The sequence below is a fragment of the Equus asinus genome, chromosome X (genome assembly GCF_041296235.1).
Source record: "Equus asinus isolate D_3611 breed Donkey chromosome X, EquAss-T2T_v2, whole genome shotgun sequence".
Classification (NCBI taxonomy): Eukaryota; Metazoa; Chordata; class Mammalia; order Perissodactyla; family Equidae; genus Equus; species Equus asinus.
The window spans coordinates 44,317,052-44,389,140 of NC_091820.1; the positions used below are offsets into that span (position 1 = coordinate 44,317,052).

Here is a 72,089-nt window from a genome sequence, read left to right on the forward strand (position 1 = left end):
CACTGGAAGCCAGAGAGTAAGCAGCCCACAGATGTAACCCCTAGAGGTCAGCGTCCCAGGGTACAGAGCAGGGCGGAGAGAGGTGGAGAGTAGATCTGAAAAGCAAATGAAAGCCATCAAGTACTCCGGCCACCCGCTTTCCCTGCTTTGGTCCACACCCCCTACAGTCTATTTTCAACACAGCAGCCAGAAAGATCTTGTTCAAGCTTAAGGCAGGTGACATAATTTCTTTGCTCAAAACGCTCCATAATCAGTCAAAGCTAAAAATCCTTGAAATATCCTACAAGGCCCTACATAATCTTACTACCCATGACCTCTAAGCTCATCTCCAGGGACTTCCACTCTCTGTCTCCTGGCTCCAGCCATGCTGCCCTTCTTGCCTTTCTCCAAACAGGACAGGCACACTTAGCCTCAGGGTATTTGCACAGCTATTCCCTCCATCTAACATGCTCTTCCCCTCATAGTCACATAACTGGGTCCTTTACTTCCATCAGATCTTTTGCAAAAGTCACCTTTTCAGGAGGCCACCCTATCGAAAACATCAACACCACCTCCCACCTGACATGACAGAGCTCCTTTTCCTGTTTTGTTTCTCTTCTTAGCACTTTTCAATATCTAAAATAATACATATTTTACTTATTTAGCCTGTATATTGAATGTCTCCTTCACCATAAAGTAAGTTCCACAAGATTGGGGATTTTTGTCCGTTTTGTTTACTAGAACAGCACTTAGAACAATGTCTGGCACATAATAAGCATTCAATAAATATTTGTTTAATAAATGAATGAAAGGCCACAGGAAATGGCAATGTACAATTTCAATAGATATGTATATGTGTGGATGTGAATGTGTGTGTATACGCAGGAAATTATAATAGGGTGATAAATAAAAATCTTTCAAGCATGAAGTATATTAGGATAATTTCTTAAGGAGAATAGAAAGAAAATTCAAGTTCAAAGAGAAAAAGGAATGATACAAAATTTCTATTTATTAAGGAAGGGCTTGTTCACGTGTTTTTAAACGGACACTAATGGGTAGCAAATGGCTATAGTATTTAGATGCCACATCTAAGTGTGACAAATGAGTGTGTCATTTTAAAATGACAATATTTGCAATATATTGGAAATTAAATCCTTTGCAACTATTTAAGTTTATGATTAAAATTAGTTTAGAAGTTAACTTCAAAATATGTGAAGGAGGCACACAGTTTAACAAAAATAATTTAGGGGATATGCAAATAAGAGTTTGAAGACCACTGCTCTTGTATATATTAAAAGACCTCTGGCCCAGGAACTAGAAAATCTCACTTCTTATCTTGGCTCTGCCACTAACTAGCTGTGTGACTTTAGAGAAGTCGCTTAACTTCTCTGGGCCTCAGTTTTCTCATCTGTGAAATCAAAGAATGAGAGAACATGAAATATAAAATCACTTCTGATTCTAAAATCCTCTGTCTTGTGACCTCTAAAGTTAGTTTTCTGTCTCTTTACAATTTTTATTTCTTCTTGAGAATCTCTTCCTCCCTTCTGCTCCTATGGCCGCATTCCTAACCCCATCATTTGTGGGCTGAGGAATGAATACAAATAACGTCCCCCAGCCTGCACTGCCTGCAGGCCCCCTCTTCTCTTCCCATGAGGAGACTTGCATGCGTGAGCATAGGCAGCTCAACCTGCACATCCAACATCCACTCTCCCTACAGCACCACCCCACCCCTCACCCGCCCGTCTTCCCCTGCAGACCACCACCCCTCAGGCTTGAGGGTATAGCACTGTTGTCTTAGTCCTGGATGGCTATAACAGAATATTAAACACTGAGTGGCTTATGAACACCAGAAATTTATTTCTCATAGTTCTGGAGGCTGGAAGTCCAAGATCAAGGAGCCAGCAGATTTGGTGTCTGGTGACAGCCCACCTCCTGGTTCATAGATGGCCATCTTTTCTCTGTGTCTTCACATGGTGGAAGGAGCAATGGAGCTCTCTGGAGCCTCCTTTATAAGGCACTAACCCTGTTCATCAGCTAATCGCCCTCATGACCTAATCACCTCACAAAGGCCCCACCTCCAAGTACACTGAGGATTAAGTTTTGACATGTGAATTTGGGGAGACAGCTGTCTATAGCAGCTGCCCACCTGCAGGAGGACTGATCCAGTGGAAAGGCAGCAGACTCAGGGCCATCTGGCAGGGGATTGAGTGGTTATAGGTATCCAGGCAAGGGTTCCAGGTGGTCATGTCCCCTTGACCCCACAGCCATTTCACCTCATGGGGAAGGACGTGCCTGGAGGAGGGCCATAGGGAGGTCCTCTAAAGCCCAGGGTCCAGGGAGGGGTCCCAGTTGCTCAGGTCTAAGGTGGTTCTGTCTGGCCCTAACCTTTGCTGAATGATTGCCCATCAGGATGAATGGATAAATACATGCGTGTATCCATATACGGATGTACTACACAGCAAGAAAAAGAGATAAGCTACTGACACACATAACAGCATGGATGACTCTCAGACACTATGCTAAGCAGAAGAAACCAGAAACAAAAGAACACAAACTCTGTGATTTCATTTACATGAAATTCTAGAACAGGTAGATTCTTTAGTGATGGAAAGCAGATCAGTGGTTATCTAACGCTGGGAGTAAGAGAATTGGCTGCAAAGAGGCATGAGAGAACTTTCTGGATGATAAGAATGCTTCACGGCTTGATTATCATAGTGGTTTCACAGATGTACGCATTTGTCAAAACTCATCAAACTTAAAACGGGTGCAGTTTATTGTACGTAAATCATATTTCAACGAAGTTGATTTAGGAAGAAAAACGAGAACAAAGGAATTGCCTAGCAGAACTAACATCTGTAAATAAGTGCACATTCCCCATCATGGTACGATTTCTCTTGCCCTATCCTAATAGAATTCTCCTTAAGTCTATATATACATGTTCTCAAATAAATGTGGATGTGTGGACGTATGGAGGAGAGATAGTGTTACCATGAGTCAAACTTGGGAGCTGACTCTGAACCCTAAACTTTTTCCTTCACTCCAGTCTACCTTCATTTTGGAATCAAAATCTCCCCGCAGCAGGCAGGGTGGAATGTTACAAGCTGTGAACCCAACAGCCCTGGGTTCGAGTCCCAAGCTTGCCATTTGTGAGCTGCATGGCTTTATGGGGTAGACAAAGCAGAAGCCAAACATACAGGATAGTGTTTCATCCTCACCCAAACACTATGAAATAGGTGACTTTGACCAGGACCATTTTTTTTTTTGCACTAATAAAAATTGAATGAGAAATCTGAGGCTAACACCCCACACCTAAGAAGCCATAAGTCAGGATTTGAATTCACACCCATAAGCCCTACACTCTTATGCTTCTCCAAAGCAAGTTACTTAACTTCTGGATCTAGCATTCCCTTCCTTCTAAAGCTGGAATAACACTGCTTACATTTCAGGATCATGGTGAAAACCAAATAAGGTGCCTTGTGTCATCGATGTGGCCAATAAATTTCAGCAATCTATTATTACAGCTACAGAATTTCCAGCCATTTCCAGCTTTTGGGTTAACTACCAAGATTAGTGCTTCCTGCTCACCTTTCTCCTGGCAGGCTCCCCAGTGCAGGAAACTAGGGCTCAACCCCAGAGGGTCCTACAGTGACTAGGAATTCCATTATAGCAACCAAACAATGTTTAGTCAACCTGAGAACGTGCACACTATTAGGCAATTTGCTGTTGGAAGCCAATTTAAGGAATTCTTCCATTCCAAGAGGCAAGATACTAAAACGTCAAAGCTCTTTAGAAGAAAACTTAAGTTCAAACAAAGGAAGTTTAGACCTTCCATTTAAGGTTTCTCTTCTTGTGGTCCCTTATCCTTCAGAAAAGAATACCCGCCCCCCATAGCAAATCCCCTCTATGTGGACACCATCCCTACTTAGAAGTACCAAAAGATTCTAGGGGTGGGTTCTTTTCTAATACAGTTGTGCTGTGTTACTTCAAAAAAAAAGGGATCGAACAGCCCTGTGCCTTCACTTCATGCTCCAAGAAACAAGAACTGTTATGATTCCACGTACAGAAAAAAAAAAGGTACTATCTAAATAAGAAGCTGTGTGGTTATAAACCCATCCACCACAAGGGACTTCTCTCTGCTGGGCATCACGTCGTTGCTATGAGATCAACGGAGGAAGCTGGCGGAAGTGTTCCTGGCACGGTGCCTGGCACACAATAGGAGGCCAGTGCAGGCTATGCCCTGGCCCTCTCTGAGGTTTGGGTGGGCAGGATTTTCTCAGAAGCACCAGACTCTCTCTTTATTGTAGCAACTGAGTCAATAGGAGATGCTTCTACCTTAACTTCTGGGAAAACAAGGCAAGCAAAATTGCAGCGGAGGTGCCACTGTGTCTAGGCCGTCACAGGAAACAAAGCAAAGGAGGGCTTTTCTGGAGGCTAATTAACAGACAACTACAGTCATCTGAGACTTAAAAGAATAAAAACAAACCACCAGCTGTCACTGATCTTTTTCATCTCATTTGGGAACAGTATAGGAAAGAGGAGGACATTCCTAGCAATAGCCGCCAATAGTCTCCAGAATTGTTACTGAGGACAAATTCGGCCTTATGAGTAATCAGGTATCAGATAGAATCTGCATCCTGGGGTGGCCTGTACCCAAAAGCTCACCTCTAGTGCAATGGACATGACCACTGTCTCCTCCCTCTGCAGGGCTCTGCTCAGAGAGGACCGGCCCAGGCAATATTTTCCTAACTGGCCAAGCCTGCCCGAAGCTCAATGTACTAAGGGAGACTCGGATCCCAGCTGGGCTAGGGCCTCTTAACCAAAACTTAAGTGGGACTCAGCTGGTTCAGTCTGATTGATGTGGAAGGTGATACGGATTTAGGGGCCGAGGATACCATTTGGGGCTGCCATGTTTGGCCTATGTGCTCAGAGATGCAGAAAAAGCCACTCAAACTGAAAGAGAGAAGAACACTGCAGAGCCACAGAGAGAAGCAGAGATAAAGAGAGAAACCCAGAGGAGAAAGAGGAAGAGATCTCGGATGGTCCTTCTTGTAGCCCTGCTGCATTCACTCATTTTTGACTCAGGCTGACTTGAGTCATAAACAACCCCCCTTTTGTCAACTCCAGACATTCTGATCCTTAGGGCTTCATTCCTTTAGTTTAAATCTTAGACTACTGATGGCCCACGAAAAGACACCACATTAAATCTTATGATTGCTCACTGGCACTTTCATGTGAATGACTGTCAGAATCTTTCTCAAAGGCAAGTTTTCATAAGGAGGTTAGCAAGGAGAGTCCAAAGACGGCCACTTGGAGAGGTAAAATGCCTTCCAATCAAGAGGGTGGAAGAGCCCAGAAATGATGTGGGCCAGCCAACCTACTCTGCCACTTCAATTGCCAACCCAGTCAGCCACTTCAATTGATTGCCAAACCCAGTCTAGCACCCACTGGCACTTACTCTCCTGTCAGCCTTCCCTCCATTCTCTCTCACTCAGTCCTCTTCCTCTTCCTCTCTCACTTGGACTCTATCTCAGTCTCGTAATTGGCTTCCCACGCTCCAGCCTCACCCACTCCACCCCATCCCTCCCATTGCCAATGTATTCTCTTGGTTACTTGTTTATTCGTTTATTGACTGTCTTATCCATTAGGATGTCCACTCATGAGTTCCAGGACCTTAACTATATTATTTACCAGTCAGATTTAGCCGTTCTTAATGCAGACTTTCCAAGGCTTGCTGCCTATGCCTTCTTCCCACTCTTTTATAGGATATCCTGTAGTTTGAGCTGATTTTACTCAGGATGTTTTCCCCATGCCATAGCCTCTGGTAGCTTTGCAAGGTCATGGACAGTGACTGATTAATCTTTGAGGTCCCAATTCCATGTAGAGTCAGACTTTAAAAAATTCTGGTTAGAGGAGGCTGGCCCCGTGGCCGAGTGGTTAAGTTCGCGCACTCCGCTGCAGGTGGCCCAGTGTTTCGTTGGTTTGAATCCTGGATGCAGACATGGCACTGCTCATCAAACCATGCTGAGGCAGTGTCCCACATGCCACAACTAGAAGGACCCACAACAAAGAATACACAACTATGTACTGGGGGGTGTTGGGGAGAAAAAGGAAAAAAATAAAATCTTTAAAAAAAAAGAATGTTTTTTAAAAAAATAGAAAATAAAAAAAAATAAAATAAAGAATTCTGCCTAGAGCCAGCCCTGATGGCCTAGTGGTTTAAGCTAGGTGCTCACCACTTCAGTGGCCTGAGTTTGTTTCCTGGCTGTGGAACCAGATCACCCATCTGTCAGTTGCCATGCTGTGGCAGTGGCTCATATAGAAGAACTAGAACAACTTACAACTAGGATATACAACCATATTCTGGGGCTTTGGGGAGGAAAAGAAAAGGAAAAAAAGAGGAAGATTGGTAACAGATATTAGCTCAGGGTGAATCTTTCCCTGAAAAAAATGACCATTTCTAAAAAGAAAAAAAAATCCAGCTAGATGGAGGAATTGGGTGGACAGCAGAAGAATGGAGGGTGAGAGTGAAGGAATGTCAAGGCCAGGGGAACAGTTTCCATTACTACAGCTATATAAAAACAACCCCAAAACTTGTTGGCACAAAACAATAATTTTATTAGGCCCACAGGAATCTAGAGGGGGAATTTGGGTCAGGCATTTGGGAAGAGTTTGGCTGGACAGTCCTCATTTGAGGTCTGTCATGTGGTTGCAGGCAGATGTCAGCTGGAGTTGCAGTCATCTGAAGGCTAGACTGGGCTGGACGTCCAAGATGGCCACTCACATGCTTGACAGTTGATACTGGCTATTGGAAAGGAGCTCAGCCGAGGCTCAACAGTAACACTTCCATGTGGCCCCTGGATGTGGCTTGGGCTTCATCAGAGCAGGGCCTCCATAGTGTAGCCAAACTTCCTACATAGTGGCTTAGGGCTCCAGCACAAGTGTCCCAGCAAAAAAGGAGAAGTTCCATTGCCTTTCAGGACTCAGCCTCAGAAGTCACATTGCATCACTCCTGGCAACCTCTGTTGGCTGAAGCAGTCACACGCCCACAAACATTCAGAGGGAAAGGAATAGACCCCACCTCTCAATAAAGGATGTCAGAGAGTTTTGGAGCCACTTATTAAAACTGCCTCAGAACCTTAAGACTCTTCTAGTCCACCCGCTTTGATTACAGTAGAGGAAATCGAAGTTCAAAGAATTTACATGGCTTATTCACAGTCACACCAAATGAGTGCCAGAGCTAAGGCTGGAAACAAAGTCCCTTCATTCAAGCCCGTTCAGCCCTCATCTACTTCATTACTTTGGGGAGGCCTCTATCGGTTAAAGTGTTCTCACTTTTCAGCAACTGAAACCAATTTTGACAAAATTAACAACAACAAAAGGTGGAGTGAAATTTAATAGAAAAATACTTAACCTATCTTATAGAATCAAATGAATTCTTAGCTGACCAGATGAAGCAGGCCTAGGGCAGTTCCAGGGCCCTCAGGAGAAGGCGTTCCCCAAATCTCTCGCTAAAGGACTGTGATCAGCAGGAACTTGGTGCCAACACCTCTCCAGTGCTGTCTCTCTCTGTTCCAAGGTCCAAACTTCCAAGAGAAAGAGACTCACCTACCACAATGGGGTTGGGTCTCTACCTCCCCATCAGCAATGGCTAGGGGAGGAGTTCGCAGAGTACAGACAGGGCTGTGGAAGGCCTCCTCTGAGTTTGAGGACATGTCCAGGAAAAGGGTGTTTGTTCACATGACCCTGAAGCCACTGTGAGCCTGACTGAGCATCAGTTCAGCAGAGGGAAACCACTGAGACACGTGACCCAGAGGGTTTAAAAAAATGCATCTTTGTCCCCATTGGATAGTTGAGACACAGGCTTGACAAACACCATATGAAGAACTAGAAGCTCGTCTCATGTCCCTAGTGACCACAGGGCCATAATTGTTGGGCTATAAATAGTTAAGGATCACTCAATGTGTCTCAAACTTCATATGTTCCACCACTTCTTGTTGTCAGGCCAAGTACATGGAATTTGAAATCCCACAAAACAAAGCAAGGCACGATCCAAAGAAATAAAAACAGATTCAATCAAAGCAGTATGCAATTTTGCAAAACATGTGGGAGCTCTGCTCTCATAAATTAGTGTTTCTCAAGGCCGTGCCATGCCATACTAAAATGTTGAGGCAAGTTTTGATGTGAGCTGTGAGGAAACTTATTTTTAGTAATAATAGTTTAAGTAGCAAAGTTTAGAATAGTTTCTTAAATAAAAAGAGTATCTATGGATATATATATATTCATATCCATATATATATTCATATATATATATCTCCCTCATAATAACATCAGTGTCATACATATACATACACTTTCTCTAGTGAGAGAAAAGGGGCTGGTGTTAGAGCCCCCATATAACCCTGGGAAAACCCAGGAGAGTGTATCACACATGTGGCTGACATCTGATATCATTGTCTTGGTAGAGAAAAACTTAAAAACAGCTGCCAAAAGTGATGTCATTGCTGATCTGCCAAGAACACGGAAGTTTAAAAGTGTCCTGGGATCCTGGTGCTGGTTCAGGTTCTGTCTAGCATTAAGAAAAATTATCCAAAACTGGGAACTAGAGCAGGAGAATGACTGCATATCCTTGCAATGTCATTTTCAAAAGGCTCACACAAGAATTATTTAATTGTATAGGAGAATGTGCTTGTGTTTGGCTTTGCTGTTTCCTATCTGATTGAGGCCCCCAGACTGTGAAGTTAGATGTTAATTTGTATATTTTTGTCCGGTAGAAATGGTGACCCCACAGGTTACAGTTTTACGGTCCCATAAGACATTCACCAGTTTTGTCTCTATTAGCAAATTCATTTCAGCATTCTTTTGACTGACTATATATAAATATCTGTCCTTTGAGCCAGCTTGCTGGTTCCCCCATTAATTAATGAGGTGAATAAAATCTTTGACACATGTTCATTCTATATTTGCAGGAGAGTCATGTTTTTAACATTTTGAAGATTATACTTCATCACTAGGAATGAGTCTGCAGTTTCTCCAGCCTCCTCAAATGCAGGGTAGTGGGTGAACTAGGTTCTAAGATCCCTTCCAGTGCCAATATTGCATGATTTCTTCAATAAAAGTATGGTATAAAATATTCAGTGGGATAGGTTATTTGTTAGAGAGAGAAATTTTCAGAAAAGTTTAGGGATGATTATATAAAAAAAATGAATTCCAGCTAAACAAAGAATCTTGAAATCATCACCATGTAACCTGAGTACCCAGCAATTAGCAGTCAGAGTTTGACAAGAGCATCCTACCTTGTCTGGAGATGGTTGTTAGTCCTCACGGTGCCTGTCTTGTGGAACAGAGTTAGATCATCTGATGAATAGGAGAGGAAGAAAATGATCCTCAACTCCTCTTATTCTGCCAGATGAGAGCCTGCAGCATCCGATGGTAAAGAGCAATGTGACCAGGTCACCTGGCTCCTTGCTACCCAAGGTGTGGTCCAAGGACCAGCAGCAAAGACATTGCCAAGGAGCATATTAGAAGTACAGAATGTCAGGCCCAGCCCAGACCTAGTGAAGCAGAATCCACACTTCAACAAGATCCCTTGGTGATTGATATGCACAGAGAGTTTGAGAAGCACTGATCTGGCTGCAGGCTCCCAAGGTGGTTCTCAACCCTGGCTGCACATTAGAAGTTACAGAGATCGAGTATTATTTGTATCCCTTGTAGCAGGATGGGAAAGAAGGTGACAGATGGAAAACATAAGCCACTTTTCTCAAGTCAGGACTGTGTAAGAAAAAGCCCTGCAAAGGGCTTTTTGCAATACCAGGCTTTTTCAGTTTGGGTTCTAGGAAAGGAGACAGGGAGACGGAAGGCTGAAGGGCTACAGGGAGGAAGTTGAAGAATGACAAAGCTGTGGATTCTTCTCTTGATTATTTCCCCCAGGGATGAAGGAATTTGTGGCTGGCCAGGATGCCTGTCTCCTGTTGAGGCTAATTTTATTCTGTGAGTTTATCCAGAGTTTAAGAGCGATAATCAGGGGCCATAAAACCCCAAAGGTCTCAGAAAGTGCAAGTAAGGGGAAGGACAGGCTGTGCTTTGACCATCCTTAACAATGTCCCTTTCCTCGTTCTGCATCCCAGGCAGGGAACTTTGCTTCATTCAAAATTCTATAGTGAGAACTCCCCGTGCTAATCAACTTAAACTTCTCACTATCACAACCTACAGTTGCCATTTTTAGAAACGCTGTGCTGTGAGCACGAGATGATTAGGTTAAGTACTAGCAGCCTAAAAATGGGGGCCCAAACACTTGTCACGAGCATTCTGACAACTGCATCCAACATCTGTTTAGCAGTTTCTTGTGCTTTGGTTTCTTCAACTACGAAATGCTGCTTGTGGGTCTGGTAGGTTCAGCGTAATCAAAGATAGGCGTCAGGGGCAGTAAAAGGTCTCTATTTGGAAAACTTTAATTTAAAAAGAATGATATACATAGTTGCTAAAAACAGAGTCAACTGATGAGTTTATTGGAGGTATATTAGTTAGGATAATGCTAGCTGCCATGATAAACAAATCCAAAATGTATAGTGGGTCAAAACAATAAAAACTTATTTGTCCCTCACATAAAATTCAAAATATGTGTTCTAATCAGAGACCCAGGGGCTGAGGCTCAGGCTCACTCCATCTTGAGACACTGTCATCTTAAACAAGTGGCTTCCAAGGTTGCCACATTTGTCTGCATCAAGCCAGTGGACTGGGAAAGGCTTGGTGGATCCCGCATGGAAGATTTTCATGGGTCAGACCTCAAAGAGGCACATATCACTCCTGACCACATTTTATTAGCTAGAACTCAGTGCCTTGGCTACATCAAACCACAAGGGAGGCTGGAAAATGTAGACTAGCTGTGTGCCCAGAAGAGGAAATGGGTTTGGTAAACAGTTTTGCCACAGTGCTCAGAGCATCATTTTAAAATGGGATAGAACTGAATAGAACAGGTCAAAATGCATTTGACCTGGCATATAAGAAGGGTTAGTATAGTTTTGGAAAAGCCTTGTATCAGTCACTTATATATCTGTATACATGCATATATGTACTGAATTGAGGTATAAAACGTATTTCTTACACTGGGTCATGGTCAAAAGTTAAAGCCATTCTATCAAATAAAGATCTCTATAGACAATATCAGAAGAGACAACAAAAGGAGAAAATGAGAGCTCAGGCCCTGAAGGGGGTTTTAAAATCATTGAGAAACCGGGCAAGTGTGACTATGCTTAAATATTCATAAGTGACAGCAACATCACAATACCAGTGGCTGCTGAGCGGACTGGGCTGATCCTGAGAAACATTGGCACATGAGTCAGGTTGGACTTAGGTGCCCATTCACCCCCCTGACAGCAGCCCACCCCCGGTCTCCGGGTACCTGACCTGTGCCCATGCATGCCAAGTATGAGGGGATAATTTAGTAGCTCCTAGCAGAACACGCTTGGAAAAACCATCAGAATCAAAAGAAAATGAGACTGTTAAAGTTGGATAAAGGGCTGCTTTCCTCACATTTTAGGGTAAAGACTCTGGTCTCAGGACACTCAAATCATATCACATAAAGAGCCATGCTCTCAATGCTCCACGGTGCTGTGTATGAGTGTGAGTGTGTATATGCGTGTGTGTGTGTACATGGGTCTGCTTGAACACACGTTCATCTGTGTGCTGAGACACAGGAGAGGTAGAATGATAGAAAGATCCAGAAGTACAGAGAATTCTTAGCATGAATGGAGCCAGGTTGATCTATTTCGAAAGGACTTGATATAGGAAACTATTCCAGTGGGCTTTACTAGGGAGAGGCAGGGCAGGGTTCAGACAAATACAGCAGAGATGATGTTTTGAGTGTAGGGATCCTGTGGTGAGCCATAGACCACACTTCAGAGTTGAAGTCACAAGACCTGTATTTGAGTCCCAAAGAGATAGCTTATTCTTCCCATTATATAGATCAGGAAACTGAGAGTCATAGAGGTTACACCCAAGGTCTTTCAGCTCATAGGTGGAACTGGCACCCAAAGAAGTAGGCTCAGTAATGGGAAAGGACAAGAATCTACCAAGCAGGATTGTCTACGGAGGGGCAGAACACGCTGGGATGGCAGGAAATTCAGATGGCGTCTGAGTGCACCCTGAGAGAGAGGGTAACTGGGGCTCTTGAGCATGGGGACAGAGACAGCTATTGTTACTAGAGTGCCCTGGGCCACTGTCTCACCAGAGGAAAAGGATGAGGCAATAGTGAGATGCAAAGGTGGTGGGCATTCTGGGAAATGCCATCAGCTAGATGCGTCCCATCTCTTCCCTGCTGTACTACCCTCCAAATAAAAAAGAAAGAGCTTAATCATCTGCAAAACAGGCACCCGACTCAGTTTTCCCATATCTATGAACCCAGCCCCTCCCTTTCTCATTCCCTCTCCCACGGCCCACCGGAACAGGGCTGGAGACAGTCACTTCTTAGAAACACTAAAAATGTACATTACATCATTCCTCCCCCACAGCCTTCAATCCCCCACAACAAGCCAAGTAATTTGAGCCCCTCTGCAAGGCCTGCCATAGCCTCCCTTTGAGGTCTGTGTTTTCCCTATTTATCGTACCTGGGAGACTGACAGACATATGTTTTATGATACATTATATATTAGGCTTGGCTAGAGGCTCCATTTCCATTAAAGATGACTAAAGCACTAAGTTATAGCTGCCTGGACCTCTCCTCCCATTTGTCCTCTGAAGCTATTCTCTAAGCTGTATTTCTGTCTTTTAGTATGACATTTGCTCACAAAATGGACAGAGCTGGGCCGTTAAAAACTGAAGACTCTGCTTCTACAACACTTTTTAGAACCCAGCGCTGGAGTCCTCTTCTTGAATTCCTCCAGTTCTCAGTTCTGACAATTGCTCGAAATAGACAAAGCTCCCCAAAGCTGCAAAATCACATCTCTCTTTAAAACACCAGTTAAAACTGAGAAAGATAAATAAAAACAGATCTACTTTTTCAAAATGGGGTTATGCGAGTTGCTGCTCCCTTCAGGCATTTGTTCTGTAATCTGCATGCAGTTCCTACAGAGTAATTGGTTAAATGCTCACCCTCATTCATAAGACACACACTTGTGGGAATTACTGCTTTTCAACGTTGTTTTTAAATTTAGAATGATGCCTTTAGACCAATTTAGACACTGTGTTATTGCTCAGGTAATTAATAAAACAAGCAAAAGACAGTGCATAAAAGTAGAAGAAACATCAGGAAAAAAACCAACCTTCATTAGCATCATAACCTATGAATTAAGCCTGGTAAGGGGAAAAAATAACTCCATTTATTCTATGCAAGCGTCATTGATTAATTGAAAATACAGGTCAAAGGTTTTTATTTGCATCCAGCAGCTCTGCTTTTCCAAGAAGCTTTGTGTGGGAAGGAGTTCCCAGTGGCACATACACACGCAGAGAACCCATAACACCACAGGAGCCGTTCTGACTATGAAGGATGTTCAGCTTCATGAGTATATTGACAACCAGGCCAGAGAGACCACTGAGTGAAATCATGGACAAACAGACACAGAATAATTTATAGATGTATAAATATGTAAAGAGGAAGAGAAACATATCCCTTAGTGATTTTTTTAACCTGGAAGTTTCCTCCATAGGTGGTTTTCCACGCTCTCATTTCCCACAATTCACTTCTTATGAAGGAAAACATTCCCCACTCCTTCTTGAGTCTCCATCCTGAAGGCTAATCCTCAAGTGCCTGTGTGGAGACCCCATCTACACCAGCCTTCACATTCATTGCCACCTGGAGTGACAAACTTCTGGGGCATTGACTGATCATCCTCTCTCTGAATACAGGATGCTCACTTCCTTTGTAAGTCTCCCTTTGAAAGTTGATGAGATATTAGGAAGATATATCAATGGAAGTTGCTCCACCCTTGCCCCACCCAACATGTGGGAACACTACTCTGGATATGAATCTGCTATGTTCTGAGAAAACTTCCAATTTGGGTGTTGTCTGTGGCAAACACAACCACAGAAGGCCATTACTGGGGCAGGCTGTCTGGAAGGAACTTGGCAAATCCTCCTCCCAAAAAGTAACAATAAAACTGGACCAAAACTAGTCAAAAACAACCATTTCTGGAATCTGGAAATTGGTCAAAGGCAAAAAACAAACTGATAAGCACTTATTCAAGAAAAACTATTGAATCTCAGTAAGAACAGGGAGAGTTAACTTTGTTTTTGCCTAAGGCTATTCCATGCCCTAGCCCCCAACTCCAAGGCACAGGCCGTGCTACCAGGGCAGGGCAGGCCTGAGCGCCAGTGGCTCCACTGCTAGAGGAGCTCACATGATTTGGAGTGAGTATGGAAAAACCTATGCCCAGGGGCATTTTTGAAAACAATAGCAATCTTGGCAGCACATAATCAGAGAAGACCAAAATTGAAGGTAGTCTGACATACTGGTTGGGCATACCAGCAGAAAGGTGAAAAGTTTATCAGTGAGATCTGGGGGACAAGACAGCCAGTCAGCCTTGGTAAGCTCCCACATATCCCTGGGGCTCTAAAAGGCTATATGTGTGCACAGGGTTGTGCTTACACTCAGAAGAAACTGGAGAGGGCCTTAGTAGACTACCTGCCCCTGGATGAATGTGAAACCTTGTAAGCACAGAAAATAAAAGCTGTGAAGAACTCATAAACTGCATAAACTTTGAATGTTATTTCCCAAACATACAGATCCATTGACAAAGGGTAAAAGCCTTACTGACTCAAGGTGTTTAAACACAACGTCTGACCAATCTTTCACTAACCACTAAGCTATGCTGACCAAGGAGTGACCCCAGAAAGCCAGGCTTAAAAATAAAATCAAGAATTATTTTTTTAATTTTTGGGGTGGTACCTATTCAAAGAAAATGAAAACACTAATTCAAAAAGACATATGCTGGGGGCCAGCCCTGTGGCCGAGTGGTTAAGTTCGCGTGCTCCGCTACAGGCAGCCCAGTGTTTCATCAGTTCGAATCCTGGGCACGGACATGGCACCGCTCATCAAGCCATGCTGAGGTGGTGTCCCACATGCCACAACTAGAAGGACCCACAACTAAGAATATACAACTATGTACCAGGGGGCTTTGGGGAGAAAAAGAAAAAAAAAACCAAAAGACAAAAAACAAAACAAAACAAAAAAAGACATATGCACCCCTATTTTCATTGCAGCATTATTTACAATAGCCAACATATGCAAACAACCTAAGGGTCCATTGATGGATGAATAGATAAAGAAGATGTAGTTTATATATACAATGGAATACCAATCAGCCACAAAAAAGAATGAGATCTTGCCATTTGCAAGAACATGGATAGACCTTGAGGACATTATGTTAAGTGAAATAAGTCAGACAGAGAAAAACAAATACCATATGATCTCACCTATATGTGGAGTCACAAAATAAAACCCCAAGCTCATAGATACAGAGAATGAATTGGTACTTGCCAGAGGCAAGGGGTAGTGGGTGAGTGGAATAGGTGAAAGGGGTCAAAAGGTGCAAACTTCCAGTTATAAAATAAATAAATCATAAAGATATAATACACAGTGTGGTGACTATAGTTAATAATACTGTAGTGCATATTTGAAAGTTGCTAAGAGTAAATGTTAAAAGTCCTCATCACAAAAAAGAAGAAAGTTTTTTGTAGCTATGTAAGGTGACAGATGTTAACTAGACTTATTGTGGTGATTATTTCACAGTATACACAAATATTGAATTATTACATTGTACACCTGAAACTAATATTTTATTTGTTAGATATACATAAATAAACAAAATTAGTTTTTAGAAAACTTGACTAGACACATCAGTAGCTGCACACTACTGGAGAGACAGACACTATATAGTTAGTCCAGGCAAGTCACTAAATAAATAAACAAAAAAATCCCCCAAAATAGCAAAAACAAACCCAGGGGAGAGGGGAATCAGAATCCAGAGTCACTGCAATATATTATCAAAAATGTCTAGTTGTCAGCAAAAATTTATGAGAAATGCAAAAAACAAAAGCAAAAACAGGACAGTGTGACTCATACACAAGAAAAAAGGCAGGCAATAGAAACTGTCTCTGAAAGACCCTAGGTGATGGACTTATCAGACAAAGACTTCAAAGCAGATATTATAAATGTGTTCAAAGAATTAAAGGAAACCATGTTTAAAGAATTAAAAGAAAATATGACAATAATTATTAATCAAATATAGAATATCAATAAAAAATAAAAATTATTTTAAAAGGGCCATTTTGAAATTCTGGAATTAAAAAGTAAAATAACTGAAATGATAAATTCACTAGAGGAGCTCAGCAACAGATTTAAGCTGGCAGAAGAAAGAATCAGCAAATTTGAAGATAAATCAATAGAAATTGTTCAATCCAAAGAAAAGAAAGAAAACATAATGAAGAACTATAAGCAGAGCCTGAAAGATCCATGAGACACCATTAAATGTGCCAACATACGCATACTTGGAGTCTGAGAAGGAGAAAGGAGGGAGAAAAGGGCAGAAAAAAAATTTGAAGACATAATGGCCAAAAACTTTCCAAAATTGATCAAAAATATTAATCTATACATCCAAGAAGCTCAATGAACTCCAAGCAGAAAAAACACAAAGAAATCCACACTGAGATACATCATAGTCAAAGCATTGAAAAGCAAAGAAAAAGAGGAAATCTTGAAAGTAGTAAGAGAAAAACAATTCATCACATACGACAGGGAGGGGCACTCAATAGTTTTAACAGCTGATTTATCATCATAAATGGTGGAGGCCCAGAAAGCAGTGGGATGATATATTCAAAGTACTGACAGAAAAATTACTGTCCACGAACAAGCCCCTGTTCAGCAAAACTATATTTCAAAGACGAAGGCAAAATAAAGACATTCCCAGACAAACATGACCTGCATTACCAAGAATACCAAAGGAAGTTCTTCAGGCTGAAAGGAAATGGCACTAGACAATAATTCAAATCCACACAAAGAAATAAAGAGCATGAGCAAAGGTAATTATATAAATAAAAGAGTTAGGATAAAGACAGTTTTTCTCTTTTTTTCTCTTAACTTATTTAAAAGACAATTGCATAAAAGAATAATTATAAAACTATATTTTTGGTAACATAATATAGAAAGAATTGATATACGACAATAATATCACAAAGGAGGGGGGATGGAATAGAGCTATATTGGAGCAAAGTTTCTACATTTTGCTGGCATTAAGTTAGCATTATCTGAAATATATTGTTTTTAGTTAAGTGCATACTGTAATATCTCCAGATGAACCACTAAGAAAATCATTCCAAAAAATATAATTAAAAACAAAGGAATTAAAACGGTACACCAGAAAAAAATCATTTAACACCAGGAAGGTAGTAAAGGAGGAAAGGAGAAACAAAAAGACATGAGATAGAAAACAAATAAAAATTAGAAAATATAATACAAATACATCGATACCTACATTAAAAAGAAATGATTTTGCATACTTTGGTAGCACATACACAAAAGTGTCAATGAGACAAGATTAGAATGGCCCTTTTGCAAAGATGATATGCAAAATCATGAAATGTTCCATTTTTTTTGAGCAAAAAGAAGCCAATCCCAAAGGGATTGCTTGTGCAATATATAAGCATAGTGCTTGTTTCCATTTATATAACATTTTCGAAATGACAAAGTTTTTGAAATAGAGGTCAGATTAGTGGTTGCCAAGGGTCAGGGAGGGGCGAGGGTGGTGGTGGCGGGGAAGTGGGAGTGGTTATAAAAGGGCAACATGAGGGATCCCTGTGGTGTTGAAGCTGTTCAGCACCCTGACTGTGGTGGTAGATACACTAACATATGCAGGTGATAAAATTGTGTAGGATTTAATAAACTCACTGCCCCAGCCCCGTCCAACACACAAATAAAACTAGAGAAATCTGAATAAGAGCTATGGATCTTATCAATGTCAATATCCAAGTTGTAATATTATACTGTAGTTTTGCAAATGTTACCATTGGAGAAAACTAAGCAAGGTGTACACTTTGTACTATTTCTGTACTATTCTTAGACTTACATGGAAATCTACAATTTGTTCTATTTCTTAGACTTACATGGAAATCTACAATTATCTCAATTAAAATTTCAAATAAAAAAGTAAAAACATTAAACAGTCAAAAAGCAGACATTGTTAGACTGGATATAAAATAAGATCCAACTATATGCTGTATCCAAGAGACACATTTAGATTCAGAGATACAAATAGGTTGAAAGTAAAAGTATGAGAAAATAGACCATGCAAATAGTAACTATAAGAGAGATAAAGTTGCTATACTAGTAACAGACAAAATAGACTTTATGACAAACAATGTTACTACAAAGAAGGACATTTTATAATTATAAAGCATCATTCCAGTTACAAGATAAATAAGTCTTGGAGATATAATGTACAGCATGGTGACTATTAAAAAAACAAATAATTCTTTAAATTTTAATAAATAAATAAAGTATCATTAATCAGGAAGATATAACAATTATATACATGCCTAACAACAGAACTCCAAAATACATGAAGCAGAAACTGACAGAACTGAAGGGAGAAATAAACAATTCAACAACAATAGTTCAAGACTTCTATAGCCCACTCTCAATAATGGACAGAACAAATAGACATAAAATAGCAAAGATATAGAAGAATTGGACAACACTATCAACCAACTCGACCTAACTGACATTAATAGAACACTCCACACAACAACAGCAGAATATATATTCTTTTCAAGTTCACATGGAACATTCTTGAGGATAGACCATATGCTAGGCTATAAAACAAGACTCAATAAATTTAAAAGGATTAAAATCATACAAAGTATGTCTTCCAATTACAATGAAATTAAATTATAGATCAACAAAAGAAAATTTGAGAAATCAATAAATATTTTGAAATTAAATGACACACTTGTAGATAATCAATGTGCCACAGAAGAACTTGCAACAAAATTAAAAAATGTTTTGAACTGAATGAAAATAAAAATAATATATCAAACTTTATGAGATAGATAAAACACTATTTCAGGAGATATTTATAACTTCAAATGTCCATACTTAAAAAAAGAAAGATTTCAAATTAATAACTTAAGCTTCTACCTTAATAAATGAAAAAAAAAAAGAGAAAACCAAACCCAAAGCAAGAGGAAGGAAGAAATAACGAAGATCACAATGGAAATCAATGAAATAGAAAACAGAAAATAGAGAAAATCAATGATACCAAAAATTAGTTCTTTGCAATAATCAACAAAGTTGACAAGAATTTAGCTAGACTGACCAAGAAAAAGAAAGAGAAGACACAAATTACCAAATTCAAAAATGAAGGAGGAGATATCATTATTGGCCTTACAGAAATTTAAAGGATTAAATGGCAATACCATGAACAACTGTATGCCAGCACATCCAACAACTTAGATGAAACGGACAAATTCCTAGAAAGACACAAGTTATCTAAACTGACACAAGAAGAAATAAAAAATACGACCAAAGCTGTAACAAGGAAATTGAATTAGTAATTAAAAATCTTTCCACAAAGAAAAGTCCAGGCCAAGATGGCATCATTGATTAATTCAATCAAATATTTAAGGAAGTTAAACCAATCCTTCACAAATTCTTGAAGTGAATAGAGGAGGAGGAAACAATTCCCGACTCATTTTATGAGGCCAGTATTACTCTGATACCAATACCAGACAAAGACATGACATGAAAAGAAAACTACAGACAAATATCCTTCATGAATATAAATGCAAAAAATCCTTATGCAAAATTTAAGTAAGGTAAATCCAGAAACACGTAAACAAATTACACACCATGTGGGCCGGCCCCACAGCCGAGTGGTTAAAGTTTTGCACTCTGCACTTTGGCGGCCTGGGTTCACAGGTTTGGATCCCAGGCGCAGACCTACTCCACTCATCGGCCATGCTGTGGAGGTATCCCACACACAAAGTAGAGGGAGATTGGCACAGACATTAGCTCAGGGCTAATCTTCCTCAAGCAAAAAAAAAAGAGAAAAATTGGCAATGGATGTTAGCTCAGGGTAAATCTTCCTCACCAAAAAAAAAAAATTACACACCAGAACTAAGTGATTATTTTTATCCCAGTAATGAAAGGGTAGTTTAACATGTGAAAATCAATTAACGTAATATACTATATTAATAGGATTAGGGACAAAAAGTACATCATCATCTCAATAAATTCAGAAAAAGTATTTGACAATATCCAATACTTATTCATTACAAAAACTCTCAATAGAGTAAGAATATCATTTACGAAAAACATACAGATAAAATCATACTTAACGGTGAAATACTGAATGCTTTCTCTCCAGGACAAGGGAATAAGGCAAGGATGTTCACTCGCACCAGTTTTACTCAACATTGTCCTGGAGGTTCTAGCTGGTGCAATCAGGCAAAAAAACCCAAAAAACAAGATGCATCCAGATTTGAAATGAAGAAGCAAAACTATCTCTATTTCCAGTTCTCTTTGAGTTTATCCTACTTGGAATTCTTTAAGTTTCTTGAATGTGTAGATTGATTTTTCTCATTATTCCTTCAAATATTCTTTCTGCCCCTTTCTCTTTCTCCTCTCCTTCTGGGACTCCCATTATGTGTACACAGGTCTCTGAGGCTCTCAAATGTCTTCATTCTTTTATCTTTCTCTTCCTCAGACTGTCTAATTTCAACTGACTGACCTATCTTCAAATTTTCTGACTTTTTCTTCTGTCTGCTTAAACCGGTTGTTGAGTCCCTCTAGTGAATTTTTCATTTCACTTATTGTACTTTTCAACTCCAGAATTTCTATTTGGTTCCTTTTTATAATTTCTCTCTCTTTACTGATATTCTCCATATGGTGAAATACTATTCTCATACTTTCTTTTAGTTCTTTAGACATGGTTTCCTTTAGCTCTTTGAGCATATTTAAAATACCTTTTTTAAAGTTTTTATCCAGAAAGTCCAACATTTAGGATTCTTCAGAGACAGTTTCTATTGATTGTGGGGCTTTTTCCCTTCCATATGGGCCATACTTTGTTGTTTCTTCACATGCCTTATAATTTTTTTGTTGAAATCTGGATGTTTTGAACATTTTAATGTGGCAACTCTGGAAATCAGATTCTTCCTCGTCCCAAGAGTTTGTTGATGTTGCTACTTGTTGTTGTTTGTTCGTTTAACAACTTTTCTGATCTAATTCTGTAAAGTCTCTATTCTTTTTCATGTTTGTCCACTAAGTCTCTATGTTGGTGTGGTGGTCAGTCAATGATTAGACAGAAATTTTCTTAAATTCCTGGAACAAAAAAAATCTCCCAATCTTTGCAGAGAGGCTCTGCAAGCACACCTTCAACGTTCAACCAGGCTATTTACAACTCTGCCTTAGCCTTCACTTCTTGCCTGTACAGAGCTTCAAGGTCAGCCAGAGGTGAGAGCTTAGGGCCTTCTCAGGTCTTTCCTGAGCATGCACACAGACCTAGGCATGCATGAGGCCTTCTAGATTCCCAGGAATATGTCAGAGTTTCTCAAAGCTCTTATTCCCCTACACATCTCAGCCTTTCCTCCCAAACTTTTTGGTTAGTCTATTGTTTGCCCCAATTGTTATCCATTGCCTCAGGCAGCAATGACTAAAGTATTTGCTTGTAAATGTTTCAACAAGTGTCCCCCAGGTAGTGACAATAGGACTGGGTAAGTTTGGAGTTAGGCGAGATAAAGACATGCCTTTTGAACAGATCTTCCAGAAAGCCAGCAGATGGATCAAATAAAGACAACTCTTTGCAAATGAGGTCCTTCCCCTCCCTCCAGTACTGGTACTGGGAATGCAGGCTGTTATTTTCAAGGCTATGACTGAGCTGGGGATTGGTAAATGAAACTAGGGTAAGTTAAAATGCCACAAAACTCTTGGCAATATTCAACCATTTTTCTTGAATAAGCTCTCCCTGGGTTGCTGCAAGCTTTTAGTTAGTTTCCAGAGTTCTGAAAAAGTTGATTCTGACAGTTTTTGCTACATTTTTTAATGCTTTCATGCAGGGGAAAACTTTTGGAATTCCTCACTTCTCCATTTTCACTGATGTCACTGTCTACTCTCATATGACATAATCCAATATATATAAAATACCAAGGAATCCACTAAAAACTCATTAGCACTAATAAATGAGATCAACGAGATTGCATGATACAAGATTAATACACGAAAATCTATTGCATTTCTAGGTACTAATAACAAATCATTGGAAAATGAAATTAAGAAACAATTCCATTCATAATACCATCAAAAAGAATAAAATACTTAGGAATAAATGTAAGAAGAGAAATTTGTGGTTTGTACACTAAAAACTATAAAACATTGTGGCAAAAAATTAAAGAAAATATGAATAGAGAGGCATTCCATGTTCACAGATTGGAAGACTCAATGTCAAAAAGAAAGTAATTCTCCCCGAATTGATCTATAGATTCAGTGCAGTCCCTATCAAAATCTCAGCTGCTTTTTTTGCAGAAATTGAGAGGTTGATCCTAAAATTTATATGAAAATTCAAGGGACCCAGAATAGCCAAAGTAATCTCGAAAAAGAAGAACAAAGTCAGAGGATTTATGCTTCCTGATTTCAAAAATTACCACAAAATTACAGCAATGAAGACAGTATGGTACTGGCATAAAGATAGACATATAGATCAACAAAACAGAATTTACAGTCTAGAAACAAACTCTTACATTTATGGTTAATGGATTTTTTACAAAGGTATCAATGTGATTTGATAGAGAAACAAGAATCTTTTCAACAAATGACACTGGGACAACTGGATATCCACATGAAAAAAGATAAATTTAGATACTTTCTTCACACTACCCACAAAAATTAATTCACAAGTCATCACAGACCTAAACTTAAGAGCTCAAAGTATAAAACTTTCAGAAGAAAATACAGGAAAAAATCTTTATGACTTTGAGACAGGCTCAGAGGTCTTAGATACCACATCAAAAGCCCAATCCATAAAGGAAAAACTTGGTAAATTGCACTTCATTAAAATTAAAAACTTTGCTCCTCAAAAGGCACCTTTAAGAAAATTTAAAGACAAGCCACAGACTGAGAGCAAATATTTCCAAATTGTATATTTGATAAAAGATTTAAATCCAGAATGTATTTTTTAAAAACTCTTACAACACAACAATAAGAAGACAAACAACTCAGTTAAAATTTTGACAAAAGATTTGAATAGACATTTCAGCCAAGAAAATACATAAATGACTCATAAATACAGGTGAAAATGCTCAGCATCATTATTCATCAAAAAGCAGACAGTAATAAGTGTTGACAAGTATGTACAGAAACTGGACCCTCATACTTTGCTGGTGGGGATGTAAAATGGTGCAACTATGATCGTGCATCTCTTAATGACGGGGATATGTTCTGAGAAATGCATCGTTAGGCAATTTCATCACCAGTGAACATCATAGAGTGTACTTACACAAACCTAGATGGTATAGCCTACTACACACCTAGGCTATGTGGTACTAATCTTACGGGACCACCATCATATTTGCAGTCCATCATTGACATCATTATGTGATGCTTGACTGTACTTGGGAAGACAGTTTGGCAATTTCTTTAAAAATTTGAACATAATTTTAGCATATGACCCATCAATTCCACTCCTACTTATGTATCCAAGAGAAATAAAAATATCTGCCCTTAGAAAGAATTGTACATGAATGTTCGTAGCACCATTAGTCATAACAGTCAAAAGGTGGAAACAACCAAATATCCATCAACTGGGAGTGGAGTAATAGATGTATATCCATACAATAGAACTCTATCAGGCAATAAAAAGGAATGAAGTACTTAAACATGCTAAAATGTAGCTGAACTTCAAAAACATTATGCTAAGTGAAAGAAGTCAGACCCAAAAGACCACACACTGTGTGATTTCAGTCTGATGAAATATCCAGAAAAGGTAAATCTATAAAGACAGAAAGTAGATTAATGGTTATATGGGGCTAAGGGTAGAAGAGTAACAAATGGGCATGAGGGATCTTTTGGGGGTGATGGAAATGTTCTAAAACTAGGCTGTGGTGATGGTTAGTCAACTTTTTAACTTCAAGAATCATTGAAATGGTCATGCAAGAATCATTAAATTGTACGCTTAAAATGAGTGAACTTATGGCATGTAAATTATGCCGTAATAAAACACAACCATGAAAATAAATTACTAATAATTGTGTTAAGCACCTCCAGAACAGCTTAGTGTGGATGAGTTTATGAGAAGCATAGCCTAAAGGAAAGAAATTAACTCCTAAAGGCAGAAGGCTGACTTCAACAAATAGAGAGACCCCACAGGGAGCAAGAGGGGCACAGCCCTGTGCTTCCCATACCAGGGGACTTTGGGGAGGGTACAACCCTGTCCAGTCACTGCATCCACTACTCCCAATCTTATACCTTTGGGAAAGGGGAAGAGAGATCAAAGTACAATTTGTGCAATTCTGAAAATCTTAAGAACTGTGTTCCTGCTGAGGGAGTCTTGATTTTCAAACAAGTGCTTCAACATAAGGTATCAGATGTCATTCCAGACAGAAGACCAAAGTGACCATTGGGGCTTAAAGAGGACTCGACAGGACCTTATCCATTTTCTACACTGGAAACAGGCCCATGTGACTCATTTTAATTGCAACTCTCCTGCCGCATACCCCCACAACAAATTAATACCCAATTTTCATAGATAATCAATTGTTGCTTCTTATTGGACACATTGTGTGTCAGGCATTATAGTCAAGGCTTTAATCTTCTGAACAAATATGACCCTTTGAGGCCAGATGTATCTTTATCTTCACTTTACAGATGAGGAATCTGAGGCCCAAAGAGGTTATGAAACTTGCCCACAGTCAGGCAGCTGATAATTATGGCGCTGAGATTCTTCTCTGTGAGCCTTCTAACCGCAGAGGCCACACACTCAGCCCCTACTCTCTAGGGCAGTGTTTCTCAAACTTTCTTTTCAATCACAACCTGGAGTAAAAAATACATTGTACATGGTGACCTAGGACATAAGTATACGTATGAATGACGTTTCATGAAACAATACTTACCCTTACAATGCGCAATGCACACTGACATTTTTATTCTATTTATCTTATTTTACTCTTTAATATCTTGGTCAGTATCAAGAAATCCATTTCATAACATATTAATGGGTCACCGCTCACAATTTTAAAAAGCACAACTACATATAAAACCTGTATATGTCACATTGAAATGAGACTCTCTAGAGAAACTTTCAAGATCTCTGTAGGCCTGCCCATCAAAGTCAAGTGCCTGCCAGTCTAATCATCCACCCACTCTGAAGCCCTTCACCTGCCAGAGGAAGGAGGAAGAGAGAGCTAAGAGGCCGAGTGAGTAACCCAGGGGATAGCCCCTACTCAAAGGTGCATTAAGCCAGAACCTAGCCATAGGCAGGAGGGGAAAAAAGAGAGGCAATCAATTTGCCTGAACGAAGCATGCCATCACAGAATTCTTAGCAACATACCCAGAGACCAAGAGATTCTAAGAAAAACCTCATGTTTTCCTAGGAGTAGAGTATCATGCGCAGACCATATCAAATTCATCTTGCCTTAATATCACCTCAAGACACCTTATAAGGGCCTGTGAGATCTCAAACCTGGCAGATTCTAGCTCTCACGTCTTCTATTCACATCAACAGCATAAAACTTGGATCCCAAATTCAGAGACACTCAAAGTCCTTTCTATTCAATTTATAATTAAAAGTATGTAGATTTTATTTGAACAGCTTCACCAAGTGAAATTTTTAGAAAAATAATTTCCTGCCTACATATTTCCACTTTATTAAAATGAAAACATAACCCCTAGGGTTTTTTTTTTTTTTTGGTTTGTTCTGTGCATCATTCTGGTATTTTATCTTGTGCTTATTTGAGGACAGTTCTTTTCTTTTCCATTAATCTTGCTAATCCTAGCAGACTTCCCCACAATTCATTTCTCTACAAAGTTGCCTCGATTTGCTTAGATGTTCTGCCGATGTGAGCACTTGGACTGATCAACAAGCTGAAGAGGGGATTAGGGATGCCCATACGGAAGGTCTTAAACACCTGTGTTCTCAATTCTTTTCTTGCTCAGGGAGATTATATTGGAAGAGTTATCTCTGTCTACTTAAGAGGAGAGGTTGCAGGAGGCACAGCATTGTGGAGCTTCTGTTACTGAGAGTTTGTAAAGGATTACTCCTTTTTCTTCTGTCTTTAACCATTGCATTCCTAAGAGGACTCCTTTGCAAAGCGCCTGCTTCAAAGTCAACTTCTAAGATGTAGATATCTGCGAGGCAGCTCAGATCTCAATTTTCCAATCAGGACTTCTGACCGCCAGCCACCACCCCCAGCCCAAGTGCTTCTCTCCAGCCTCATCTTCCCATTATCAGAAAAAAGTCACCCCTTCCTCTCAGTCACTTCAGCCTGAAACCTAGAGGCCATCCTTAATTTCTTTCCTTCCATCACCAGCCACCATATACAATCCATTAGCAAGTCCTATCACTGCTTCCAAAATAGATCTCAAATCTATCCACTTTTCCCCATCTCCCTGCCCATAAGGCATTATCTTCTCCCACTGCAATACTGAACTACTGCAATAGCCCTCAAACTGATGCCCTTATTTCCGGTTTCACCCTCTCTGATCCATTCTCCACTCAGCATAGAAGATCTCACAAAAATTTAAAGCAGATCATGTCCTTCCCCTGCTTAAAACCCTAAACAGATTTTCACTGCAATTAGAATAATATCCTTGTTCTACAAGGTTCTATACAAGTTGCCTCTTGGCCACGTCTCCCAACTAATCTCCTCCCACTATCCCCAACTTGTTCGCTACACTTGAGCCACACTGGCTTTCTTACTCATCTTCAAGTGCACCATGCAAATGACCACATAAGAGCATTTGCACTTACTGTTCCCTCTGCCTGGTACACTGTTCCCCCAGATCTTCATATGGCTAGCTCTCTTCTGGTCTCAGCTCAAATGTCAACTTCTCAAAGAAGCCTTCCATGATGGCCCCATCAAACGCTGTTCATCCACCCACTCACTATCACATTAGCCTGTTTCATTTTCTTCGTAGCATTTTCCACTACTTGAAATAGTTTTTGCTTACTTATGTATTGTCTGTTTCCTCCACTGGAATGCAAGCTCCATGGGACCAGGAAGCGTTGTCTCTCTCATTTACTGTTGTATCACACTGCATAGAGGAGTGCTAGGTACCTAGATGATACTCAACTAATAGTCAGTGAATGAATCGGCATGCCGTGCTATTTCTGACTTCCCTTTGTGCATCAACTAATGTACAAATAAAATAAGCTATCAATCAAATGTTTTAAACAAGCTCTTTTCCAATGCCCTCCTTAATAACATCAAGGATATAAAAACTATGAAAATCTAACTCTGAGGAATTAATTCTACCCTAGTCTACTCTGCCTCATTTATGCTTCTTATCATAATTCATTAATTCAAAAAACACTGACTGAATAATTACCAAAAGCCAGATACTGTGCTAACCCTAGGGTTATCACCAATGGGAATCTTCAGTTTTCACTTTTGTTAGCAACTGGTGAAAATTGTATATTCAATACAGCCAAATACTAATTGTGATCATGTATTTAAAAAGACATCTACTTTATTTTAACATTGGACAATCAATCAGAGAGCTGGTAATAATTTCCTGTTACTTAGAAGGAGCTTCATACCAAATAGGAAGGTTGATTTTTTTATTTTTTCTATTAAGAAAAACTAAATAAGAATTACGTGGAAGAAAGCTGTACTCTTCAAATACAGAATTTAACTCTGCGTAGGGCGGTGGGAGTGGAGGGCTGATTTCTCCTCAAAGGCTAAAAAAAAAAAAAGTGGAATTTCTTTGAAATCCACAGCACAAGATTTACTGCATGAAAATACAAGCAGCCAGTTCTTCAAGCCAGAACAGTTCCATTAGGGCATCTGTTTCAATTACAAACCAGTTTTGGGTTGAACGTTCAGGAAGTTATTAAAATTGCACAGAACCATTGGATACAGGAGGGAGAAAGACACTTGGCACTCAAGTTGTCCAATTTATACAGGAGATCACTGCAGCCAGGCCATGTCAAGTGGCTTGTCCAATGTTTTGCAAGTCAAGTAGCCAAGTTAGAACTCACAGTCAGGTTTCCTGGCCCACTGGCTCTGACAGACAGTTTGCTGTTTATCCAGTTGCCCATCCAACTGCCCTTCCCCATTCCCTACCTCCCTGCTAATAAAACCCTGATTTGTTCAAGAAACAGGCAGAGATTCCATGATTTCAGAGAGCAGAGGCCCCTCCCTTAGCCTCAGGAAATAAATCATTATTAGATTAAGTTCTCCTCTCATGCCTTTTGGTCAGTATTGGTCTACAGTGGACCAGTGACCTATTTCTGGCTAATGAGATCTAAAGGACGGTCTTCTGGTAATGTGTCACTTCCCCTCCCTCCCAAAAAATAGAGCCTCAGAAGGCAAAAAGAAAAAATTCCCTTACAACTTCCTTTCTGCCTTGAACTCAGATGTGACACCTAGAGATGCTGCAGTTCTTTTGCAGCCATAAGGCAACAAGTCAATAGAATAAGCATAGCAGAAATAGAGGAAGAGCCAAGGTTACCAAAACAATAGCGTTCACTGGCTTCCAGACTTCTCGATAAGCGAGGAAAAGTAACTCCCTCTTTCTTTAAGCCACCGCTGTCCAACTTCACAATCGTAACTCGTACTACATATCAGAGACTTCCAAACTGTGGTTTTGGGAGCTGTACAAGGCATGTCGCAGTCTCTCAACGGTCAAGAAAAGCGGAGGGATGAAGAGAGACTGAGAAAAGAATCCAAATTACGGGTCCCTATCCCCAGCTTGAAGCAGAGCAGCCCTTTCCCATCTGGGTCACTTATTGAACTTTCACAAAAGCTTTCATTGAAACAAAATATCCACGGTCTAGAATCATTTTGAGAACTGTTACAGCGTGCCATGCAGGCCTATGCTTTCAATAAAACGAAACTACAAATAAAATACCCCAGGGGAGCTCAATAGGCAAATTAGTCCCCTGGTGACTCCTTTTATAAAGAGATGAGCCATCCTCCTTTTATAGAGAAATATGGATTTCACAAGTGGATTCACTTAGAATAGGGTGAACTTATCATCTCCCTCACCAGGGGCCTTGAAATTGGCCTCTGAGGCTACACTAATCTCCCTGCTTTTTCCATTTCCATCCATTGGTTCTTCCTGATACTGTCAAGCGGATACAACGATAAACATCACAAGTCACGATGGATTTCAACTCCCCTCTTGCAACTAGAGAGTGAAGAATGGTTATTAGTCCACCACTGTGGGGAATAGGTTTTCCTGTCCACTGGAGAGCTGAGGGCAGGGACATTATTTGGGGACATCTGGACCAGTCACTGACTCTGTTTCTCTGCTGGGATAAGGATGTGGCCCTTGCTTGGGCTGTTTGTTCATAAACTAGGAAAGTCTGATCTGTGCAAACCTTTTCTTAAACAGAAGTTCACCAATTACTGGTGTAAGCTCTTCCAGAATGGTGACAGGAGCCTTGAGGAGGGTGTCCCTGGCAGCTGCAAGCTCTGTGACAGTCAGGAATCCAGGGGAAGGGAAAAAACTGAAACAAGCTATACTCTATGTGTTTATGCGGTATAGCTCCCGTGCCTTAAAGCCTGTATCCTTGGATTAATTAATTAGGAAGTTCAAGCACATGCATGCATATCAGGTACCTCTTGTGACCATCTCATATCCTCCCAGCCCACTTTTTACCCCATCCGTTGCTATGGCAACCAGCTTCATGCATGTGTAATTTGATAGCACCTCAATTCAGCTCACTGTGTGTCTGGCTGTCTGACCCAGGATCTTTCTGATGCTACAATATGAGCTACCATCAAGACATGCATGGGTAGAGCTGAAAGTAAGAGAAAGCCAACACCCCGTGAGGCAGCCCCTGATCAACGGGAGAGGGGAGTTTGTGAGTTTATCTTCTGTCCTCCAGACAGGCAATTCTGAGGTGCAACTACACAGCTCCTCAGAAGATCACAGCAGGACTGAGCCCCAGAAGCCAACAGCAGTGACCAACTCAACAACACACCCTGGAACTGGCTTTTTCTCCTGCCTGTTTCACTCTTTCCAGTCCTCCACTACAATTTCCTGGATCACGCCCCAAAATAAACTAGCTGCATCTAAGTCCTGGTCTCGAGATCTGCTCTCTGAGTAAGGGAACCCATCCCACCAATATGTAACCCACGTGGAAAGCTGCAATCTCCATCACTCCAAGAAATACTAGGCCTAGGAGGGCAGTGCTCCCTAGCATCCATATCATCTGATCTGTCATCAAGGAGGCACATCCTTCTGCCAGATGGCCTTTATAGCTACAAATTATTTGATGCTCTTCCCATCTACAGGTGGGGTTTACCATCCCTCCCCTTAAATCTGGGAAGATTCAAAGATTCATGACCACTTCAACCAATAGATATGGCAGAAGGAACACAATGTGACTTCAAGGCTGGGTCATGAAAGCCCATGCAGCGTGCCTTGTTTGCCAAATCACTCACTTTTGGACCTTGAGCTGCTATGTAAGAAATCTGACTATCCTGAGGCCACTGTGCTGGAGAGGTCACATGTAGGTGCCTTGTCCCAGCTGAGCCCAGCCTTCCAGGTGCCTGATCAGTGTGCCAGACATGTGAGGTAAGCTGTTTCGGACCTCCCAGACAAGCTTACCCACAAGTTGAATACCAGCAAGTGACCTCCATTGATACTACATGGAACAGAAGAACCACCCAGTCAAATCATATGCAAGTTCCAGACCCACAAAATCATGAACTATAATAACATAGTTGTGTTTGAAGCCACTAAGTTTTGGAACCATTTGTTCAGCAGCAATAGAGAACTGAAATGCTCTAGAAATGCAGGTCAGGCCTGCTTAAAGGATAGCACTGTATCCTTGAGATTAGGGAAAAGAGCAATTTCCACTTTTCAAGGGTTCAGGGCTTCCTCAACTCTAGCTTGATATTATCTCTTAAGTCTACTCTGCTCCTACATTCTGTGTCTCTTGTCCTAAGTGATTAAATATTGATACCCCTAAACTTACTGCCTCATTGCTTGTTTAAAAAAAAACTCCAAGCGTTAGACCCTAATATCAAAGCAGCATCTCTGTGTCTTTGTCCTAGCCCTCTTAGAAGTTCATGTCTACCAAAAGAGGTCTGAGAGTATCTGTTGGGGGAAAAAAAGGCATTACACCACCACATCGGTAATGTTAAATGCATTATAATCTCAGCATGTACGCAAGGAGAGGGGAAAAAAAGCTGTTCAAAGGCCGTCACAGGATGAAAATGCAATAATTGGGAACTAGCGGGAATTCTGAGACATAAAACGGTTGTTACTGCCTTTTATGCTTCTGTTTGTCACATTTAATAATAAGAATATTTTACGTTTGTATAATGTCTTACAGTTTAAAGAACACTTTTATATACATTAGCTCATATTCCACACACCTTCCATGTGTGATCTCATCTACACCCATAGCTTCAAGACATTCACGTCCATGGAGATAACTCCCAAATTGCTGAAATCAATCTCTCTCAACTTAGACTTCTAGCTGCCTCCTAGAATTTTCCACAGAAATTCTGAAGGCACCTCAAATTTATTACTTCAATACCCAACCCATTTTCTCCACAACCCCCCCTACACACACACGAACACACACTCATCTCTTCCATCTTTGTTCCCATCTCAGATAGTGGTGTCATTGTCTTTCCAGACTAGAAAGACTGGAGTCATCTTCTCATCTTCTCCTTCTCCTCAAAGCCAATTAGTTGTCAGGTCCTGTGAGTTCTATTTCCATAACATCTCAGACATTTGTACCCTCCTTTCTGTTCCCCCAGATGCCACCACCAGTCCAGGTGCTCCTCATCTGTCTAGATCAGGGTCTGCAAACTACTACAGCCCTGGGCCATATCCAGCCCAAGATCTGTTTTCACAAATACAGTTTTACTGGAATGTAGCCATGCTCATTTGTTTACATGTTGCCTATAGCTGATTTTACACTACAGTGGCAGAGTTGAGCAGTTGTAACAGGGTCCACATGGCCCGCAAAGCCTAAAGTCTGATCCTTTCCAGAAAAAGTCTGCCAACCTCTGGTGTAGATAGTCTCCTACTGAATAAATCTGAAAGGGAAGAGATCTCTTCCACTTTTACCTGCTCAGAGGTATTTTTGTCACCAAGCAGAATATGTCACTAATTCTGCCTTCATAGTGCCTGGTGTATGTCTCGTATGCAGTCAGAGTTCATAATGTTGATTTACCACAAACAGTTTCTGTTATTTAAAACCGACTTCCTATAAATGAGCTTCACCCCCAGAGGCCTTGTTAGCTGAGCATATACCTGTAATTCCGCATAGTTCATCAGAGGCTCCTCAAGACTGAGTCTAGACTCCCAGCTGGATGCTCACAGCTGGAGCTGGTGGAACTCAGCACCCCGTGTTATACCCTGTGGTTTCCTTGTTGCTATTGCGTTTCCATTATTTATTGCATATTCTTTGACATTCTGAAGCTTTTTAGGACATAGTCCTATCTTAGTTCAGCTTCTGGTCATGGAATAAATAAGAATAATGATTTTTACTTCCACCCATTCTTGCTCCAAAAGGCAACACTGACAGTTTCTATATGATTCTAATATAAATGGTTAAAGAGAAATGATTTCTGCATTTGTTTTCTATTGCTATATAAATTATCGCAAACTTACTGGCTTCAAAAAGAACCCACGTATTTCTTATCTCACAGTTCTATAGGTTAGATTCTGGGCACAGTATGACCGGATTCTCTGCTCAGGTCTCGCCAGGCTGACATCAAAGTGTCTGCCAGTGCTGTCGTTCTCCTCTGAGGCTTACAATCCTCTTCCAAATTCACTAGAAGTTGGCAGAATTCATTTCCTTGTGGTTGTCAGGCCAAGGTCCCCTTTTCCCACCAGTTGTCAGCTGGGGACCGCTCTGGGCTCCTAAAAGCTGCCCAAAATTCCTCACCATGTGGCCACCATAGGCAGTTCATCTGGATGTTTGCTTTCTCCCAGGCCAGCCAATGTGTGTCTCTCTGACATTCTTTTCTGTGATCATTGGGAGAAAACTCTCCGCTTCTAAAGGGTGCATGTGATTAGGTCAAGTCCACTTGGATAATCTTAAGGTCAAGTGATTTGAGACCTTAACTGCATCTGCAAAATCCCATCACAACAATACCGAGATTACTGTTTGAGTGAATAACTGGGAGAAGGTGCGTGTACACCAGGGATCCAGAATCTTGAGGGGACATCTTAGAATTCTGCCTACTGCAATCTCTTTCTCTAAAATGCCAGACACTGATTTAACTAACTATACAAGGACTTGAACTGTGTTTTATAAAGCTTATTCATTCTGTCAGTGATCTGGGGGGAGTCCAATTATGAGGAAACTTTGGAAGTTTTCAAAACTCCTTCCAAGAATCCCTTTTAAATTAACGCCAAGTTTATAGAAGCGCTTTGCGTTTCTGTTTTTGTTTTCATTTTGTCTTGCAGTCACCAGATATTCATAGCACCAAATTCAAACATCTCTTTATGAGAACCACTTCCAAAAAAACCAAAAAGGCAAGGATACATTTAGCTCTATTATAGGAAAATCGTCTCTCAATATTTTCCATGCTATTTGATTTCATCTTCAAGTCTCTAGTTTTTTTCAACGTGGGGGTGTTTAATGGAGTGGAGGAATGGAAAGCAGAAAGTGTCTGGAAAATTAATATAAACTTCTTTCCTGGCTCTAAATGTTTAATAATTCTTTAGCCAGGAAACACATTTTTTTTCAATTTCACCAATTTCTTTTTCTGTACTTCTCTTTATAATTGGCTAAATATACTGCCAATACTTTTCCTATTTTTTAACTTTGGTCTGAAATATTTAAGTCTTTCATGCTTTCTCCCTTGCTTTCTCTCTTATAAGGAATTTTATTGTAAAAATCATGTAATCAACCAAAACGTGTTTTTCAAATTTGACTTAATATATAGACCTCTTTTAAAGGAGAAATATGCTTGCAGACTCCAGTTTGTCTCATTATTTGTATTATAGTATTACTTAAATATAATCACAAATATAAAACTAAAAATAAACTCCTTATGCTGATCTCTCTTATTCAACTATAACACTAAGGCTAATTTATAAATTAAATGCAAACAAAACTAAAGAGTCAATAAAACTCAAATGATTAGCATTAATTTAATACAACGGATTACATTGCTTGCTAAAACTAAATCATCATTGCTGAGTTTAACAGTAGAAAGATGTAGCCTTAGCCGCAATTCTATATTGAATCCAGTTCTGTATTTTGACTTCTATATAGAGAATGTCTGTTTACATAAGAAGGTTGTGCAAAAATAATTAATAACTTCATGACTTTGCTTGCTAGTTCAAGGTAATCAGACCATACATGTAAATAACACTCTTCCAGTGAGCGATCTTAAAATGCCAATTTTCATCAGGCTTGATGACACCTATGTCAACCTGTTTCCCAGGTAGAAGGAACTTCAAAAGGACAAGGTGCTAAGATGGAAGCCTGCTTAGGGACGGGGCTGAGGGGACAGCAAGGAGGCCAGGGCAGCATGGCAACAGTGATGGAGGTGAAGAGTGGTAGGACGTGAAGCCAGAGAGTTGACTAGGGACCTGCCATTTAGGACCTTGTAGGTCACAGTAAAAACTTTGAATTTTTTCCTGAGACAGAAAGCCATTAAGAGGTTTTGAGCAAAGGAAAGACATAATCTAACTTATGTTTTTAAAGGCTCAGTTTAGCTGCTATTTGGAGAGTGAGCAAGAGTAAAAGCAAAGAGACCAGTAAGGAGGCAACATCCCAGACAAGAGAGGATGGAACCTTTGGTCGGGTGGCAGTGACAAAGGCGGTAAGAACTGCTTGGGTTTGAGATGTATTCTGAAAATAGAACTAACAGAATTTGCTGATGCATTGGATGTGAAGTATGAAAGAAAGAGTGAAGTCAGGATTATGTTGAAGTTTGGGGCCTGAACAACTGGGTGAAAGGTGCTGCCATTCACAGAGGTGGTAAATACCAAAGGAGGAGCTGGTTTTGGTGGGAATAAGAATCAGACGTTCAGTTTTAGACATGCCAAGTTTGAGACGCCTATTAGACATTCAGTATTTGAATGAATATACATAAAGGGCTTAGAACAATACCTGGTATATAGAAAACATTCAATCCATTTAGCTATTGCCTATTATTATTATCCAAGTGGAGATATCAAATAGGCTGTTGGATACATAAGTTGGGAGTTCGGGAGAAAATTCTGGAATTAAAAGCTACTAAACTAGATGAAACCACTTAGCAACTATGCGTAGAAAGAGATGGAAATAAGTTCTAGAACTGAGCTCTGCAGCTGTCCAAAATTTGGAGGTTGGGAAGATTAGGAGGAGCCAGAATAGAAGATTGAAAGGGAGCAGCCAGTGAGGCAGGAGGGAACCCAGGAGATGATGGTATCCCCACAACCAAGTAAGGAAAGCGTTTCAAAGAAAGAACGATCACCCACGCCCAATGCTGCACACGGGCCAAGTAGGGAAACACAGAAATGTCAGAGACCTTGACAAATGCAGTCTCAGCAAAGTAGTAGGAGTTATTGGACAAGGTTTAAAAAAGAATGAGAAGAAAAGTGGAGAAGTAGATAAAAGGGGAGTCAGAGAGTATAGACAACTCTTTCAATGAGTTTTTCTGCAAAGCAGAGCAGAAAAGGAGTGGTTGCTGACAAGGGATGTGGATCAAGGCAGGGTACTTTTTTTTAAAATTTTTTTTCCTTTTTCTCCCCAAAGCCCCCCGGTACATAGTTGTGTATTTTTAGATGTGGGTCCTTCCAGTTGTGGCATGTGGGACACCACCCCAGCATGACCTGATGAGTGGTGCCATGTCCACACCCAGGATCCGAACCAGTGAAACCCTGGGCCGCTGAAGCGGAGCGCGCGAACTTAACCACTCAGCCATGGGGCCGGCCCTGACAGGGTACTTTTAAGATAGAAAATGTTGCCCAAGTGTTTTTTTGTCAATGTGAATGATCCAGTGCAAAGAGGGCAAATGGCAGTGCAAGAGAGAAAGGGGAAAATTGTAAAAGTGATGCCCTTGAGTAGGTGAGAATGAATGGAATCCACTGCAAGAAGGAATTGGACTTAGAAACATCAACAATTCACCATTGCGGCAAAAGGATAGGTTCGTGTGTACGGTTCTATATTGGTGGAAGAAGAATATGGAAGTTCTCTGATTGCTTATATTTTCTCGAGTAAGTCACAAGGTTTTCAGTCAAGAGTGACGGTGGGGAAAAGATATTGGAGGAACGAGGTGAAGGTATAAAATAGAGAAATGTATTAGAATTGTGGGCAGAACTGAGGCTCACTTGAGGATGGTGGTGATGAATTTAAAGTGAGACTATTCAGCTTGATTCTAACTTTCTTTCCAGCTTCAATCAGCTGCTCAGCTGCAGACCTAGAGCAGGTGGGGAGGTGGCCTTAACTACGTAGAGTAGATGTTGCGCTGCACTGCCCATATTCCCCCTTCAGGACTGAGGCACTCATTCTCCCAGCTGCTGGGAGCATCGGAGGCCAACAGCTCTCAGCTGAATCACTCTCCAGGAATTGCCCTCGGCTGAAGAGAGCTGCCTTGTGCCCACTTCCTAGGGCTTCCCATACCTAGTGACTGGTCAGTGAAAGGGGTAAAAAAGCCCAGTCACCTAATGCCAAGGTGGGACGGTTCTAGAGGGTCATCCCAGCTCTTCAGCATACCCCATAGGATCAGCTGAAGCCTCTACTGCAAATGCATCACAGTTCAGCTTCTCCTTCCGCCGGATCCTAATTCTTTCACTCCTCCCAGGTGACACTCCCCAAACCACTCCCCTGCAAAGCTCTTGCATGAAAATCTGAGTCTATTTCCCAGAGATCCTGACCTCAGGCACGAGGGTTGCAATTTCACTAACTCATTGTGATGGAGGAAGAGAGGCGCAAGGGAACTGAAGTCTTAAGCAAAGGGTAGATCGCAAGCATATACCATGAATTCTAATCAAGGTTTCTAAGGATATCCGAGGAGGTGAAGAGGAGGTACAGCCAATGCATTGGAGGTCCTGGAGGGGTCGAAGAGTTAGAGTGGGTGTATTTGAAGCAGTAAGCTAGCAACACGGGAGGTAGTAGTCAAAGAGTGAGATGCTTGAGACTGAGAGCTTGAAGGAGGCAAAGCCGTTGAAAATGACCGTGACAAAATGTGGCTGAGATGGAGTGGAGGGCATAACAAGAATTTATGGGATCTCAGCCCTGAAGCAAGTCATATATTTTATCTAGTCTAACCTAGAGTGAGGTTACAGTCTTACATTTTATATAGGTCTAGTCTTATATTTTATCTAATCTAGTCAAATCTTGTATTTTATCTAGTCTTTACCATTCTACAGATGAGAGAAGTGAAACCCAAAAAGCATCTATGAATCTCCCAAGGTCATGCAGTCACTCTAAGATAAGAGGCCAGGTCCGCTGACTTTCAGTGACATGGGGTGGACTTCTCCCCCTATAATTTCTCCCCCTATAAAGGATAACAGTGGTTACATTCTATTTCCCCAAGACCTAGGTGATAATATTCTGCTGTATTTTTTTCATTTTTATTCCAGGTGCCCACTTGTTGGAACAATCTCTGGGGGGGAAAAAGGATAGTTGAATAAAAGGATTGTCTTTGCCTATGAAACTCACACATAACACCCCACAAGGCATAAAATACACCTGAATCCACACTTACATGTATCTTTTTCAAAGCCTCTTGATAAACGTTATTTTTTTTTTGAGGAAGATTAGCCCTGAGCTAATACTCCACCGCCAATCCTCCTGTTTTGTTTTGTTTTGTTTTTTCTGCTGAGACAGATTGGCCCTGAGCTATCATCCATTCCCATCTTCCTCTACTTTATATATGGGATGCCTGCCACAGCATGGCTTGATAAGCAGTGCATAGGTCCACACCCAGGATCCACACCTGCGAACTTGGGCCGCCAAATGGGAGTGTGCAAACCTACCCGCTATGCCACCCGTCAGGCCCCAATAAATGCTATTTTTTAAATGACAAGTTAGGCCTTTAAATTATTTGATGTGCTCTGTCTCCATTTGCTGCCTGTACCCATTTACCTTTGTTCTTCTGTGTACAGTCGTGACTCAATCCATCATTGTTAGGACAAACTGTGTTACATAAGTTCAACTTCCAGATAACCGAAACATGATTCTTTGAGAAACAAGGCTTTTATGGAAATATGCTTTAAATGCACAATGATCTTCCCTACCTTCTAAAAGAGATATTTACCAGAATTTGATCTCTTCATGACTGAAAGCCACCAGTAGCACCATCAGTGATCACACAGAGCGATAGAGTGACGCCCTCTTTACTAAATGGCCCTACTCTGTTGATACTTGGGCTTACTTCTACAGCTTTCTCCATATCCTTGAAGGTCAGCAATCCGTTTTCACTCGTACCAGGGTGCATCCCCTTCTTGATGACCACTGGTATCACCTTTTAGTTGTTTTTTTCTGATCACTCATATGCAAGAAAACCATATAATCAAGTGTGCTAAAAAATAAAGTGGGCTTGACTATGTTGACATTGTGATAACTGTTTCAAGTGCATGGGGATATATTCAGTATAATTCCATAATTAAGCACAAGTCTCATTGGAAACAAAAGAATTAAACATAGTACTTGATTATATTGGTAAGCCTTTTGCCCTATGAAAAAATTAAAGTAGGATTTCTATCTTATGTAAAGGAAGAAAATGTTTTGATTATTTGGGTATAAAATTAATCCCAAAGCAAAGTATTCTTTAACTGACCAAGTAATAGATGCAACACTTCTGGAATAGGATTATTTGAAATCTTAGGGTGAAAAAATGTTTTATGCTGCATAATTGTATGTATTTGCTTTTGAGAAGTCTAACAAGCAAATCTTCCAAGAAACTCCTTCTTCCCACTTAAGCCTATTTTATTCTTGGCCTAGGTAAGCGCTTCTCAAACTTTGGCATGCATTCAAATCACCTGGGGATCTTGGTAAAATGCAGATTCTAATTCAGTGGGTCTAGGGTGGAACTCAAGATTCTGCATTTCTAATAAGCTCCCAGATGAGGCCTATGCTGCCATTCTATGGACTCCGCTTTGAGTACAAAGGGTCTACACAGCTCTGCTACCGCAGGTCACCAAGGCTTGCTCTCTGGCCACGTTCTCCAGAACCCACTCTTCCCTCTTTTGTCTTTACCACATCTGAACCACTTCTGCCTGAGCCCACCAGCAAGCCAGGAGCCACTGTACCTCACCTAGAGAATGGTTCAGGGCTTCCCAGTGCCAACCAACAAGGCTTACGGAAGCATGTAATGATTCCCCAGCTGTGCCCTGGTTTGGCATCCCTTTGGGTTCCTTTTTGCAGCTCCTGGCTTTGGCCCTAGCCGGCTTTCTATTAGGCCCTATTAAGTCGTTCCCATGTGATAATTTGTTCCACCTCTACTTGAAGATATACTCAGTTTATTTGCTCTCAGACAATAGACCATCTGTTCATACATTCCTTCTGGGTTCCTACATTCTAGGTAAGAGCCCTAGGCAAGAGCCTAGAGCCCCAGGTGCTTTTTTGCTGGCCCAGCATGGGCCCTAGACTGTTGTGATGTGGGCTCCAATGCCTCTCCTGGGCTCCTCTGGGAGTGCCAACAGCCTCACATCCATCCCACCTCAACCCTTCAAGAATAGTTGCCATTTCTCAATTCTTACTCTTCCTCTGCCCGCCCCCTAAATATTCACATCTCTGCAAAAGTCATTATCATAACCAGAAATGATCATTGTTAACATGATGGAGCACTAAACATGTGCCAAGTACTTTATAAGTATTATCTCATATCTTCACAACTAACCAGCAAAACAAGAATTATAATTACATTTTTAAGGACATGGAAACTCAATCTCAAAGATTAACAAACTTGCCCAGGGTTACACAGATGAAAATAACAGCTAAGATTCAAACCCAGTTCTGTCTGATTGCAAAGGCATTGCGCTATACAGTCAGCCCTCGGTATTCGCGGGTTCCACTTCCACAGATTCAACCAACCTCAGATAGTGTACTATGTTTATGACTCGCAGATGCGGAGCCCACGGATGCGGAGGGCCAACTAAGGAACTCCAGCATCCGAGGATTTTGGTATCCACAGGGGGCCTGAAACCAATCCCCCGCAGATATCAAGGGACAACTGTATTGCCTTCCTCAAGGAATTTCGAGGAATATTTTCTCCAATATAGACCCAAGGACTGTTGTCAGGCTTTGGGTAGGCTGCACTGATACAGTGGACAGTTCTATCATCCTGACCATTTTGTGACTTAGTATCCTCCTTTTTAGCCAATGACTACTAAAAATCTAAGTATTTACAGTTTGTGGAAAGGAGCAGTAAGTGGGTAGTCCAGACTCTGTAGATATAGTGCACTCTCCACCATGCCCACCAAGATATAGCCCACAAAAATAACCTGGGTGAAGAAAAAAGTTAATGTGTAGGGTGTAAGCAAATAACTAGAAATTCGTTAATTAAAAATAATAAAAGTAAATCCTTCACATCATACAGAAATATAAATTGCAGGTCAATAAAAGACCTATAAAGAAATCAACAAATAAATACATATTTAAAATTATTATAAGAAAATATAGAGTGATAGCTTTGTAATCTAAGGGTAGGGAAAGCCCTCTTAAGTAAGACTCAAAAAGCAAAAACAGTAAGAGAAAAAATCAATATATTTGACTACAGGCAAATTAGAAACTTCTATATGGCAAAAGACATCATAAACAATTTTAAAAGACAATCAAGAGACTGGGAAAAAGTATTTGCAATAAATATAACAGTCAAATAGTAATAACCAGTGTAAAGAACTCTTTCAAATTAACCAGAAGAAGACAAACAACCCAACGGAAAAAACGTGGGCAAAAGATAAAAAATGATCTTTTAACAGAAGATGAAATATTAAAAATCAATAAATGTGAAAATATGTTCATCCTCACCAATAATCAGGGGAAAATAATTTTTTATGAGATATCATTTTCAACCATAAGATGGGCAAAGTTAATGTTAGACAACATCAAATGCTGGCTAGGTTGTGGGGAAACAGATACTCTCATCCTCTGGCCAGCACTCTGCCAGGATCTATTGAAACTAAAAATGCACTCTGCACACAGAGTGCAGACACTCTGATGCAGCAATGCCACCTCCAGGCATCTCCCTTAGAGAAATACCTATACACATATACGAGAAGACATGGACAAGGATGCAGCATTGCTTGTAACATGAAAAAACAAAGGAAAAACTCCAAATGCCCATCACTGAATATACCACATCAATAAAAAGTGGTATATACACATGATGGAATACTACACAGCAGTGAAGAGTGAAACTATAGGTATATAGCCAGAGAGAGAGAGATCTCAAAAATTGTGTTGAGTGAAAAGTTAGCAGAACAATGTTTAAAAAAAACGATTCACAAAAATTAACTTGAAATGGATCATAGACCTGAACGTAAAATACAAACTATATAACTCCTAGGAGATAACATGGTGAAAATCTAGATGACCTTGAGTATGGTGATGACTTTTTAGATACAACACCAAAGGCACAATCCATGAAAGAAAGAATTAATAGCTCAGATCTTATTAAAATTTAAAAACCTGCTGTGTGAAAGACACTGTCAAGGGAATGAGAAGACAAGCCACAGACTGGGAGAAAATATTTGCAAAAGACACATCTGATAAAGGACTCTTATCCAAAATACACAAAGAACTCTTAAATCTCAACAGTAAGAAAATGAACAGTATGATTAAAAAGTGGTCAAAAGACCTAAACAAACACTTCACCAAAGAAGATACACAGATGGCAAATAAGCATGCGAAAAAAGTGCTCCACATCATATGTCATTGGGGAATTGCAAATTTAAAACAACGAGATCTCACTGCACACCTATTAAAATGGCCAAAATCCAGAACACTGACCACACCAAATGCTGGCGAGATGTAGAGCAACAGTAACTCTCCTTCATCGCTCATGGGAATGCAAAATGGTACAGCCATTTTGGAAGACAGTTTGGCAGTTTCTTACAAAACTAAACCTACTCTTATCGTATGATCCAACAATCGCACTCCTTGGTACTTACCCAGATGAGCTGAGAATTTATATGCACACAAAAACCTGCACACAGATGTTTATAGCAGTTTATTCATAATTGCCAAAACTTGGAAGCAACCAAGATGTCCGTCAGTAGGTGAATGGATAAATAAACTGTGGCACATCCAGACAGTGGAATATTATTCAATACTTAAAAGTAATGGGCTATCAAGCCATGAAAATACATGGAGGAACCTTAAATGCACATTACTAAGTGAAAGAAGCCAATCTGAAAAGGCTACATATTGTATGATTCCAACTATATGGCATTCTGGAAAAGGTAAAACTACCAAGATAGTAAAAAGATCAGTGGTTTCCAGGGGTTGGGAAAGAGGGAGAGATGAATAGGAAGAGCACAGAAGATTTTTATGGAAGTGAAACTATTCTGTATGATACCATAATAATGGATACATGTCATTATACATTTGTCCAAACCCCTAGAATGTAGAAAACCAAGAGTGAAGCCTAATGTAAACTGTGGACTCGGGGTGACGATGATGTGTCCATACAAGTTTGCTTATTGGAACAAATGTACTGCTCTGGTGCAGAATGTTGATGGTAGGGGAGGCTGTGCACGTGTAATGACAAAATGTATATGGGAAATCTCTGTACATTCCAGTCAATTTTGCTATGAACCCAAAACTGTTATAAAAAATAAAGTCTACTTTAAAAAAAAAGAATCGTCACACAGAAAATATCCTGTATATTTAATATGACTAATTAATTAAGTTACTCAGGAAACATTTATTAAACATCAACTACATGCCAGACTCGGTTGCAGGTACTGGGGATATGGCAATAAACAAGACTATGAGGTCCTAACAATGCCCTGTATTCAGGGGGCTTATACTCTAGCAGGAAGAAGTGGCATACAAACAAATAAACAAAGGCAAAAAAATATCCAACAATAATAAATGCCGTGATGAAAAGAAAACAGGAAGATATGTTCAAATGTAACTGGGAACTATTTTGATTAGATGGTCAGAGAAGGCCTGAGGCACTATTGACAAAAGGATGCATCCACGTGGAGCTGAGGACAGAGAGCAGGCCATTCAGAGGGAACGGCTGGTACCAAGGCCCTATTAGGGGGAGAGGAAGCTTAGGTTTTTAGAGAAGCAAAGAGAAGGCCAGTGTGGCTGGACCTCAGTGAGCAAAAAGAAGAGTAGTCACAGTGAGGACAGAGAAATAGGCAGAGCTCAGCTCATATAGAGCCACTGGGGGCCATGTAGGAAACTTGTATTCTAAAAGGAAATGGGATGATGCTGGGGGGAGGGGAGATGTTTAAGTGGGGAAGTAGCATGCCCTGCATTATGTTTTTAAAATATCACTGCAGGGACCGGCCCGTGGCTGAGTGGTTAAGTTCACGTGCTGTCCTTCAGCAGCCCAGGGTTTCGCCGGTTTGGATCCCAGGTGCAGACCTAGCACTGCTCATCAAGCCATGCTGAGGCGGCGTCCCACATGGCACAACCAGAAAGACCTACAACTAGAATATACAACTACGCACTGGGGGGCTTTGGGGAGAAGAAGAAGAAGAAAAAAAGAAGATTGGCAACAGATGTTAGCTCAAGTGCCAATCTTTAAAATAAATAAATAAATAAAATATCACTGCCTTGTGGAGAAAGGGCTCAAGAGGGACCAGAGTAGAAACTAGGAGACCAGTTGTTCGGAGGGCACTGCAGAAGTTGGGAGAAGATGGTGACTTGATCTGGGATGGTAGTGGTGGGATGCAGAGATGTAGGAGGACTGGGGATCTGTTTTAGAGATAAAGTCAATAGGATGGCTGATGATTACATGTGTATACATGTAAAAGGATTTTTTTTAACTTTTTATTGAGATTATGATAGTTTACAACCTTGTGAAATTTCAGTTGTACATTATTGTTAGTCATGTTGTAGGTGCACCACTTTACCCTTTGTGCCCTCCCCCAACCCCCCCCTCTTTCCCCTGATAACCACCAATCAGTTCTCTTTGTCTATATGTTTAACTTCCACCTATGAGCGGAGTCATACGGAGTTCATCTTTCTCTATCTGGCTTATTTCACTTAACATAATACCCTCAAGGTCCATCCATGTTGGTGTGAATGGAACAATTTTATCCTTTTTTATGGCCGAGTAGTACTCCATTGTATATATATACACCATATCTTCTTTATCCAATCATCAGTTGATGGGCACTTAGGTTGATTCCACGTCTTGGCTATTGTGAATAATGCTGCGATGAACATAGGGGTGCATGGGACTTTTGGAATTGCTGATTTCAAGTTCTTTGGATAGATACCCAGTAGTGGGATGGCTGAGTCATATAGCATTTCTATTTTTAATTTTTTGAGAAATCTCCATACTGTTTTCCATAGTGGCTGCACCAGTTGGCATTCCCACCAACAGTGTATGAGGGTTCCTTTTTCTCCACAACCTCTCCAACATTTGTCACTTTTTGTTTTGGTTATTTTTGCCATTCTAACAGGTATAAGGTGATATCTTAGTGTAGTTTTGATTTGCACTTCCCTGATGATTAGTGATGATGAGCATCTTTTCATATGTCTACTGGCCATCCGTATATCTTCTTTGGAGAAATGTCTGTTCATGTCCCCTGCCCATTTTTTGATCGGGTTGTTTGATTTTTTGTGTTGAGCTGTGTGAGTTCTTTGTATATTATGGAGATTAACCCTTTGTCGGATAAATAACTTGTAAATATTTTTTCCCAACTAGTGGGTTGTTTTTTTGTTTCAATCCTGTTTTCCCTTGACTTGAAGAAGCTCTTTAGTCTGATGAATTCCCATTTGTTTATTCTGTAAAAGGATTTTTTTTAATGGCCTGGAAACATATATGCTAAATGTATAATAGCAACTACATCTCAGGTTTGGGACTAGGGTAAGGGAGTGAGGCACAAAATATAAGTGGGTATCAAAACACTCATTTATCAAGATAAATAATATTTTAGTGCAGAAGTTTTTTAAAAATCAAAATCAATGCAAAAATGCATGATGAAGAAAATATCAAAATTTTAAATATAGACAGGGTTGGTATTACTAATTTTTCCTTTTGCCTCAAGCTCTGCTATGACTTGGCACAGCACAGTTATTGATCCTGTCTGTATTTAAAATTTTGATATTTCATTCATCAAAATATCACTTTTTTGCACTAGTTTTGTTTTTTTTAAATATTACATTAAAATACTCCATATCTTGATCCCTGAGTTTTCTGGTGCCCTCTCACATTTTGCACCCCAGCCAAATGCCTCACTTGCCTCACCTTAGTCCTGGCCCTTCTGGAGTCACAGGGATGGGACTAGGAATGGAGGAGGTAGTCAGAAGAACTTTCTTTATAATATTCTAATACTTAGAAGATTATGCTCATGTTACTTGAGTAATTTTTCAGTATATACATAGAAGAAGGACAAGAACTGAATGCGTCAAAATGTCAGCAGTGTTCATTTCGGGTAAAAGGAGTAGGGGGATGGTTTTGGGCATCACTGTACTTCCTGGTCTTGTAGTGGTCGGCGCTGCATCACCAGATCTCCCCTTGGAGACAAGGCACTTGTTCTTCCAGCTCCAGGGAGTATTGGCTGCTGACGGCTCACAGCTGAGTCCGTCTCTAGGAGTTGCTCTCTACTGAAGGAAGCAGCCTCATCCAAGGCTACTCCACTTCCCTGGGGACAGTCCTCTTCAATCACTAGTCAGTATAAGGATACAATTTTCCTTAACTTGTCCCATTTTCCTTCATTTTAGACATATCTGAGGGGCCAGCTCAACTCTGGATCTGCCCATGGCTTCAGCTGAGGCTCCTGTTACTACATTGCAGCCCAGCTTCTCCCTCTACCTAACCCTGCTGCCCTCACTCCTTCACAGGAGGTGTTCCCGGGGGCAGACCCCAATGAACCTTCTGCATAGAAATCTCCATCTCAGAGTCTGGTTTCAGGAAGCCCATCTAAGTCAGATATTTTCCAAATTGCCCCAAATTAAAAAGCAGAAGGAAATTCATGTCCACCAAACATGAGTGATTGGAATTTTTTGCATTGTGAGTAAAGATTATCAAAAGAATTTTAGATGGTATTAAAACTAAACAAGAGGCCAGGGGTGATCTACTTCATTCAGTGAATATTATGATGAAAACAGGGTTAAACAGAGACAAGAACTGCTATCAGTGGCTCTTACTATAGAGGGCAGTTGTGGATCCCGTTTGACATGACCTAGAACAAAGGGCCCAGCGTGTCTCTGAGTTTAGTGTTTGCAGGAGGAAAACTGCCATTTGCCCACAATTATGGGAAAGGAGTTGGAAAGGGGTCAGCATTGCTCCACTCAATTTGAGAGACAGATTATCTTTTTAGCAGGAACAGCTGCCAATGTTAATTTTCAGTTAAATTAGATAGCCCGCCTCAGTTGACCATCTGTCAAAGAGAATCTCACAACACTTTAGAGGCTGTGATACAAATCAAACCATGATACCACATATTCTCTGTACACTAAAAAGATTTCCAAGTTCCAGCCCACATATTTCAAATGATACTTGATACCAATTCCAATACAACCAAAAGATCTGAATCTTATTATGATGAGCTTTACTCATAATATTACCATTTTGTACTTTCATAAAATACCTTTGATTCAAGGATCTCTGAGAGCTTTACAGGCCTTAATTAATTAGACCTCATATACCCCTGTGAAATTATCATTGTCTTAATTTAAGGGTGTGTAATTATCAGGTAGAAAGATGAAGTGGCTTATTGTGTGTCTCAGCAACAAGTCAAAAGCTCAGAACAAAACTCAACAGGGAGAAGATCTAAGACTTACACAAGAATCACTATGTCTGGGAGAAACAAATCGTTAAACATGATTTCAGATTTTATTCCATCTCATTGATTTTATAGCATTTCCCTCAGAAACATCCAGTTATTTTACTAGAATTTCATTAAAAGGAGGTGGAGATTAGAGGGCCAAGATGATAGGCAGAAGAGTCACTGAGGGAGATTCCCTGGTGGGAAGTCCACCTCTTCTAGAAACAGAAACCTGTGAAGAACCCATTTCATGTGGTTTCATGTCAATGAGAGGGCATGTGCCCCCAAGACTGGGTCAGGACACCGCTTCCACCTGTCATAGTTGACTCAGTGATGGGCACATGTAATCAATCAGGCAACCAGGCATCCTCTCTGGGACTTGGCTGCCAGAGCAATGGGGAGAAGGCACTCTCTCTACTCTGGTTGGTAAGATTTGGGGCCAGCAGTGGTCAGTCATTAAGCCTCCAATGTGGAAAGAGGCTGTCAAAAAGATGAAAAAGAAGGTAGACTAAACCCTGATGACCTCTTTTCTGTCTTTGTGCCTTCAGGCTGTTCTACCTCTGAACTTACTAAAGATTTTTAAAAGATGATAGATGGATGGATCATAGATAGATAGATCTAGATAAAGGGACCAACAGCCCACCAGAGTGGCATGAAGATTACTTTAAACTGAAAACATCTGAACAAGCAGCAGCCTCAGAAAGAAACCTTATTTAAACTTAGGCAGAGCCTCCTGAAAATACAGATGCCATTAACCTCCCTCCAAGAATGTTTCCTGTTTGGGAGAAGACTGACCCTTAGCACCCTGGAGGTGTGAATTCAGCTGCCATAAATCCCCCTCCGGAGGAGCTTCCAGCTAGGAACAGAACCTTCCTACTTTCACACTGAAGCCCTAAAGCACCCCGCTTTTGTTAAATTGGTACACAAACCCTTACCCCCGGCTGTTCAGCAAGCCAGCTTTTCTTAGTGTTCCCACGTGCATGTGAAATCAACTTTTCTCCTAAATATATCTGTTGCCAATTAATTCACAGGCCCCCAACTACTCGAACCTAAGTTGGTAGAGGAAAAGTTGTCCTCCCAACAATAGATAAATAGTTAGCAGTCCTTTTATACGTTCCATGTATACGTAGCTTAAGCTGTCTTGAATTCAGCTTCTGTCTCTTATAACTAATAATAGTGAGTAGGCTGGGTTAGTGGCCTGTCATGGGTCCCCTTGGATTAGAGTCAAGGTAAGCGTAGGGTCCCTCTCTCCTCACAGTTTTCCTTTCCTCCTCTGGCAGCCAATTCTATCACACCACTCAAATCCCTGGGATAGTCATATCACTCATGGAGGCAGTTCAATATTCATTCACAACTTTTTAAAAGGAAAAAAAATGAAGATTTTACCTTTATGTGCATTTGCCCCATAAAGGAATCCCTAATGCTTGTTCAGCACAGACAGTTCCTGGGAGATAAAAAGCCGTGAGGATTTGAAGCATTGTAAGGTAGAGGAAAAGGGAGAACAGAAAGAGAAGTGATGAGAGGAGGAAGTGGCCCTTCCAGAAAGCGACCATGGGAAGAAGCAGACCAAGAGGCCCAGGAGAATGTTCTAGTCATACCACTTTCCTAATAATGTCACATTACGACAGTGGGGAGGTCAGTTAAAAAAAATCATCTTCACCTTCAAAAAACGGATGCATTCACAGGTCAAAGGATTTAGAAACCAGAAGATCATTAAATCAAGTGAATGTGCATGGTCTTTGACTATTTAAGGAGCTAAGCAACATTTTGCAACTTTTATTCTGTTTCTAAATGTGATGGGAAATTAGGATTAATACTATGGGCCCCTAGCTCACATTCAAATGGAACTCAGTGCTCATTTATGTGTTAAAATACACCCCCACTTTTCATGGAACCACAAAAGACCCCAAATAGCTAAAGCAATCTTGAGAAAGAACAAAGCCAGAGGCATCACACTTCCTGATTTCAAACTATGCTATAAAACTATAATAATCAAAATAGTGTGGTACTGGCATAAAAACAGACACATAGATCAACGGAACAGAACAGAGAGCCCAGAAAAAAACCCAGGCACATATGGTCCATTAATTTATGACAAAGGAGCCAAGAATACACAATGAGAAAAAGGAGAGTCTCTTCAATAAATGGTGCTGGGAAAACTGGACAGCCACAGGCAAAAGATTAAACTGGACTCCTCTCTTACACTATACACAAAAATCAACTTAAAATGGATTAAAGACTTGAATGTATGACCTGAAACTGTAAAACTCATTAAAGAAAACCTTGGGGTAAGCTCCTTGACATCGGTCTTGGCAATGGTTTTTTCATATTTCACAACAAAAGCAAAGGCAGGAAAGCAAAAATAAAGAAGTGGGACCACATCAAACTAAAAAGCTTCTACACAGCAAAGGAAACCATCAACAAAATGAAAAGGCAACCTACAAAATAGGGTAAAATATTTGCAAACCACATATCCAGTAAGGGGTTAATATCCAAAATATACAAGGAGCTCATACAACTTGATAGCAAAAAAAGAAATAACCCAATTTAAAAAGGGGCAAAAAGCCTAAATTGAAATTTTCCCAAAGAAGACATACAAATAGCCAACAGGTACATGAAAATGTGCTCAACCTCACTAATCATCAGGGAAATGCAAATCAAAACCATAGTGAGATATCACCTCACACCTGTTGGCATAGCAATTATCAAAAAAGACAAGAGGGGCCAGCCCGGTGGCGCAGTAGTTAAGTGCGCACGTTCTGCTTTGGCGGCCCGGGATTCTCCAGTTCAGATCCCGGGTGTGGACGTGGCACTGCTTGGCAAGCCATGCTGTGGTAGGCATCCCATATTTAAGTAGAGGAAGATGGGCATGGGTGTTAGCTCAGGGCCAGTCTTCCTCAGCAAAAAGAGGAGGATTGGAGGCAGATGTTAGCTCAGGGCTAAGGTTCCTCAAAAAAAAAAGAAGAAAAGAAATGTTTTAAATAAAAAAAAGAGATAACAAAGGCTGGCAACAACCTAAGTGTTCATCAATGGATGAATGGATAAATAAAATGTGGTGTATATATTTAATGAAATATTATTGAGCCTTAAAAAAGAAGGAAATCCTGTCATTTGCAACAGCGTGGATGAATCTAGAGGGCATAATGCTAAGTGAAATAGGCCAGACAGAGAAACAAATACTGCATGGTATCACTTATATGGGAAATCTTTTTTTTAAAAAAAGTTAAACTCACAGTAACTGAGGGTAGAAAAGTGGTTGTCAGGGGCTGGGGGGGGGGTGAGGAAAATGGGGAGAGGTTGGTAAAAGGGTACCAGCTTTCAGTTATAAGATGAGTAAGGTCTGAGGATCTAATGTATAAGATACTGACTATAGTTGATAACACTGTATTGTATAATTGAAATTTGCTAAGAGAGTAAAACTTAAATCTTCTCATCAAAAAAAATGAAAGAAATATATGAGATGATAGATGTGTTAATTAATTCAATGGGGGGATCCATTTACAATGTATACATATATCAAATCATCACGTTGTATACTTTAAATATCTTACAATTTTGTCAGTTATACTTTAATAAAGCTGGAAAAAAAAACACAGCACCATTAACACCCTCAAATCCTTTCGTAGGTTGAGCTCTTTCATGCCAATAAGGAGAGTTTAGGGTTCAACAAGTGAATATCAAGGAATGCTCTAAATTTGGGGTTGCAAGAAACTGAAATTTCATTGCAATAAACACTTCAGCACAAACCTTGGAAATGTATAATAAGAAAGATATTTTCATTGTCATTGTCTTTCACTGTAATTGAGTGTAACATCTATTGATTATGTGTATCAGGCAGCTTTTTCTAGGTTATGCTGCAGTAACAAACAACCTGAAAAACCTCAGTGGCTTACAACAACAAAGGGTATTTCTCACTCTAGATTTTATGTCTGCCATGGGTTGGCTCCAGCTCTCGGTTTTCATTCTAGGACCCAAGATGAAGGAGGAGCCCCTATCTGGGACAGAGGACAAAGAGTAAGAGAGGTGGGAAATGCACTTAAAGCTTCTGCTCTTATTTCATGAGCCAAAACAAGTCACACAGTCAAGCCTGGCAATGGGATGGGGAAATATAGTCTTCCTCAGGGAGCCACAGCAAGTTTACCCGGCAATAGGTGAGGATATATAATTCTCTTATAGGGAAAGCAGGATTGAATAATTGGGAACAATGATACAGTCATCCATGGTGAATAAAAATGAAACCCATTTAGTAGACATTCCTAATATCCCCACTCAACTAAAACATGCACAATAATACGGTAAAAGGATTATCATCCTTCTAGAACAATGAAAACAGTGGGATTGAAGAAGAGGAAGAAGGGAGGAGGAGGGGAGGAAAATGAGGAGATGACCACTAGAAATAATATTTATTGAGGACTTCATGGACCAGCTACCCTGTGATAAGTTCTCTGTAAATAGTTTCTCTGTAAAATAGAAAAAAAAAAATTAGACCTCCTACCCTGACAAGGCCTGCAGAACTTTGATCACATCCTTACTCCCAGGCTTAAGTACAGTGTATACTGTAGTTATTTTCACTTCATAAATCATAAAGTAATCAAGCCATAAGAAACTCTGAAAGGTCGTCTGTTAAACCTTTAAACCTTCTCTCTTTAGTTAGAACAATTGAACCATTCAAGACATTTTCTTCCTTTTTGCACAGAAAAAGAATAGACATTCTTTCCTTGAATAATTCTAGAGGTAGAAGGACAAATCCTTCCATATTTCAACATTTTAGCATCAACAAATTCTTTCCTATGTAACCCAAATGTCTCTTGTCCTCAAACAAGCTAATCATTAAAAATTCCCATCAGCATTGTTATAACTACTCTGATTACAGCCACTGAATATCTGGAGCCACACTTATATCTGTCTAGGCTGGCATGCTCTTTCTAAAACAGAAATCTCATCCTGGCATTTTGCTGCTTAAGAAGCCTCCAGCGACTCTCCTATGCCTATTCTATTGGAGAAAGATCTGGTTACTTAGTGAGACCTACAAGACCTCCCAGCACCAGAATGTAAGCTCCTTAAGAAGCAAATTGTGTCTGTCTTGCTTGCAGCTGTAACCAGAATGCCTAGAACACTGCCTGAAACATTACAGACATTCAGCAAATAGTTGTTGAATGAATGAGTGAGTAAACGAATGAATGAATATAAGGCCGTCCATGACCCAACTTCATCTCCCACTCTAGTAAAACTGAAATACCAGGATTTTCCTACGCAAAGGCCTCTGTGGGTTTGCTTCATGTTAGATTCCGTGGCCATATCACTCTTACCTCTTTTCTCAGCCAGGTTAACTCGAGTACATCCTTCAGGACCTAGTCCAGGCTATCCTCCTCCAGGAAACCCTCCCTGAACCTCTAGTCTAGGCCAAGTTCCCCTTTTCTGCGCGAGCGTAGTACTGTGTGCTTACCTCTGTCACAATTCTTAGACCTGTAAACAGGTAAGAATGCTTATAATTTCCAAATGACGAGCTGCCTTCCCTAATTTTTCTGTTACTCAATAATGTTTATAATATCCTAACTAATCAGCATAAGTGTGGTTGTCAATGTTTATCCATTCCATTAAACGATATTCTGTCTTTTTCACGTGTACAATCCCTGTGTCCTATATTTTGTTCATGATCCCACTGGAACATGTACCATTCCCTGTACACACTAGATACCCAAGCAGCGCTTGGGACTGTCAGGGATGCTGTGAAAATGAAAGAAATCACATGTAGAAAGTTCCTACTGCATGTGAAAACAAAGTTGCCAAAACACATCTGCCTACAAATTGTTCTTAGCTCTCCTGAGCCATTTACCACCATCCTAGGTATCTCATACCCTCCCTTCTGACACCAGAAGGCTAAAGAAAGACCTGACTAATGTGGCAGAATGTATTTTAATTTTTGTTGCAGTCACCACATATTTGAGGGTACCTACTATGTTCCAAGCACTGACATATTTATTCTTTTTCCTTTTTACCTCACCTCCTTTTCCTCATACACATTTTCATGGTTTGTATAAAGCACATGTTTCTTGACAGCAGAAATGGGTTGTTTAAGTATCCAGGGGCCCTTTATTTACAGTTTTGGTAGCTGCTGGGAATCCAGAGGCCACAAGGGATGGCCAGATGGATTAGATTACGGAAAAGGATTTATAAACAGGAGACAGCTCTGTTGAATCAAAAGAACTAAAGGAGGCCAGATTCGCTTAATCATTTTTATAGATGACCGTAAGATTGCTGAAAAGAAAATATGAAGCTTATAAAGTTATCTATTTAAAGCCTAGCCAGAGGTCTAGTATGACTGTTGGAGAGTTTTCTGACCAAATGCAGCATGAGCCCTGGCATGAAATTGGAAGCAAGACACCTCCATCAATCAGACATGGAAGAAACTGGTTGAGCTGAGACCAACAAAAGGACCTAACCCTGCCCAAACAGGCAAGACACAACTGGAGGTTTCCTGGGGAGAAGAGCTTCCTCTGCTGTATCTCACAGGGCTGCCATTTCCATTGCCTTGGCCTGCCTTTTCAGTATAAGGGGGACTTGCAAATCCTATGGAACTTTCTGCAGATTGGCAATACAACAATTCCATTCTTAAAATGGTGGCCTTGAAGTCAGACTGTAAAGCCTAACAATATTTCAGGGTTAAAGGCTTCTCTTGACCCAGATTTTTCAGACTGTCTGAGTGAGAGGTTCTTTTCGTACGTCTAATGAGGTGTTCACCAATATCTTGAAGACTCCAACATAGATTGAAGCCAGAAAAACACACAGACTTCAGGGAGTGGAAGGGGTGATTCTCCTCCCCAGCCAACACATGGATATCCCCATGACCAGAGATGACCGTCGCTCTGAGAGTTCTGCAAAGCTTCTCAGAGACGTCCTGCTACACCTCAGATAGGACTTCGAGAAAGAATTTTTCTTTTGACTTTTTCTGGCAAACCTTACTAGAGAGTAATTTATGGAGAAGAAGTCATGAATGAACTTCACAGCATTTCCAGTTAATTGAGAAAAACCATACCTAAATTTTCCTCTTGGGCACAGTAGAAAGGGGATTTAAACACTATTAGTCAATAACAATTGGACAAGTGTTCCTTAACTTGACAAAGAAATTTACCATTCAGCCAAGATCAAAATCAGGCAGTTCCAGTCAGGTGGAGATTTCCCCACTTAAAAGTGGGTGGCAAGGGCCAGCCTGGTGGCGTAGTGGTTAAGCCCGCATACTCCACTTTGGCAACCCGGGGTTCGCAGGTTCAGATCCTGGGCGCAGACCTAGCACTGCTCATCAGGCCATGCTGTGGTGGCGTCCCACATAAAGTGGAGGAAGATTGGCACAGATGGTAGCTCAGCAACAATCTTCCTCAAGCAAAAAGAGGAAGATTGGCAAGCTACTAGCTCAGGGCCAATCTTCCTCACACACGCAAAAAAGTGGATGGCAGAGAAAGTTCATATATAACCTTTTCTACTGAAAATACTATGTCAATATTTAGCTGTAACTAGCAAACTCCATGTGTATTAATTCACTATGCATGAGGTTTTTCTACCATTTTTTTCTTTTTATAGTTATGGGTTGATTTCATATCAACTAAGCTGATTAACCAGGCTCCTTCATTTTCCTATAAACTGAGGCAGAAAGAGGCAAAATGGTTTCCCAAAGGAAAGTCAGAGTATGGAGCTATTATAATTAACTCGCATTCAGTAACAAGTTGTGGGTGACTTCCAGCCAACATCTGCTTCCGTAACGATGCAGCTCCATTCATTCTCAGGAAAAAGAATTTGCAAAAATTCAGTCCCGTGGCAAAAGAAAGTTAATAATACATATTCCCACTGGGATGTTATAAAAGATAAATGAGATAATATATGTGAAATGCCTCAAGCTCCTCAGAAGAAAGGCACTATACAAATTCAAAGTATTGTTATGAATAATAACAATAATTAAAAATAATGCAGCTTTCTTTGGTCTACTCGCCTAAAATAAAGTGGCTCCTTTTGAATATAAACTCCAGGACTATATTTCTCAGTCCACATGTCTGCCACTCAGTCATTACCAACAATTTTGTGTGAGTCTTCTGAATATGAACCATTGTAGCTTCATTATTTTCTGTGATTAATAAGTTGCTTTTTCCGTAACAGTGCCATTTAGTGAAAGCAATTTTTGTCCCCGTTCGTTCATTTCCAATTGCCTCAAGCTAACAGCTCAGATGCCTAAAGATATCTTTGGTCAACACTCAAATCGTGGAAGAGTCTTGTTTCCTCTCTTCCTTTTTGCCGTATATGGGAATCATTTGAACACATGCTTCGTTCTACCTGTCAGGATTATAAACTACTAGAAGGCGGGGGCTGAGACTTACCATCTTCGTATCACTCACAGCACCCCATGATGAATTTGAAAGCACAGCTGAGACCTCACACAACCACAAGGGCACCAGGTACTTCTCCTGAACTCCAGGCAGCTGTGCCCTTCACCTGGCCAACCACGGACAGAAAATAGCTTTGTCAGAGCTCCCCGGTGAGGGCGGCTGATTTCCTTGTGGCAGCACTGAGACCCTCAGCCACACCTGGGGCACCAAGATGCCCTCCAGCTTTTCATCATTTTGGTTACAAAGGCTCTGTCTTATGTGTGTTATTGAGCTGGTTACCGCTGTGGGCAAATGGAGCTCAGCCCTGCTAGGGAACTCTGGGAGACGGGATGGAACACACCTCAGAGGTTTCCCTACCAATGGGCTAGGAAGCTGGGGTATTTGTCCACCAGCTCATATCTGTCATTGTGGAGGGCTGCTGGGGGGTAAGGGAGAGCATGGGGAAATTAACTCTCTCATTTCTGGCCTGCCCCTGGTGCAGACCAGGCAGGTGCCCACAGCCAGAGAAAACCTGCTGGAAAAACTCACAGGTGCTTTCATTCGAAAGCTGGCTGGCCACTGGCCGTGCCCAGGAATGCAGACAGCCCAGTATGGTCACCCAGGGATGCATAAAGAGAAAGAAGCTGACATACAATCCCCTTCTCGCTCTGCACAGGGCCTCCCACCTGCCCTTCTTCCTCAGAGCCCCAGCAATCTGAAGCAGGAGGATCCGAGGGGCAGATTTTCCCTCTCTCCATTGGCACTCCCACCATGACCACCTTCTCTTCCAGGGGGATGTTATTTGGGACAAACTTCCCACTCTAGTCAGTTGAGAGCCACCCATCAATATAAAACCCAAAATGTTCGGACAAATCTCAGAGGCTGAGGCCCGGGAATACTTTCACCTCACAGATCTCATTGACACTTCTAGCAGAGTTACCTTCTCTCTCCTTTCACCACTCTTGCCTCATTCACTCCTCTAGGAATGAAGAAATAAAAGTAGACCTCCCCCAAAACATTTATAGACCATTACATATTAAGTATGAATTGTCATACTGGAAAACTAGAAGTAATACTGCTTTGTTTTTATTTCACAATTCTTTGGAAGAAAGTGTCTTAACTGATTTTTGATCCAGATGTTTCTGTGATAGCCTTTGGCTACAAGTACTAAAAGTCTAACCTATCCAGGTGAAGTGTCAGCAACTGAAATTAAAATCCCATATAAGTGCAAACTATTTCCACTGAACTAACTCAGCAAATTCTTGTGGTGACAGGTCACTGCACATGTTTGAAGAAATATCCTTAGAGAGCTTGGAACAGGACAAAAAGAAAAAGAACTGCAAATATGGTCTCTTCTTTCCTCATTCCTGACCATCCCCACCCCCCACGCCCCACCACCCCAACGAATGTTCTGGGGAGGGCCAACGTGAAGAAAAGTTAATAGGGGCTGGGGAAGGGGCTTCAATGTTCAGAAATTGAATCACAGAGGCACGTGGTGGAATTGCTCTTCCTTCCTCCATATCAAGCCTTATATCTGTGGACAATCAGAGAACAGCCCTTAAGAGTCTATCAATCTATCAATCAATCAACCAATGAGGATTTAATGATGGAAGCAGCCTGGTATTCTGGATCAATGAAAGGGAAGTTAGGAGGCCTGGGTGCTCACCTAGCTTTGTGAAAATTGGGGAAATATGATGAATTTTGGACCCAGAAATGAGCCTGGAGTTCCAGGGTGCTGGCATTGTCACTTACTTGCTCTGTGACCTTGGGCAAGGTACTTAGCCTCACTGAGACTCACTCCTCAATCAGGAAAATAGGAAATAGTAATACCTTCATCACCTCGTTGTTACATAAAGTACCTTACACATCTTGGGCACACAGTAGGTGTTCAATAGCTGCCTTCTTCCCTTTTACAGGGACCAGCATAATCAAGTTGAAAGAGCCCAGCTTCAGAGGCAAAGAGTTGGCTTCAAATCCTGGTGGCACCACTCACCTTAGGGCCACTGATCAATTTTCATGTGTACCGTGCCCTAAGATGATTTGATAACTGATGTTTTCCCTTCAAGCCCACCCTGGTATCTTAAAACTTACAAAAATAAATCCAATTGCCTTATATGTTCATTAAAAGAACAATGGGTTAACCATTCTGATAAAGTAAGGGGAACTATATCCTTCAATCCACCCCTACTGGTTCTCCCTAGGCAATTGGCTTCCTTAGGGAAGCAGGAGCTTGTAGCCACTTAGGGCTCCCCAGCCGAAAACTAAACCAGGCCATCCTCCCACTCATTCATCCTGGAAGAGCCCAGAGCTCCAGGGGCCAGAGCCTGCCAACATAGCAGCTGCCTGGAACAGGAGAGATTTGATGAAAGAGAAACTTTAAAAGGATTTGGGGGAAATTTTACTTGATATGTGCTTTGACACCCTCTCCTTAGCAGTCTCAAGAAAATTTTCTGAAAACAAAGTTGATTTTCACAGATCTTTTAGAGTCAGATTAGGTTTTTTTGGATGTGATATCATGCCACAATGGGTCCAGGGCCCATTTCATGAAGACACAAGCTGTGTAGTCCCAGAGGGCCCCATGCTCAGAAGGGCCCTGGGGCTTGATTTAATGTCTGTTGTCGCCATCTTGAAATTCTAAATAATTTTACCTTTAAACTTATGTTTCATAAATGAAGTCCAATGGGACAACAGAGCATGTGCGTGAGCTGAGGAGATATATGTAATATGAGTGTCCACTATTTTTTGCCACCTCATTCATGTATAGTTTTTGTGATGCCCCATAAGCACACAATTCCAATGGACCCATGACACATGGGAGTTCAGTGAGACTCAAAGCAAGTATAAGGCAAGTGTGTGATATCTATGACTAAACAAGTGGGGTTGCTGGCAGTCCCTAGAGGCCATGTTTCCACACAAACCAGAACTTGCTTTGAACAAAGAAAGAAAGCATTGACATTCCAAGAAATGCAAATACCAAGGAACCCTATGTCCTTTCTTACTCCTGTTACTTCTCTGTCTTAGCCAACCACTTAGAAAGAAAACGATAACAGAAGGAAAGGGAAAAATAGGGCAACCCTCTTCCTTTCCTTCAAGGACTTCCTTACTCATCAAAAAGAAAAAGAACTGTAAATATGGTCTCTTCTTTCCTCATTCCTGACCATCCCCACCCCCCACGCCCCACCACCCCAACGAATGTTCTGGGGAGGGCCAACGTGAAGAAAAGTTAATAGGGGCTGGGGAAGGGGCTTCAATGTTCAGAAATTGAATCACAGAGGCACGTGGTGGAATTGCTCTTCCTTCCTCCATATCAAGCCTTATATCTGTGGACAATCAGAGAACAGCCCTTAAGAGTCTATCAATCTATCAATCAATCAACCAATGAGGATTTAATCCAAAGGTAGAGAGTTTTGGTAGAAAGCATGTGCATCAAAAAGTGAATTAAAAATGGTAGAGTTCCTTTTGTGCAGCATTTCTGCCATTTTGGTAAGAAGGAAACACATATTCACGAACAAGCTACAAAACACAAATTGTGTAATTTGGTGATTCCACATATGAGTTAAGTGCTGTTATATTTGCATTTAAAACTGTCATTGTGCAATATAAAAATGAATGGTAAAATTCATGCTAATAATTTAAATTTTTAATTTTTCTTTACTGAGAACCACATTAAATAGCAGATAAAAAAACACCATGAAAAGATTTCTCAAAAAATTAAAAATTGGGACTGGCCCAGTGGTGTAGTGGTTGAATTCACATACTCTGTTTTGGCAGCCTGGGGTTCACAGGTTTGAATCCCAGGTACAGACCTAGCACCACTCATCAAGCCATGCTGTGGTGGCATCCTACATAAAATAAAGGAAGATTGACATGGATGTTAGCTCAGTGACAATCTTCCTCAAGAAAAAAGAGGAAGATTGGCAACAGATGTTAGCTCAGGGCTAATCTTCCTCACACACACACACACACACACACAAATTAAAAATAGAAATACCATATGACCCAGCTATTGCACTACTGAGTATTTATCCGAAGAACATGAAATCAACAATTCAAAAAGATATATGTACCCCTATGTTCATCGCAGCATTATTCACAATAGTCAAGATGTGGAAGCAACCCAAGTGCCCATCAATGGATGAATGGATAAAGAAGATGGGGTGTATATATATACAATGGAATACTACTCAGCCATAAAAAAGACGAAATTGTCCCATTTGCAATAACATGGATGGACCTTGAAGGTATTATGCTGAGTGAAATAAGTCAAACAGAGATAGACAAATACCATATGATTTCACTCATATGTGGAAGATAAACAAACACGTAGATAAAGAGAACAGATTGGTGGTTACCAGAGGGGAAGGGGGTGGGGGAGGGCAAAAGAGGTAAAGGTTCACATATGTATAGTGAAGGATAAAAACTAGACTATTGGTGGTGAACATGATGCATTCTACACAGAAAGTGATACATAATAATGTACACCTGAAATTTCCACAAGTTATAAAGCCAATATGACCTCAATAAAATGTTTTTTAAAAAGAACACCATGAAAGTCCAAAGACAGATCATAGAAGAAAGGAAAAAGCTTTGTATTTTCATACCTTTAACTTTTTCCCCACTTTTTGAACAGGGGACCTTGCATTTTCATTTTACACTGGGCCAGCAAATTATGTTGCTGAGCCTGGATGGGTCCTCTGGTGAGAACTAGAAAACCCAGATTTATTGGGCCTATATTTATGTAAAATAACCTGTGTATTCCTTAGACTTTCACTGCCAAAAAAAATAGATAATCAGATATCTTGGTTGATTCTGCCATTACACCCCTGGTCCACCAGCACAAAAGTGGGGTCAGAATAGAAGGAACTACTGAACCAAGACATTTCTGAACCAGGTTCTCGATATTTACCCACTCTGTTCTTATATTGGTAGGTTTGAAAGCCAATTGCTTTAAATAGGAAGGAAAGAGTTGCCTCTCTTATTCTTCCGGGTAGAAGAAGAAGGAGAGGAGAGGAAGGCTGGACCCACTGAGCACTTCCTTCCTCTCTAACTGCCAGGGGACCTGGTGCATTTCACGCATGTCATTTAATCTAGAAGGAGGAGGCGTTCTGGGCAGCCCTTTCCTGGGATCCTATGGTGCTTGTACAAAGATTGCAAGGAGGGAATTGCCTTAAGCTTCTTTTTCTTTTTTCCTATTGTAGTAAAATATATGTAACATAAAATTGATCATCTTAACCATTTTAAGTGTACAGTTCTGTGGCATTAAGTACATTCATGTTGTTGATGTACAACCGTCGCCACCATCCATCTTTCAGCCTCTTAAGTGCGGCTAAAACCTGCCAGTGGTTGTTCCTCTGAAGTGTCCAGCTTAGACTGCGCTTTCAAGTTAGAGAGGATAAAAGAAAAAAAGTAAAACGTGAAAAAGAAATTGTAGAAGTGGCTGAATCCGTGGATGAAAGAGAGCCAAGAATAGCAAAATGTCACCAGCGTGAATCTGAGAAAGTGAGAGATAAAAGGGATTTCCAAGAGTATAGTGTCCAACGACTCTCTTTTACATATTGCCAAGTCCTCCAAAAACTTCCAGAAAAAACCTGTTATCAAGCAAAGCAGTTTATCAGACTCACTGCAGTAAGGGAGAACACCATCTTGACAGTTTTAGCAGTGTCTCAGGAGTCAGTTGTAAGGATCTTTATAGAGTTTGAGGGCCTGAGCCGGGTGATTATAAGGTAGGTTTCGCAAGGTGTGAAACTGCTTGAGACTGGGCTGAGTTGATGGCATAATAGCTTTGGATTGGTGGACACAGCAAAAGAAGGGTTCTGCACAAGTCTTTATGAGTAAGCTGTTAGTCTTCATTAGTAAGCTATTTTAGTTAATTAAAAGTCATAGCTTCTAGGGACTATTATTTCCTAGAGCAAGAAGCTTAAGTTATTTGGCTTGTTCTCAGTATTTTACGACATGGGGACAGGAAAGTATGCCTAGTCTCAGTATTGTTAAACACAGGAACAGGAACTTACGTTGGTTTCAGTTCTCAACATGAAGAAGCTAAAGCAGGGAGGGGTTAAATAACTAGCCCCAAATTCCATGTCGTTGATAACAGAGCTGAGGTTGAACTCAGAGCCTCTGATTACAAGTTCACACACCCACGCACAAACACACACACCCTCAAACTACTGGAATCACCTGACTTTCTCTTCAAATGAGAAACTTACAATATAGTCGCATCACAGAAAATTTGGAAAAAAGAAAAGATATCCCAAATTCTATCACCATGATATTAATCACCTGTTATTTCCTTCTAGTTTTTCTTCATATGCTGTTTTTGTTTTTGTTAGTTTGTTTTAATTCTGTTATTCACTTGCTTCCTTTCTACAGATTTTCTCTAATGCTTTTGCCTGGTTCCCCTTTGTGCTCTTCGCTACTCCCCGTTATGGAAGAGAGTCCTTGCTTTGGTCAAAAAATCATCTCAAAGCAGGCTTGGGCCACAGGGATTCTGCTAGAACCATCTGAAAGAGCAGCTTTAACAGACATAGGCCCCAGAGAATGGCTTTTCCCACTAGTCCAGCTTATGGGGCCCAAAAATCTCCAGGCAGCTGACCAATGACGCCAAAGTAATGTCACTTGGCTCTCGGTCACACTCATTCCTTGCATTACTTTTTTTTGTCTCTCTCTGCTTTCATTCTCCCTTTCCCTACTCCCTGGTCTTTACGAGAGGTCACCTACACCCTTCCACATAAAATATCTCACTCCTTTGGTGGCCCTCATTCCAGTAATCAGCAAGACCTTTGCCAGAATTACGATCACATTCTACAATGGGAGCATGTAAGTGTTAATTCGTTCTCAATAACCTCATTCTCAGTAAAGGGGTTCTTGAAAAGTTGTAAGACAAATCCCTATTAACTTAATCATATTTAATATGCACTTGAGGACTTGCCAGTTAGAGAAATCTCACTGTGAGATCTTTTATATATCAAATAATTGCTTAAATTTCTTCATCCTCTAAATAAAGATTTTTCCCATATCAGGTGATCTGGCACTGTATTTGAGTGAACGTTATAGAACACAACCTTCTGAAATCTAAAATGCATCCCTAAAATAAAACCGCATTCCAATGTCCAAAATAATACAATAATATAAGTCACCAGTACTCTGTCTCATATAATTACATTCCTATAAAAAGAGCCCTAACACTTCAGGAGCTGTGGCAAGATCTGAAATGCAGAGCAGATGTTGACAGATGTAAAAATCATTTAGGAATGTATCTCCAAAGAAAGACACCACTCCATGAGAATGGTATATTTCACCCCAGATCTATTTTAAACAATGCAAACTGGCATTATCTGACATTCTAATCAGTCCCATTTCATTGTTGACCAAACGGCCTATGTTCCTCATTATTCTAGTCATTTTGCACTATTCTTCTCAGAGCACTACACAGCGTGAGGCCCCATTACAAAAGATAAGATGTCTTCATTGATTGGGACTTCTCTTCACCACCCTCTACTTATTTGTACGTGCACTGTACACGTTGCCCAATCATCCTCGGCTTGACTTTGAGAAGCAGATTGCTGAATAAGGGTGTGGGCTCCGACTGTGTGGAGGCCAGGGGGTCAACTGCGAAAGGCGCTAGACTGACAATTGCCCAAGAAGAAGTGCTGGAATCAAATATTCACCTCTTTGTTGATTTCATGCCTTCATCTTGGATCCTTTGTTTGTCAATGGAGGCTATCAGAACTTAGACCCGAATCACAACTGAACAATTTGAAAACTTTCCTGTCAAAATTATTCCACCTGAACTGAGCCTGTCCCAGAGAGACCCCCTGAGAACCCCTGGGGAAAATGAATGGGGTCCAGCCAAAGAGGCTGATATTGACTAAGTCAGCAGGGGTTTCAGTCAACCAGTCTCAGGAAAACAGAACTTCCTGTGGACAGAGGCCACTTACTAATCCTTGAAGCCAAAGCGCTTAGGGCGGTAACTATTAGGGACTCAATACTTGTTGGCCCATCTTATACAGCTCTTACACAGCTCAAAAGTCACTTTCTGAGCAAGGCTGTCTCACAGTCTCCAGGAGAGAGCAGGTAGCCCTGTTATATACTCTGATACTCCTTACACATTTCCTTCAAGGATTGCTTGTAATTTCAAAGGTGTATTTACTTCATTAATATCTACATTTCCCCACTAGACTCTAAGCTCTGTTCATGCATAGATCAGGCTTAGAGGCACTCAAATCATATTTGCTGAATGTTGTTGAATGAAAGTGGAAAACTCAACAGATATACCTTGGCTCCAAGCTAAACTGTTCTTTTGTAGATTGCCTTCTCAATAAGATCCATACTTTCTCCCATAACATTTGATAGCTTATAATGGCCACATCACTTGTTTAGTTTGATTTCTTCTTTGTAGTTTACTTAAAGCACCTGATGTTTTCCAGGTAGATGCTTACTGAAAATGAACTACTATTTCTTGCCTGCAAATATAACTGCGATTTCAAGCCAGATCCAGAGATGCAGAAGAGAAGTAAATAGAAACTAACACTCGGTTGACCTGCCAACTCCTTTTTTAACTTTATTCACAATAGGCAAGCAGCCTTTTAGAAATGATAAATGGGTCCTGAAATACAAGCTTTAAAACTGGAATAAAAAAACTTATACACAAATGTCCATAACAATTTTACTCACAATAGCCAAAAGGTGGAAACAATCTGAATATCCATCAATGGATGAATGGATAAACAAATGTAGCATATCCATACAATGGAATATTATTTAGCTATGAAACAGAACAAAGTACTGATACATGCTACAAATGGATGAACCTTGGAAACATTATGCTGAGTGAAATAAGCCAAACACAAAAGGTCATATATTGTATGATTCCATTTATATAAAATGTCCAGAATAGGCAAATCCTAGAGACAGAAAGCAGACCAGCAGTCAGCAAGGACTGAGGAATAGGGAATAACTACTTAATGGATACAGGATCTCCATTTGGGATGGTGAAAAATTTCTGAAACTAGATAGGGGTGATGATTGCACATTATTGTGAACGCACTTAATGCCACTGAATCATGCACTTTAAAATGGTGACAGTTGCAGTGATAGATTTTATAGCTGTGTATGCGTATTTTACCACAATAAAAAAAGAGCTAAAAATAAACTGGAATCAAAATTCACACGCTCAAAAAACAAAGAGAAAGAAATCGCCAGCTTTATAAGAGAAAACGATTCACCTAGTATTATTAATTCACATTTTCACACACTGGGTTTGGTTACTATCACTACTACTAGTACACTACCAATTCTACACAACCAACACTGTTTCCCAAACAATTCAAGGAAAAAAATTAATGAGATTTACTTGAGACCTAAAAGATCAATTACTGTGTTTAAATCAGTTCTTCTAGATTTAAGAAGATAAAAAATTAAAATGGCATATTTATAAGGGAATACATTTCCCTAAATATATCCATTGATATTTCTAAGCATACCAGCCAAAAGACCAAGGAGTAGCTTTGTGACACTAGGCAGGTTATTACTTACTCTGGCCCTCGGCTCTTTCATCTCAAAAATGAAAGGGTCAGATGAAAGAATTCTGCATTTTTAAGATAACCTCCTAAGAATTAGGAAAAGAAATTGATGGTATGGTTTCTCATGGCCACTATTCAGGGATTTTATCGGGCTACCCAATTAGTTGGGCCCAACCATTTCTAATAAAGGAAGCTGAGACCAGGAATAGCAAACTCAGTGAGGTATATGGCTCTACAGGGCAAGCAGATAATTAAATAAGTGAGGGATCCTAGGCGGTAACAATGATGAATTGAAGAGCTAACGCCCCACTGAAATGGGGCAGCCCCTACTCAACTCCAGTTGATTATTGCTACAAGGAAATGTGACCCCAATGATGCCAGAGCTTCCTGAAAAAGGAAAAGATTTTTACACGAAATCTCCATATTTTTAAATGTTTGAAAATAGTTCAAATTTTTCCCAAAAACTTGTGCAAGCCAAACTAAACATTTCTACCAGACTGCATGTAGCCCAGGATCACCAGTTTTCAACCCCTGGTTGGAATATTTATCAACACACTTAGTTGGCATTGTTGGCGGGAAATCCACTGTGTACACCCAGGCTTCTCCAATACCCCTCTATGAGACACAGTATAATATAGCTTGGCTCAACCCATTTGTTCATGTATTTATTCAACACATTTATGGACACCAGTTGTACTCCAGACACTACCAAGCACTCTGGCAAGACAAGGGTAAGCAAAAATTGACACTGTTCCTGCCCTCATAGGACTTACAGCCTAGTGGGATAGACAAACCTTAATCAAAGAATCATAGTAATAGATGGGTCATTATAAGCTATGCAAAGTGCTCTCAAGGAAAGTTACCCAGTGCTAGAGGGACATATAACAAAGGGGCTCTAGCATGATCTAAATTAGGACATCAAGGAAGGCTTCCATGAGCAAGTGGCATTTAATTTGAGATTCAAACCACGAGTAGAAGTCAACTGAACGGGGCGGGGGGGGATTGTTCTGGGCAATCTGCAGCTGCAGAAGTCCTGTTGGAGATGTGGAAGTGGGGAGAAGGAAGGACAAAGAAAAAGTCTGAGTGGCTGGAGCATAAAGAGAAGGGAGGAAAGGTGGGGAGAAGTAAAGCTTAAGAGGACAGCAATGGCCAGCCCTTGTAGGGCCTTCCAGGACAGATGAACCTTTTGGTCTTTGTTCTATGAGCAAAGGAAAAATCATTGAGGTCTTTTAAGAAGAGAATAGCACGATCCTATTCAAGCCCAGAAAGTTTCACACTGGCTGCTAAGTGGAAGACATATTAAAGTGGAGGGCAGAGTGGGTTCAGATTCAGGTTGAGTTCATGATTGTGGCCAATATGGGAGTTGGTGGTAGCTTAGACTAGGGTGAAGAAATGAATGGGTTTGAGAAATATTTTGGAAAGTAAAATCAACAAGAAATTAATGGATTTGATCTGGGGAATTAGGAGAGAGAGAATGGTCAAGACTGTTTCTCCAGCTTCCAGAATGCAGACATTGATGGCTGGTGGTGCTACTTATGATAAAGAGGAACACTTTTGGAAGGAAGATATCATGAATTCAGTTTTGCAATACTGAGTTTGGCCTGCTTTTGAGACATTCAAGTGGACAAGTCAAGTAGCCAGTTGGTTTTATAGGTCTGCTGCTCAGCAGAGAGGTACCTAGGCTAGAGATAAAAATTTAGTTATCATTAGCATATACATCAAAATAGAAGTTATGAGTACCTAATGGGATCACTTAGGGAACGAGAAACAAAAGAAGCCCTAAAATTTCCATCATGTACTGGTTTAGCCGTGGGGAATGAGCTAGAAAATAAGACTGAACAGGAATATCCAGAGAGATGAGGGGGAAAGTAGGAGAAACGGGGTCACAGAATCCAATAGAGGAGAGCATTTTAAGTAGGGGGAGTGGCCGATGGCGTTGAATACAGCTGAGACTTCAGGTAAGATGAAACTAGGAGAATATCCGTTAACTCTAGCAACGTGGAAGGCACTGGTGACTTAAGGAGCACTGTTTTGTTGCAGTGAAGATAGTGAAAATCATATAAATGGGAGCTGAGTGCAGAGGAAGTAAACAAATGATGGTGATGAGAAAGTGCAACTTTTTCTAGAAGTTTGACATGACAGGAAAGAGCGAGATGGAACAGAGCAGGAAAGTGTGGGGTCAAAGAATGGGGGTTTTGGCTTTGGATGGGTTTTGTTTCTTAAGTAATTCCATGTTGAGCACGGCAGAATATTCCACTCTGAGTCATTCTGGCCTCTTACCCACAGCTCGGCTCCCTCCTCCTAAAAGGAAGGCGAGCCTGATCAACATCCACACCTACTCATGCAAAGTTTGGCTCACTTTTAAAATACAGCATTGTGAAAGAAAAGAGAAACTGCTTGCTTCTGTTCTGCCTTTCCTCTCCCTCCTTTTTCTCTCTGAACCCTCTTTTTTTCTAATTATTTGTCATCTTAGCTATTCGCTCCTTTCTATCCCAGCCAACCTAATACATGCCCTCATTAATTCTTCCCTGGACTACTAAAACAGCCTCCTAAAACATTATCACACCTTCAGTCTTGCAGTTTACCACTGCCAGAGCAATCTCTGCAAAAGGCATCTCTGATTATGTTGCTCTCACCAAAAACCTTCAATGGTTCCCTATTGCCCACCAAATAAACAAAGTTTGCAACCCAGCTCCTGCTCTGGCTCTGTCCTCCCTTCTGATGTGATGTATTTCTACTTCTACTCTCCACACACCCTACGCTCTGCATCCTACCATTTGTAATTCCCTCACTATGCCCTAAGTTTTGCCTCTCCACACCTTTCCTTAGGCTGTTCCTTATTATTATTATACCCTTCCTGCATCTCTGCTACTAAAATCTTACCCATCCTTGCCTTAACCTAGGTGCCACCTCAAACTAGTAATTTTCTCTGATACCCACTCCACCCTCCATTTCAAACCCAAATATGCTATCTTTTCAATGAAGAGTCATAAATGGTAGCGGCTGGTGTGGGCGGGAGGGGAGGGTCACAGACACAGGACAGTGGAGATTTACATGGTATTTCCTGATATTGTAGCTTTTTGTATATTTGTCAAATCCCTTACTGAATGCACTGAACTCTTAGAAGACTAGAACATGTGAAATTCATTTCTGAATCCACCATGGCACCCAGCCAAGGCCTGGCACAGAGCAGGGCCTCAGCAAATGTTTACTCACTGATGGATTAACAGAAGGAAAGAAGGAAGGAGTGGGGAGGGAAGCAGGATGGGAAGGGAGAAGGAAGCCTACCTAACACCAGGTCCTCAAGGCAAGGAGCAAACAGAAAAGTACATTAAAAATTCTCATGTGGCAATTCATTTAACCCACGGCAAACCCTCTCATTCCCGAAACCCTCCCAGGCTCTCCTAGTAAATTGCTTCAACTATTTGCAGTGTCCACAATACAATAAGATCTCTCTCAGGCAGATTAATTAAAGGTGACCACACTCCTCTGGTTACAGTTAACAGCAAGTGACTTAAATGCCGAAGGATTTTTCTAGATAGAAGAGATATACTGAGAACAGAGCTCAGAGTCTCTGCCAAACTCTGTTAAGTCACTCAATTTAAACCTCTCCTCCCTAACAGCTCCTATATTGCCCCAGGCCAGGTTCTTGAGTCCTCCCATTGGCATCAGGACAACAGCTTTTTAATTGGTTTACTTGTGTCTGTCTGGTCTCCTCCCCCAGCCAATCCATCCTTTACTTAGTCTATAATTAATCTTTCTTTAAAAATTAAAAAAAAAAAGAGAGGCTGGCCCCATGGCGAGTGGTTAAGTTCGTGCAATCCACTTCAGCGGCCCAGGGTGTCCTGGTTCGGATCACGGACGCAGACATGGCACCGCTCATCAGGCCACGTTGAGGTGGCGTCCCACATAGCACAACCAGAGGCACTCACAACTAGAATCTACAACTATGTACTGGGGGACGTTGGGGAGAAGAATGAAAAAAGAAGAAGATTGGCAACAGTTGTTAGCTCAGGTGCCAATCTTTAAAAAAAAAAATTTTCACTGTGTACCCACCAGAATGGTAAAAATTGAGAAGACTAACAATACCAAGTATTGACAAGGTATGGAGAAATGCATCTCTCATCCATTGCTGGTCTGAGTAAAAACTGATAACAACTACCTCGGAGAACTATTTGGCAGTAACTACTGTAGCTAAGAATATGATTACCTTATGACCCAATGACCCCACTCCTAGAGAAACGAGTGCAAGTGTCCACCAAAGGACACACAAGAATGTTCACAGGTGTATTATTCATAATAACCCACAACTGGAACCAACTCACATCTCCATTAACAGGAGAATGGATAAACAAATTGTAGCATATTCATTCAATGGAATGCTACTCAACAATAAAAAGGAGCAAACTACTTATCTCAAAATGTTAAGTTGAGTGAAAGAAGCTAGTCATAAAAGAATACATACTGTATGATTTAAATTTATAGAAAGTTCAAAAACAGTTCAACAACACTTCTTTTTTTTTTTTTTTAAAGATTTTATTTTTTCCTTTTTCTCCCCAAAGCCCCCCAGTACATAGTTATGTATTCTTCGTTGTGAGTTCTTCTAGTTGTGGCATGTGGGACGCTGCCTCAGCGTGGTTTGATGAGCAGTGCCATGTCCGCGCCCAGGATTCGAACTAATGAAACACTGGGCCGCCTGCAGCGGAGCGCGCGAACTTAACCACTCGGCCACGGGGCCAGCCCCTCAACAACACTTCTTAATAGTAGTTAAGAGGTGAGGGTGGGGCAGTTATTCACCAGGAAGGTGCATAAAGGGCCCTTCCTGGGTGATGGAAATGTTCCATGTCTTTATGTCAGTGATGGTTACAGGGGTAGAAGCTACCCATATAATGGTGGTTGCATTTGTAGAAAGTAATCACACTGTGCACTTAACAACTATCTTATTTTATATAAATTATACCTCAAGTAAAAATAAACAATCTCACATTAACCAGGAAAATAAAAAGTCTTTTGAACCTGCCTCTTCCCTAATTTCCAAATTAAATCCGGTTCCAAGACCTCTGCCTGGTTGTCAAGGTCCTCCATCCCCCAGACCTACCTGGCCCTTCATCACTTGGTCCCACTTGATCAATTTCACAAGTTTCCCTCTGCAATTTAACACCTGATGGAAAACCACCATGATATTGCTCCTACCGCTCCACCTCTCTGCACGACCACCCTCTTTTCCATAAGCCAGATCCTCAGGTCAAGTGCTAAATTTACTCTCTCCTGAGCTTGCTCTACAGTGATGTTTCCCTTATTTATCATTCCTTTAGCATTACCACATATATCCTACACGACAATGCTTTACGCTGGCTTGCATTTAACCTTAAAATTAATTTTTAGCAAATTACGGAAACTACATAATCTCTGTAACTTCTACCATATGACTTTTCTCCCTGCTCTGTTATAAATTCTAGAAGACTGGGACTAGAGTTTCTCTACCTTCCAAATCCCTTTCCTGCCTCCCAGCGCCTAGCATAATGCCACATAATCAGTGGGTGCTCAAAAGTACCCCTTGAAGGGTCAGCCCGGTGGTGCAGTGGTTAAGCTCACATGCTCTGCTTCCACAGCCTGGGGTTCATCAGTTCGGATCCCAGGCATGGACCTATGCACCACTTGTCAAGCTATGCTGTGACAGCCCTCCCACATACAAAGTAGAGGAAGATGGGTTAGCTCAGGGCCAATCTTCCTCAGCAAAAAAAAAAAAAAAAAAAAAGGAGGATTGGTGATTGAGATTAGCTCAAGGCTAATCTTCCTCAAAAAAAAAAGTACCCCTCGAGCCTCAAAGCCAAATTAAAAATAATAATAAATATTAGTGAGGTGGAATAGAAAAAGGCCCTCCATTAGAATTTTAAAATTATCAGATTATCTATTTGACATAAGCAAATAGATATAATTCTTAATGGTAATCTCTATGGATTATTTTTTATTAGTTATATATGCACATAATTTGGTACATCAAATAGTTCTACGAGGCATATAAACAAAATCGGTTGTCCTCAAACACACTTCTTTTCCCTTTAACTTTATTTGCACTAAATAACCTAGCTCCCTCACCCTTCCAGTGGGACAACTCAGAGTCATATTCTTCACTATCTCCCAGAGGTCCCCAGTTGGACTGAGCCCCAATTTCCCACACCAATAACCTGCTCATTTTTCCTTTCCTTGTCTCCCTTCCTCCCACCCCCTAATTCTTCTAACTCGATCACTTCTCAAATATACCCCTTGACCTCAAATCCTTATTTCAGGGCCTGCTTCTAGGGAAACCCAACCTAAGACCATGGGGAAAAGCATCCCTGTAAGTCAAAGTTGAAATATTTGTGAATATGGGGTTAAAGAAAGGGAAAGGACAGATAAGAAGGGAGAGTGAATGGAAAGGGGTACAATAAGAGCAGTCATGACAAAGATGCCATCTTTTATGCCCAATGCTCACAGGTACATCCATGTGAGACTTTCTACTAGACAAGACTCATCAGGGCCCAGAATTCTCCACATTAACACCAAGCACAGCATCTTGCACAATAAGACTCTTGATGGTGCTTTTTTGCTACTCTTAAAATTGTGTCTAATAGTTCACGAACTCTAAACTCTCCCCATACTCACTCATAGCACCAACGGCCTTTGTGGGAAGTTTCCTGACTTCAGTACACATTGTAAAAGACTCTGGAGATAAAAGGGTGGTACAAAGGTTAAGTATTATTGTTTTAAATATCTCGGGAAAATGTCTTATTTAAGACATTTATCACAAAAGAAAAGCTGAAAAAAGAAAACCAGGCAAGTGATACAGGAGGAAAAACATATCTTTAGTAAAAAACAATGTGACCTTTCCTTCGTCCACATGACTCCAGGAAATCAGTATAATCTGGCAGGTGAACTTTCTAACAGTAATAAAGGAATCAATTTGTGCTTTAAGATACAGCAGAAGTCACTGGTAAAATCAGAAAGCCTTCTAGGAGTGGAACAATTTTCATAATCTTTAGTGACAGTCAAGAAAAGAGAGCCTGAAATGAGGATTGAAGAAATTTCACATCAAGATATCACTTCCATTTACCATAATTTTCCCTTGTTAAAAGCCCACCTTGGAAAATATTTGAAGGAATACCATGGAGCCCATGGTTAGTGATGCTTTCTCTGGCCTACCATTGGTATTGCATTTTTCTTTTGTTTTTCTGACATTGTTTGGGACCA

General features: G+C 40.6%; 1 pseudogene; it reads left to right on the top strand.

The window, feature by feature from the left end:
• Positions 1 to 17,462: 17,462 nt before the first annotated feature.
• Positions 17,463 to 17,561, top strand: LOC123282764 (U6 spliceosomal RNA; annotated as a pseudogene).
• The last annotated feature ends 54,528 nt before the right edge of the window (positions 17,562 to 72,089 follow it).